The 72,089-nt window shown below is 40.5% G+C and overlaps 1 non-coding gene and 1 pseudogene across 1 annotated transcript; both read right to left on the minus strand.

Moving 5' to 3' along the window:
• Window positions 1-9,515: 9,515 nt before the first annotated feature.
• Window positions 9,516-54,671, minus strand: LOC120270329 (annotated as a pseudogene).
• LOC120271312 lies at window positions 35,397-35,503 on the minus strand. Its single transcript, XR_005539928.1, has one exon. It is a non-coding gene; the product is annotated as a small nucleolar RNA R71 (small nucleolar RNA).
• Window positions 54,672-72,089: the final 17,418 nt, after the last annotated feature.

Raw genomic sequence — 72,089 nt, forward strand, 5'->3', positions numbered from 1 at the left:
CCCTTAGAGTGACACTAGGGTTGAGAGCCTACATTGGTAATCTTTGTGAGTGAGTGACACACCATGAGGGTTAGACAAACCAATATTAGAGAGGGACGAGAGGGTGAGTTGAGAGGTTGCGGAACATCCTCTTTCTACTTTGGTGTGATTTATCCTACCTCCGTGTTCAAAGAGTTCTTTGCGGTCACAATGGAGTGAAGTGCTAAGAGAGGAACTCTACTGGGGCTCAGTTGCGCAAGCAATAAAGTGAAGCATTGAAGTAATCTTTAGTGTTGGGGCTTAATAGTGACTAGGAGTCTTTTACCAGGACAAAAGGATTAGATCTATATTAGGGAATAGAGTTTATCACTTGGAACTTCTAGAAATTTAAGCGACTTTGCACAGTGTGAGGTATTGAGACTAAGAGATTTCTCCGCAAGGGCATAGTGTATGGTTAGTCACGGTTGACCTTAGGTTTAGAACCGTGTATTTTAGGATTTCCATGACTCATTAAGCATCAGTTAGGAGACATAATAGTCAGTCTTGCTCTTAAAGCAGTAGTCTTAGGGTGAGCAATATACCGGTGACCAACTTTCTGTAGATTGCCTTTCGTATCATTTACTTGCGTTTCCTTTTTATTTACTTCCTTGTATTTGTATTGATTTTGTTCACACCACTATTGACTCATCTTCACTTTAGTTAGATAGCAATCTTTGTGTTTCTAATAACTATTCTATATGGACTACCCACTCACCAGGGTATTATTACATAGACAAACCTGTGCACTTGCGGCACAACACGCAAAGGGTGTTGTTAAGTTTTTGGCACCATTGCCTGGGAATAGGTGTTTTAGAAACAATTTGCACTTTGCTATTTTAGCTATTCATCACTTTGTCTATTTCATATTTTCTTAATCTTGCATCATTTTTATTTGTTTTTCTTTCTTTGGTTGCAGCTCTAGGTTATGACCCGAAGGAACCCGTCGACGCTAGTTGAAGGTAATCCTGAACTTGAATGAACACTTCATAGAAGCACAAATAACATGTGCAAGAATAGTCAAATCAAGTTGTGATAGAAGGTGAAACATCAAAAAATATGGCAGAACAGAATAAGCAGCAAAGGACACTCTCAGATTATGCTAGACCCCCAGTTTTGGCCACATAGTCTGGTATTGTTTGACCACTAATTACGGCTCAGAATTTTGAGCTAAAGCTAGCATTCATCTAAATGATACAACAACCGACACAGTTTAATTGTTTGGCTGATGAGGATCCAAATAACCACATTGAGAACTTCTTGGAAGTGTGCGACATGCTTAAGATTAATGGTGTTATAGATGACGTTATCAGATTGAGGGTTTTCCCATTTTCCTTGAAGGGGAGAGCAAAACAGTGGCTACATTCATTACCTAGAGCATCGATCACTACTTGGAAGGAGATGGTAGACGCTTTTCTTGCCCGATATTTCCTCTTAGAAAATCTGTAATGCTCAAGAATGAAATATCCTCATTGTAGAAACAGAATTAGAGTCTCTATTTGAGACATAGGATACGTTCAAGGAGCTCCTACGGAAATGTCCTCAACATTGGTTCCTCGAGTGGATGATCATTTAGACTTTTTACAGTGTTTTGAACCCAAGCATAAGGCAGTTACTTGATGTAGCAGCAGGAGGTACCTTAGGAAGCAAGACCCTAGAGGAAGCCCGACATCTCATTGAAGAAATAGCGATTAACAGTTATCAGTGAAACACAAGAGACAGAAAGAAGGTAGCTGAACTTCATGAGATGAATGCAGTTACATCATTGGTGGCCTAAGTTGAGGACTTGAGCAAGAAGTAAGATACTCTAACTTCTCTTAGAGTGGCGGTTTTGTCTAGTTGCACTGGGTGTTTGGGAGGACATGCTTCATTCGAATGCCCGATTTCTATTGGTGGTGCATCCTCGTTAGAACAAGTGGATTTTGTGGGTAATGTAATGAGAAGCCAAGGCAATCCATATAGCAACACCTATAATCCGGGTTGGAGGAGCCACCAGAATCTTTCATGGAGTAATCAAGGGTAATAAAATGCCATGGCACCGCCGGGTTTCCAACAACAACAACAAGCCCCGAACATGGAAAAATCGAGTTTCGTGCTTGGAGACCGGGATGATCGATCCGGAGAAAGCTTTGACCAAGTTCATCCAATCATCGGATACAAGGTTTTAGCTCGTCAAAGCTACACTTCACAACCACATAGCATCATTGGACAATTTAAAGAATAAAGTGGGCAAATTGCGAAGTCATTATCCGAGAGACCTCAAGGAAGCTTGCCTAGTAACACCGAGACTAATCCAAGAGAACATGTGAAGGAAATCGCTTTGAGTAGTGGTCATGAGGTTGAGGGTAGGCTTCCGAGTGAGAAGACAAATGTTGAAGTACCCGAGGTCGTGGAGGTTGACGAGAGAACCAAAGAGAAGGAGGTGGCATCCCCACCTTACAAACCAAGAATTCCTTATCCGTCAAGATTGAAGAATGACCAAAATGATCAGCAATATAAGAAATTCCTGGGTCTATACAAGAAGTTGCACATTAACATTGCATTTGTGGAAGCGTTATCTCAAATGTCTTGGTATGCAAAGTTTCTCAAGGACCTCTTGACCAATAAGAGGAAGTTGGAGGAGAGTGCATCTATGATCTTAGATGCTTCATGTTCGGTGGTGTTTGATAAGTGCTTGAGTAGACATATTTTTATATATGTTTTACATGCATTGAGCATCATTTTTACCATGGTTTATGTCTCATATTGTGTATTTGGTGTTCTTTTATGCATATAGGTTGTGAATGCCTTGAAGAGTAAAAAAAGGAAGCAAAGATGGGCTATAAAGACATAATGTTGGGAGTTCTTGTTCAATTCAAGGACCAAGACACGAGAGGAGTTCATAAACATGGAGATGTGTCCCAACTTCCAAGAAGATTCAAGTCAATTCACTAATTGGAAGGGCACAAAAGGCGGGGAACATCTTCATGTTCCTTCTCTTTGTGAAGATTACAAGACCTCTCAAAGATACGTCGATGAAGAATTATAGCCTACCACATGGGACGTGTGCCCGGACATGTGGCCTCAAGAGAAGAGTGTTTGGACCGCTGTGAAAAATACTGTAGCCATTTTACTGTATCAACTTCACTATATCAGTATTGTCGCTAATTACTGTTCACATGCCCGTGTGGAAATTCCGCGCGCCCGCATGGAAATTCCTGCAGCCCACGCGAGCGCGTGGAATATTTACACGGGCGCATGAGGGCATGTGACTGACACGATCTAAGGCCTATAAATAGCTATTTTGCCCTATTCTTTCTCATCTTTTGTACGTCTCTTGAGGGGTGAGACGGCTAGGGTTTGGAGAGGAGGTCTTTGCGGCTTTGGAGGTGCTTCGTTACCAACTTTGATCGATTCCGCCTCCGTCATAGCATCAACGAAGCCACAGGTGAACCTAGCTTCGGAGTGGGTCCTTCAAGACATCGAAACTCTCCATAAAGGCCATCAGTTCATATATAAGGGATTTATTTCTATGGTTTTAATGTACTTTCATTCATTGATGGTGTGTTTTGTATGTTGCTCCATGGAAGAGCTAAAACCCTTGAGGGTATTTGAGCATGTGAACCTTAGGATTCTCATCCTTTGTGGATTTGCGTAGTGTTTCTGTTTAATCCAAGTTTGATTAAGTTTTAATCTTGATTGTGTAATGCTTGCTTGCCTTATTGATCGTTTGGTTATTTGGTTTACATGATTTGTTACCTTGGTGAGAGAGAGGTCCCCATTAGGGCTAGAATATCAAGATTGAAGAGGATTGAGAGGGCAAGTCATGAGATAGTGAGCATTCCCTTTCCCCTCTGATTGGTGTATTCTATCTCCGTTCCCAAAGCTCTATGCAACCATATTTGCTGTGAGGCGTGAGATTGAGAGATTTCTCTGCCGGGACCTTGTAGGGGGTTAGGATCCTTTGCCAGGAATTAGGGTTGGATCAATCTTTAGGAATCGGATACACCTCTTGGAATCCCTAGAGTGCTTTGTGGTCATATCTGGTGTGAGGTGTTGAGATTGAGCGATTTCTCCACCGGGACCTCGTAGGGGACTAGTATCGGTGATCGGCAGGCCGGATCCAATTATCTTTGGATTTCCATGACTTAACTTACTCTTCATAGAAACACTTTGCTTATTCGGTACCTAATACTTGAATCCTAGGGGGAGCATTGCCCGAATACCTCACTTTTACTGATTGAGATCTCCCTCCATTTCACCCTTGCATATTCGTCTCCGGTATTCATTTCTTCGCACATTAGATCACCACAACTTTCTATTTATCATTAGGCTAGAAAGCAGAGAAGAAGTTAGTACTAGTAGCCCTGTTCCCTGTGGATTCGACTACCCACTCACCGGGGTAATTATTACTTCGATACCCGTGCACTTGCAGTTTACACGCATATTTGGACATGTCAGTGTTGCAAAAGAATATGCCAAACAAGAAGGAGGACTCTAGAAGCTTTATCATTTCATGCAACATTGTTAATTTGGGTAAAGAAAAGGCATTGGCGCATTTTGGGGCTAACATCAATGTCATGCCTTATACATTCTTTCAAAAGCTAGGCTTGGGAGAGCCTAGGCCCGTTCGGATGACACTTTAATTAGCGGACTAAACGGTTATACATCAGAGGGGCATCATCAAAGATGTACTTGTGAAAGTTAACAAGTACATATTTCCTGTGGACTTTGTAGTGTTGGATGTCGATGAGGATGTTGATGTTCCTTTAATACCTGGGAGGCCATTCTTGTGCACTTCCAAGGCTATCATTAACATGGACGGTGGGGAATTTACTTTATCAGTTGGTAATAACAAGCTTACATACCGCCTTGCCAAAGCCATGAGACATTCTTTCAACTTTGATGATACTCTTTACTTTCTTGACACTACCGATGAACCAATAGATGAATATGTGAAGAAAATGATATATCCGGACCCGTACGAGGGGTTGCTAGAGCAAGAAGTGGTGAATGAAGTAGTTTTGATGCTTCATATAGAGGACAAGATGCAACCTACCCTAGGGATCATATAGAAGATGATCCAAAAGATGATGCGAGTAAGGAGACACCAGAAGAAGATATGCAAGAATGGAGTAAGGGTGACGAACCCTTATGCGGTAACACACTCGATAACTCCCCCTCTACCTTCAAAAGATTATGTTCATCATGCTTTCAGGTTATGGGTAAGAGGAAAACCTTCATCTATGAGCCCCGTGATATAAGGTCAGGGTACATCAAGCTTTAGTGACATTAAAAAGGCGCTTCTTGGGAGTTAACCCAAGTCTTTACTGTTTTTCTAGGTTTTAGTTTAGTACTTACATGAATAACTACTTGAATGTTGTTGTCTTGATTTTTTTACATACTTTTGCTGTGTTTTTTTCTTGTGAATTATTGGTGTTTTTCATGTGCTTAATTGTGATTGGTGAAGTTTCTTGGTCGTTTGAGCGTGTTTTTTTCATGATTCTCTAGTTAATGCTCCATAGTGTAGGCAGTCTCTAAGTATGTATAAATGTGCACAGATTTTCTACAGAGCCTGCAATTTTTTCCAAGTCATCCAGAGAAGATACACTGACGTGTGGAAATTCCACACGGGCGTGTGTCTTTGTTCAGAGCTCATCCCGAGAGAACACGTGGGCGCAAGTCTACCTTGTGAACGACCTTGAGCGGTCACATGCCCATGGGTAATTTCCACATGGGCGTGTGTTTCTTTGCAGAGCCTTAGAGCTCCATCCTGAGAAGACACAGGGGCGTGTGTCTGCCCTTGTGGATGACCCTATATCTTACACACGGGCGTGGGTAATTTCCACACACCAGTATGAAACTCTGTAGAGAAGTTCTCCTACATCCCGAGAAGACACATGGGAGTGTGAGTGTCCCTGTGAGTAGCCTTGTGAAGATCCACGGTCGTCTAGAATTTCCACACGGGCGTGTGAAACACATAGAGAAATTTCTCGGATGGATAGAGAAGCCGCAGGGGCGTGTAGGTGCCCCTGTGGGTCGAGCACAAGGGTGTGGGAAATTTCCACACCCCCATGTGAATGCATTCAGAGGCAAGATATGCTACCTTGAGAGTACAGAGGGGTGTGTGTTTATCCCTGTGAAGCTCCCCTGTGGAGTCACACGGGCGTGGGTAATTTCCACATGCCTGTGTGTATGTACAAAACTCAAAAGGCAGCAATTTCCTTTATAAATCTATTAAGCCATTTTCATTTTCACACTCCTAATCACTCAAAAAATACATCCTCGCACTCTCCCAACTTCTTACGGTCGATTTACTGGGGTTTTTATTCAAGTATACCAACCGCTTTTCAAGTTTTTTTCATTTTCATCTCGCTCGGTAAACCCTTATTCCTTTTTTCTTCGCCAATCTTGATTTTTTTCGATTAAACTGGTGAACGTTCACCATTTTTATGTTTAAATGGTTGGTGTATGCTTAGAATGATTTCAGAAACAAATTTGTTATGTTTTTCGTGGATTTTTGCATAATGACCATGCGGTTTTCACGGCCCATGAATCAATACGGGCGTGTGGAATTTCCATAAGGTCGTGTGGATTTCTGCAGTATTTCTTTTGAGTTTAGTTGATCAATTTTCTTTTCAATATTTGTAGGTATGGCTCCCAGAACAAAGAAAGCGCCTTGCAAGCACCCCATAGAGCATTCTCCTGAGCCAGAACACATAGAGTTTGCTATTCCCGAGCATCAAGCTCGATTTGAGCGTTTGTTCAAATTGAAGTTTGGATAATCTCGTTTTCCAGATTTGAGCATGCTGAGAGAGGTTTAGCAAGGTGACGAGACTGCCGATGAGATTGAGGAGCTACTTGTAGTGGGTACTGTAGGAGACTATTATCCATTCACGGGCCGGCAATTCGTATGCTCACATTGGAGGTCCTTGCGTCATTTGGACAGCACTTCCTCATGAGCATCTCCCAGTTTTCTGTCTGACTTGGACTGTCTAATGAGGCATTCACGGACACTGATTAGTACGCTTAGTTACTGACCGACTATCCTGGTAGTTTTACCCCTCAGAGAGCATACAAGACTTTATATGGTCGTGGTCAATATGAGCCAGGAGTGTCAAAGGCTACATGCGTTTCCCCACCGAGCTACAGATATATCCAAGCATTCCTGAGCAGGTCAGTGAGCGGCAGCTGTGATAGTACCAGAGTTTTCAGCAGACATGAGCTACTTTACTTACACTCCATGGTACCGAGCGAGCCGCTACATCTGGGGCACATTATGGTAGAGGATCTGAGACACCAGAACCAGTATGCCATGGTCATAATCATCTTTTTAGACCCTTATACTATGAGATTCATCATGGGTATGGGGCTAATGGACGCGATTCGCGGGGCCGAGAAGACGATTGTACCCTCTCCCCTTGGCATAGAGACTATGAGACTGATGGCCATGGTTCGGAGATACAGATTGGGTGTCATTGTGATGATCATACCTGAACCAGAGATAACTTACACGACTGAATATGCGTGTAAGCCACAAGTGTACAGGTGTCGAAGTAATAATACCCGGGTGAGAGGGTAGTCGAATCCACAAGGAATAGTGATTAGAAGCACCAAGATTGCTATTTAACTAGAATCAAAATTTGTTGAAAGTGATATGGAAACAAACTCAATGCAAATGAAAATAAGAAAAGATAAAGGAGGCGCATGTAAAGATAGGGGAGGCAATCGACGATAAATGGGATACCCGGATATTATTCCACCTAGGACAATCATTTCAAGTGCAAAACCCCCTATTATGCTTTCTAACTAATGCATTAATGAGTCATGGAGATACTTTAATACATGGTCCCAAATCTAAGGTCAACCATGCCTAACTCTATACATGTCCCGGAGGAGAAATTGAATAACCTCTTAACCTCGCCCTCGTATAGAATTGCAATGAGTTCTAGGGATTCCAAGTGATAAACCCTATTCCTATGTATAGAGCTAACCCTTTGGTCCAGGTGGAAGGTCCTTAACGACAATTAAGCCCTAGGTGCTAAAATCACTTCAATGCTTCACTCCGTTTTACTCGCAACTAAGCCCCAGCGGAAGGTCATCCCTTAGCCCATTCACTCTTGGAACGTGGAGGTAGGATAGATTACACAGGAGGAGAAAGGGGACGCTCTGCTACCTCTTGACTTACCCTCTCAACCATCTCCAATCTAGCTTTGTCTAACTCTTGTGGTGTGTCACTCACTCATAAGAGTTACCAACAAGAACTCTCAACCCTAGTGTCACTCTAGGGGAGTATTCAAACAATCAAGCATACAAGATTGGAACTCACAATAAACATCAATTAATTGAAAGCATAATAAAGAGATTCAATGAAACAAATACATCGTAGGGTTAACAAATACCCAAGTATCCACTAGGGGTTTAGCTCTCCATAGAGCAAAATACAATAGATCATGAAATCAAAAGTAAAGAGATGCAATCCACGAATGAAAAACCCCCTTGTGTTCATGTCGAAGGTCTTGTGGATAAGCCACGTCTTCTTCAAAGGTCCCCTCGTCAAACCTAGGGTACACCTCGCCGGATTGGTGGTGGCGAAAGCTCCCCTAATAGCTCTCTTTCGAAGGAAACGCGGTGTCGAAGGAAACGCGGTGTGAAAAGATTGAGAAATCGGGGCTGAATCGCGACTTTTAAAGGACTGGAATCGGGCATCCACACCACAGTGTGGATGTTCCACATGCCCATATGGAATTTCTAATTTTCTGAATTTCTGAATTTCCACATGCCAAAAACACTCCCGAATCCACATTCATAGAGGAAACATAAATGGGCACATGTTTATATCATAGATCATGTCGCTTCTTCAATAAACGGGTTCATTGGTGAGGATCTTGCTAACAATGCACAAGTCAGGATACACAAATGTGACTGCCCTTGTACCCCTCCAAATCATTATAATTGCTTCAATACATGGAGGGTGGCACACATTCACGTATCTTTTTGCCCAACTTGTGTCTTCGCGTTTGTTACTTCCATGATTTCATCAAATAGTGCATTCGCGATCTAGTTTTGGCTTCTTTTCTTGAAACATATCTTGACAACCCTACCTGTGTAAAAGAACACAAATACACATGTATTAGCACTTAAACCTGATAAAAGTAATGCTCATTGTCAGGAAAGAACACTTCACATTCTTAACACACAAGCACTTATCAATAGCCGTGGGAGAGAAAGAGATAGTAGAGGGGTCACTGAGCTAGTATTTGAGCCACGGATAGAGCAAATACGAGTGAAGCATCTCCCACAACACAGCAGCCACTGCCCGTGTATATATTCTCTCCCACTTGAGCCCATGATCGATTTGAGAGGCTCGAGAGTGCTGTGGGGCTATTACAGGTAGATTTCATAGAGGTTCATGCCATATAGGTCGCAAACAACACTAAGTTGATGGGGCATCTCGACATATTACAATAGTTACTCGAGCGAGACGTGACCTCACCATTTTTGATGAGACCCGGTACTCCTCAGGCACCACCGTCACTAGCACCATCATCACCGGTTCCAAGAAGCGCCAATTGATCTACCTGCCACTTCACCAGCAATAACAGCAATAGAGCAGACAGCAGATGACACTAACGCTTAATGCGTCTTTATTTTAGTTTCTTTATGTTTTCATATTTTCTTTCTGCATTTATGTTGGACTTGTATTACTCAGAAAGGATCTTCCTTCTGAGTTTATCTTTTATTTTTTGTTGTTAGGAGTTGTATTTCTTTGCTTTATCTATATATATTGTTGAGCTTTACTAAATCCCCTTATGTATACATGCAGATGGTCTTGTGAATATGGAAATTGAGGAATAGTCATAGACACAGTCAATGGGTTTTTCACATAGGCGTCTGTGCTCCAAAACCCATTGGAACTTAACTATCAAGGAATATAGCTCCATTAAATGCACAATTAGGAGTTCAGGAGAGTATTGTTTCAATTGCCCACTTCCACATATATTTTTGATTGCAATACTTTTTATTGTGCTTGCGTGCATACATTGAGGGCAATGTACATCTTAAATGTGGGGGAAGTTCACATTACACATGTTCTTTACATAAGTTTTGGATGAAAATGCTCACGTAGCCAATGGCGGTTCACCTTAGTTGCAATAGTTATATTCTTAAGTTTAGGAGAATTTTTAACATTGCTTGTTCTCATGCTCTAGTTTTTACTTGAATTATTAGGAATTTTTGCCCGATTGACACTTGTTGCACTACTCGCTCATTAAACCCTTTTGGAAACTCAAGTTCGATGTTTAAGGGACTAGTTTAGTTGTTTATTGTTTTAATTTCTTGAAAAAAAAATTATTGACAAGGTCCCCTTGCGTATATCCCGCAAGTGCATGTGTTTGTCGAAGTAATAATCCCGGATGAGCGGGTATCGTATTCTCGCCGAATTGGTGTCGTTGAAAGCTTCCCCAATAACTATATTCCGAAGGAACACGGTTTCGAAAGCCATCGAACCACTCGAAAAGCTAACCAAAGCCTCTCGAAACCCTAGCCACGAGCTCTTCCAAAGTTAGTAAAAAAGATGACAAAAGATGGGAAAAATATCCCCAAAATGGGCTGAAATCACGCCTTAAATAGGGTTGGAATCGGGCAAACACACTTGCATTTGAAATATCCATACGGCCGTATGAATTTGCAGGAACTGATTTTCTATGGCCCATGAACAGTGATTGCTACAGCACTTTCTACAGTAACCGTCAACACTACTCTGCCAAAATAGTCCCGAATCCACACTTTTTATCGAGGCCACATGAATGGGCACACATTCATGTGGTAGATTGCGTTGCTTCTTTAATAAAAGATCACATTGATGAAGATCTGCTAGCATTGTACAAGTTGGAATACTCTAATGTGACTGCCTTTGTGCCTCTCCAAACCATGTAATTGCTTGAGCATGTGGAGGTTGGCATACATTCATGTATCTTTGAGCACAACTTGTATCTTCATATTTGTTTACTCCAAGATTTCATCAACAAAGTGCCTTTATGATCTACTTTGGCTTCTTTCTTCTGTACTTCTCTCCACAACCCTACATGCACAAAAGAACACAAATACACATGTATAAATGACAAAATCTGAGAAAAGTAATGCTCATTGTAAGAAAAGAATACTTCGTATTACTAATACACAAGTACTTATCATTGTACTAGGTTACGTGACTATCGTCCTTGTACTAGACACACCTAGCTTGGAAATGATCCATATACAAATACGTTGTGACCATCGGGTATTTTGTGGCCCTTCAACATTAGGGTTGGACCTAGTTTGTGTTTCAGCCCTAATTAGAAAATTCCGTGCTTGTATTGCAATTATTGGATGATTCGGAAGAAATTTTGAATTAATAGTCATACCAGATTAGTGGTCAATTGTTGTAACCAGAGGGTTGACCTATCTTAGAAATCTCTAGGTCCAAACCACCAATTTCATGTTAGTTCCAGCTTCCTTCTCACTTTAGTAGCCCTATTGGGATCTACATCTGTGACCGTCTTCATCACTTGATTTTTTCCTCTACTTTACCTTGACTATAAACTCTCATCTTAGAATTTTTTCTATTTCTTTGTAGTTGACAACGCCCCTTGCGTGTGACCCGCAAGTGCACGGGTTTGTCGAGTAATAAATTCCCAAGTGAGTGGGGTATCGTACCTACAGGGAGTAGGGAATAAAAATACTTAAAATGCTACTTAACCAAGTGAAGATGAACAATGATTGTGTTTATAAGGTGTAATGTAAATAAGAATAAAAGAAAAAAGAAAGAGAAGCATAAGTAAGTGAGAGATAAGCCAATCGATAGAACTGGGGTACTCGGATGTTGTTCTTCCTAAGATAATCATTTCAAGTGCATAACCAACTATTATGCTTCCTAACTAATGCATTAATGAGTCGTGGAGATCCTACAATACACGGTCCCGAATCTACGGTCGACCATGACTAACTCTACACTATTCCCCGGTGGAGAAATTGAACAATCTCAATACCTCACACTGTATAGAGTTGCATGGAGTTCTATGGATTCCAAGTGATAAACCCTATTCCTATGTGTAGACCTAACCCTTTGGTCCAGGTGGAAGGCCCCTAGTCACAATTAAGCCCGAGATACTAGAGTTCACTTCAATGCTTCACTCTCTCGCTCGCGCAATTAAGCCCCAACGGAGTTCATCCTCTAGCATTTCACTCTATTGTGACCACAATGAACTCGAGGAAATGGAGGTAGGATAAATCACACCGGAGAGGAAAGGGGACGCTCCGCTGCCTCTCGACTCACCTTCTCGGTCCTCTCCAATCTAGCTTTGTCTAACTCTTGTGGTGTGTCACTCACTCACAAGGGTTACCAATGTGAACTCTCAACCCTAGTGTCACTCTAGGGGAGTATTCAATCAATCAAACATTCAAGATTGGAACTCAATTAAAACATCAATTAAGGAAAGCATAATAAAAGTCTTAATAAAACAAATACATCCTAGGGTTCACAAATCAAAGTACCCACTAGGGGGTTTAGCTCTCGATGGAGTAAGATACAATCAATCGTAAAATCGATAGTGAAAACAAGTAGTCCATAGGAAAACCCCCTCGGTAGTCATGTTGATGGTCTTGTAGAGTAGTCTCCTCTCCTCCAAGGTCCCCTTGTCCGGCCTAGGGCATACCTCACCAGATCGATGTCGACGAAAGCTCCACGAAAAACCTTCTTCCAAGTGGAGCGATGTGTCCAAGACGTAGAACCACTCCAAAAGCCTTGCCAATATCTCTTTAAACCCTAGCCGCCAGCCTCTCAAAAGTTGGAGAAGAGATGGAAAGAAAGATGCTGAAATCGGGGTGAATCGCGGTTTTAAAAGGCCTGGAATCGGGTATCCACACGGGCCTGTGGATGTTCAACACGGCCTTGTGGAATTTTCAAACTTCCGTGTGGATTCCCTGGAAATCACATTTTCAGCCGGCTGTAAACAGTACCTACTATAGTAACTTGATACATTGTTTTGCTATAATACCCGGCAGAAACACTCCCGAATCCATGTTTTTCATCAAGGTAACATAAAAGGGCACACGTTTATGCCATAGATCGAATCGCTTCTTCAATAAATGGCCTCATTGGTGAAGATCTTGCTATTAATGCACAAATCGGGATACTTGAATGTGACTGCCTCTATGTCCCTCTAAATCATTGTACTAGCTTGAATACATGGAGGTTAACACACATTCTCGTATCTTGAGCCCAAATTATGTCTTCGCGTTTGTTCCTTCCCAAAATTTCATCAAATAGTGCATTTACGATCTACATTGGCTTCTTTCTTCAACATTCGGCTTCACAACCCTACATGCATAAAAGTAACACAAATGTACAAGTATTAGCACTAAAACCTGATAAAAGTAATTCTCATCAGAAGGAAAGAATACTTCGCATTCTTAACACATAAGCACTTATCAGTAGTTCCGAATACTTCACTCAAATCTACAGGCTAGATGATATGTACTTTGGTAGACATATTTCTCTATATGTTTTACATGCTTTGAGCATCATTTTTACCATAGTTTATGTCTCATATAGTGTATTTGGTGTTCTTTTGTGCAATTAGGTTATGAATGCCTTATAGGAAGAAAAAGAAGCAAAAATAGGTTATAAAGACACATTTTGGGAGTTTTTATGCAACCTAAGATCAAGACACAAGAAAACCTCATGTACATGGAAGTGTGTGCCAACTTCCAAGAGAATTCAAGCCAATTTATGAGTTGGAAGGGCATAAAAGCAACCACACACCTATGTCCCTATTTGTGTGAAGAATGTAAGAGCTTCCAAATGATGATTCGACGATGAAAAGTCTTATAACCTACCATGTGGATGTGTGGCCAACCATGTGGCCTGAAGAGAAGAGTATGCTAGCCTCATTTATAAAGAGTACTATAACAAAACATTATAGCATTTTACTATAGCAGTACCGTATCAAAAATACTATTCACATGACCGTAAGTACACATGACGATGAAAATTCCATTCGGTTGAGTGGGAATTTCTGCAGCTCAAGCAGGTGAGTAAAATCTCACATGATCATTGACACACCCTTTGCGTGTGTACCGCAAGTGCACGGGCTTATCGAAGTAATAATACCCGGGTGAGTTGGTAGTTGTATCGACAAGGAATAGTGAGCAGAAACACAAAGATTTCTATTTAACTAAAATAAAGATGAATCGATAGTGGTGTGAACAAAATCAATGCAAATAGGAACAAGTAAAGAAAAAGGAAATGCAAGTAAATGATACGAGAGGCAATCGATAGAAAGCGGGGCACCCGGACATTGCTCACTCTAGGACTATTGCTTCAAGTGCAACACCGACCATTATGTCTCTCAACTGTTGCTTACTGAGTCATGTAAATCCTAAAACACATGGTCCTAACTATAAGGTCAACAGTGAGTAATCCTACTGACAAGGTCCCCTTGCGTATATCCCGCAAGTGCACGGGTTTGTAGAAGTAATAATCCCGGGTGAGCGGGGTCGAATCCATAGAGAGTAGGGAGTAAAGACACTTAATTTGATTTTAAGCTATGTGGAGTATCAACAATGATAAGTGTGATAATGATTCAATTCTCAACAATTAAAAGCAACAAGTAAGAGAGCAAAAGTAAGGAGGAGGCAAGGTAATCGATAAAGATGGGGTACTCGGATGATGCTTCACCTAGGATAATCGCTTCAAGTGCAAGAACTCTCTATTATGCTTCCTAATCAATGCAATGGTGAGTCATGGAAATCCTTACATACATAGTCCCAAATCTAAGGTCAACTATGCCTAACTCTATTTATGTCCCGGTGGAGAGATTAAATAACCTCTCAACATCGCACTCGAATAAAGTTGAAATGAGCTCTAGGGATTCCAAGTGATAAATCACTTCCAATTTAAAGACCTAACCCTTTGGTCTAGGAGGAAGGTCCCTAGCCACAATTAAGCCGTAGATACTAAGATCCCCTCAACGCTTCACTCCATTGCACGCGCAACTAGGTCCCAGCGGAGGTTCATCCCTTAGACCATTCACTCTATTATAGCCGCAAAGAACTCAAGGAACGGAGGTAGAATCTATCACGTCGGAGTGGAAAGGTGACGCCTACTGCACTCTCGACTCACCCTCTCAACCCTCTCTAACCTAGCTTTTGTCTAACGCTCGTGGTGTGTCACTCACTCACAAGGTTACCAACAAGAACTCTCAACCCTAGTGTCACTCTAGGGGAAATGTTCATACAATCAAGCATTCAAGGTTGAAACTCACAATAAACATCAATTTATTGAAAGCATAATAAAGAAGTTCAAAGAAACGAATACATCCTAGGGTTTACAATCACCCAAGTACCCACTAGGGGTTTAGCTCTCCATGTAGCTAAGTACAATCAAAGAAATTGAATGTAAAAACAATGAATCCATAAAGAAACCCCCTCGATGATCGTGTTGATGGTCTTGCGGAGAGTCCTCTACTCGTCGTCCAAGGATTCCCTCGTCCGGTATATGATACGCCTCGACGGAAGCTCCCCTACCAACCTTCTTCCTCAGGAATGACTATGTCGGAGCCATAGAACCTCTCCAAAACCTTGGCCAATACCCCTCAAACCCCAGCGGAAGCCCTCTCTCAAGTTGGGGAAAAGATGGAGAAAAGAATACCAAAATCGGGGCTGATTCGGCTTTAAATAGGGCTGGAATCGGGCGACTACATGGCCGTGGATGATTCACGCGCCCGTGGGGAATTTCCACACGCCCGTGTGGATTCTCTGAAACTGTCATTTACGGCCAGCTGTGAACAGTAACTGCTACAATGTTTGCTACATTACTATGCCAAAAATACTCCCGAATCCACTTTTCATCGAGGTAACGTAAATGGGCACACGTTTATGCCGTGGATCGCTTTGCTTCTTAAATGACGGATAAGTTGATGGAGATCTTGTTCTATGTGCATAAGTCAGAATGCTTGAGTGTGACTGCCCTTGTGCCCCTCCAAATGGTTGTGCAAACTCAAATACGGGGAGGTTGGCACACACTCTAGCATCTCGGACCCGACTTATATCATCGCGTTTGAACCTTAGCAAGATTTCCTCCAAAATCGGTGCATTGTGATCCACATTGGCTTCTTTCCTTCATAATTGGTTTAACAACCCTACCTGCATAAAAGTAACATAAAAACACACATATTAATGTAAAAACCCGAGAAAAGTAATGCTCAACATAAGGAAAGAATGCTTCACATTCATATCACACAAGCACTTATCAAACTCCCCCACACTTAAGCTTTTGCTTGTCCTCAAGCAAAAATTAAACATTCTGTGCATCAATGAAGAAAATATTGAAAGTGCTTGGCCTTAGGTTCACCAAAGTATACAAAGAGAGCATTCTACAAGTAATTGAAATTTCAACATTAAAAACAAAAAATCAAAGCTCTAGCTTAAAAATTGAATAAAAAAGGACAACAAACCTGAAATCGTGTACGTGTGTGAACTCACTCAAAACAACCCAAGGTACAAGGGACTTATTTATCTACAAAAGTGACAACAATTTTAAAGATGGTAGTAGCTTCACACATCCTCTAAGGTAGCCCTTTCCAAAGCGGACGCTATGGTGGCTTTCACACTTTCGAGGTGGTAGCTCTTTCTACTGGAGTGGTAGCTTTCACTCATCCTATGAGATAGCTCTTTCTCTCATTAGGGCATAGCTAGTATCCGACTTATGAGAGTAGCTTCATACTTCGTAGGTGGTAGCTCTTTCCACCCAATAAGCACAATAAAACTATTTTGTTTCTTTTTCTTTGCATTTTCCATATTTTTTTTTCAGAATTTGCACAAGAAACAACTATAACTAGTCCCTTTAACATCAAACTTGAGTTTCCAATAGAGTTTAAAGAGTGAGTAGTGTAACAAGTATAAATCGGATAAAATTCCTAGAAATTCAAGCAAGAACTAGAGCATGAAAACATTCAATGTTAGAAATTCTCCTAAACTCAAGAATACAATGCTTGCAACTAAGGTGAACCGCCATTGGCTATGTGAGCATATAACAATCAAGGACAATAGAAAAGATGTGTGCACTATGAAACTCCCCCCCACACTTAAGTTGTACATTGTCCCCAATGTACACATGCAAGCTCACTCAAAATATACATCCTTCAAAAGCAAATGTGGGAGAAGCAATCAAAACAATACTCCCCTGACTCCTAGTGTTGCGTTTGATGAAGCTAATTCCATGGGAGTAGTGTTCCGACGGGTTGTGAAGCTCACACGGGCAAGTGCCGAAGCACCTTGGTCGTGCCAATGACAAAGTCTCAATTCCCAAGAAGACAAGACCATCTGCACGCATACATGAGGGGGGTCAGTGAAGCTTAATAAAATAAAAACAACTCGAGTATATAAAAGATAGAGCAATGAATACAACTCAAGACCACAAAATGAAAATAAACTCAGAAGGAAAATCCTTTCGAGTATACCAATCCAAAAATGCGGAAAAATAAAATGCGAAAAAAATAAGAACAAAAAAAGGTAAAAGACGCCTCAAGTGTCGAGTGTCAATAGCTAGTACATCTGTTTCCATTGCTTTGGGTGAAGATGACGTTGGTGCTCGGAAAAATAAATGAAGATTGGCAAAAGAAAAAGAGAAAAGAGAAGCTTACCGACAAAATGAGAATGAAAGACTAGAAAACAGCCGGAAAACTCAATTAACAACCCTCTAAAACAACGGTGAGAGTCCAGGAGAGAGCAAGGATGTGTTCTCAAAACGTATGAGGGTGAAAAGATGAACAAACCCGAAAAGATTTTAAAGAAAGCCTGCGGTTCTTGCATATCTGTAAATCCACACGGGCGTGTGGGAATTACCCACGCATGTGTGCCCGACCCACAGGGGCAGACGCACACCCCTGTGGACTCTCCATGCAACCGAGAAAATTCTCTAAGACACACGCCCGTGAAAAAATTCCATACGGTCGTGGATATTCACAAGCCCAACTCACAGGGGCAAACGCACGCCCCTGTGTCTTCTCGGGATGGAGAGATCCTCTGCAGAGATTCGCACGGGCGTGCAAAAAAATTACCCACGCCCTGTGTGTGGTTCACAGGTTGCCCTACGAGGGCGAGTCCACGCCCTGTGTGCTCTCGGGTTAAACCGCCCAACTCGCGAGAATTCACACGCCTGCGTGGAAATTACCCACGTGCGGTGAGGTCACATGGTCGCTCATCTGGGGTAGCCCTGCGCCCTGTGCCTTCTCTCGATGAGCTCGCGATGTAAATCCAGCGCGTGCGGAAATTCCACACGCCTGCGTGTTTTCTCCGGATGCCTTTAGAAAAATTCTGCGAGCTCGCAGAAAATTTTTTAACATGTTTACACACTCAGAGCCTGCCCTAATATGTATGTTTTTACCAGTGAAAAACATGAGAAATAGCTCAAATGACCAAAACTTCACCAAAACACATGAAAGCACAAGATAAAACCAACGGTCGACAATGATTGCTTCCCCGAAAGTGTACGGGATCGCCAATTTATACCTCGCGTGAAGACGCGAGGATCGTATTCCACGGGGCTAAGGATCTCCTATTACTCCTTCTCGAGCTATTATCTAGCCTAAGATCTCAAATGATGGATTTTTACTCTACTAAATGTAGTTAAAGCTAAAACAAGATTATGACCAAATTAGAGAGAACAAGCAATAAGCAAGCAAGAAAATCAATGAGATGCAAAGGCCTATGGATGAGGATCCCCTTGAGGGGTTATCATGCAACATGGATGATGATCTAAAGATGTAAGGGTAAAATGGACCATGAGATTCCAAGATTAGAACAACCCCAATTTCTCGGCGATTGAACCCTAATCCCATACAAACATAGATAGGAATTTCTCCCAAATCTATATCCCTACGATTGCATTAAGTACGAGGAAATCTCACTTAGGAGTAAACCTACTCTTCTTCGGAGTAAACCTACATGGAGGGCTACCAAACACCCAATTTCTCGGCGTGATGATACAAGTATCCCCTTGTAATCCATTCATGATCTAATACATGCGAGCAAGTCACATCTACATGCATCACTCATAAAAGAGCTACGGATTTCTCCTTAGTGTAGCACTTAGCATGAAAACAATGGATTAGATCTCAAAATTACCCAAGCATAGAATTAACAAGTTATCATCCAACATACATGATAAAACCCCCCAAGGTTCACCAACACCCGGTGGCCTTGGGGGTCTAGTGTGTCATCATCCCACAATAAGCAATACAACCAAGAAAAACATGAAACAAAAGCATACATGACACTCCCTTGATGAAATGGTGAAGGAGGAGGTGAAGAATGTGCCGAATGATGCTTTCCCCGCCAAAGGAGTGCCAAATGACGCTTCCTCTAGCCGTGGATCTCCTTCCTTCAAATCGTGGTAGATCTCCCCTTGAATGATGTTGCCTTCTTGCCTTGAGAATCTTGGACCTTGGGCTTGGATGATCTTCTAGCTTCCTTGCCCTACTTCTCCTCCCCAAGGTCGCCCAAAAACTCCCAAGTAATCTCCCCAAAGTCGGCCAAGAAAAAGTCCAGCCAAAAGTTCTCTTTTCTGCCCTAAAAGTTGTTATTTATACCCCCCGAAGCATACAGGTCGTATGGGGGTCGTATAGCACACAAAAACCCTAGATTCGCGATCCATACGGGGTGCATACAGCACCCATCCTGGGTAGTATGGAAATCTGGGTAGATACTCCAAATCAATCTGCTGCTACAGTGCATATGGCCCCATACTGGGTAGTATTGGGGTAGTATGAAATTCCTGTTTTCTTCTCTTTTTGCCCAAATGATATCTTCTTGTTCTCCATGGCTTCCTTATGCCCTACAAAACAAATAGTAGACGATTAAGCATAAAATGGGCATCAAACCTCACAAAATACATGCAAAGTGAATACGATATATACATAAAAACATCTACATTTAGACACTTATCACACAAGAAAAGCATAGCAATGGCATATAAGAATTAAAACACCAACACTCAAGCTCTTATTCATGCAAACACTAAACTAAAAACTAGGAAAACAGTAATTGCTTTGGTTGCCTCCCAAAAAGCGCTTGTTTTACGTCACTTAGCTTGACGTACCTCTTCCTTACCTTATGGGGGCTTGAAAAGAGTGTGTTCCTCCCTACTAGATATTGCATAGCTACTTCCTTTAAACCAAAAATCTACTTACCGCGGTGGAATATTTGTTGGAGAGTCCAACCATCTTACCTTTGGCCTCCATGGAAACAATTTGGGTTGGGAATTGTCCAAGCTTAGCATAGGTGGGTCATTGGATGGCTTCAATCTCCTACCCACGTCTTCTTCCAAACCCAAAATCTCTTTCTTGCAATTTATGAGTTGATTAATCCAAAAGAGAGATGCTTGCTCCATTACCTTAGGATTTGTGTCTTCTTCCATTTCAACTTGAAAGTAATATGTCTTCACCAACTCTCCTTGCACCATTTCTTGCTCACAAACATACTGTCCACTCAAACAATTATCACATTGAATGAACGGTTCTTCTTGTATCCTCTCAATCTCGATAACATCATACTCGTTCCGCCCCACTTCTTCATTGTGATTCACTACCACATCTTCTCTATAAGTAACTTGACTTGCTTGCTCAAATACTTGTTGTTCCCTGGAGAGTGTGTCAAGTATCCCTCCTAGTTGATGCTCAAGGTTTTTATAGGAGGCTTCATGACATCTTCGTGTGGTCTCCATATTTTGGATGCAGACATCGGATGCTTCAATAAAGTTAGCTAATACTCTTTGTAACTGAAATGCATCCTCACCGAGTATCTCACCCGTTTGACATTCCTCTTGAGGTGCCTCCCAATGTTTTTCACCATTATCCCATAATACGTTTGGGTAGCCCACTTCAATTGGATGATATGCGTTGTAACATGGAATGTTTTGTTGTCGTGAAGTAACAATTCCATCAACTTTTTTACTAAGAGCTTTGACCTGCAAATATAGAGCAATGACTGGGTCAATCATCATTTAAAATCCTTGCTAGAAAAAGTAAGACATGATAAAAAAAAAACAAATGAGAATGATGGAAGAATAAGAAAGTGTGAAATATATATATATATATATATATATATATATAGAACAAATCAGAATGGTGATAGAGAAGAGATGTGAAATAGAATGAAAGGTAAATAGCTAAGAAAACAAAGTGCAAAGTATCTCTAAACACCTACTCCCCGGCAACGGCGCCAAAAACTTGACAAGGTCCCCATGCATATATCCCGCAAGTGCACGGGTTTGTCGAAGTAATAATCCCGGATGAGCGGGGTCGAATCCACAGGGAGTAGGGAGTAAAGACACTTAATTTGATTCTTAGCTATGTGGAGTATCAACAATGATAAGTGTGATAATGATTCAATTCTCAACAATTAAAAGCAACAAGTAATAGAGCAAAAGTAAGGAGGAGGCAAGGCAATCGATAAAGATGGGGTACTCGGATGATGCTTCACCTAGCATAATCGCTTCAAGTGCAAGAACTCTCTATTATGCTTCCTAATCAATGCAATGGTGAGTCATGGAAATCCTTACATACATACTCCCAAATCTAAGGTCAACTATGCCTAACTCTATTCATGTCCCGGAGGAGAGATTAAATAATCTCTCAACCTCGCACTCGAATAAAGTTGAAATGAGCTCTAGGGATTCCAAGTGATAAATCACTTCCTATTTATAGACCTAACCTTTTGGTCCAGGCGGAAGGTCCCTAGCCACAATTAAGCCCTAGATACTAAGATCCCCTCAACGCTTCACTCCATTGCACGCGCAACTAGGCCCCAGTGGAGGTTCATTCCTTAGACCATTCACTCTATTTCAGCCGCAAAGAACTCAAGGAACGGAGGTAGAATCTATCATGTCTGAGGGGAAAGGGGACGCTCCTGTACCTCTCGACTCACCCTCTCAACCCTCTCCAACCTAGCTTTTGTCTAACGCCGTGGTGTGTCACTCACTCACAAGGTTACCAACAAGAACTCTCAACCCTAGTGTCACTCTAGGGGAAATGTTCATAGAATCAAGCATTCAAGGTTGGAACTCACAATAAACATCAATTTATTGAAAGCATAATAAAGAAGTTCAAAGAAACGAATACATCCTAGGGTTCACAATCACCCAAGTACCCACTAGGGGTTTAGCTCTCCATTGAGCTAAGTACAATCAAAGAAATTGAATGTAAAAATAATGAATCCATAAAGAAACCCCCTCGATGATCGTGTCGATGGTCTTGTGGAGAGTCCTCTACTCGTCATCCAAGGATTCCGTCGTCCGGTATAGGATACGCCTCGACAGAAGCTCCCCTACCAACCTTCTTCCTCAGGAATGACGATGTCGGAGCCGTAGAACCTCTCCAAAACCTTCGCCAATAACCCTCAAAACCCTAGCCGAAGCCCTCTCTCAATTTGGGTAAAAGATGGAGAAAAGAATACCAAAATCAGGGGTGATTCGGCTTTAAATAGGGCTGGAATCGGGCGACTTCACGGGCGTGGATGATTCACGTGCCCGTGGGGAATTTCCACACGGGCGTGGGTAATTTCCACACGTCCGTGTGCTACAGTACTATGCTAAAAATACTCCCGAATCCACTTTTCATCGAGATAACGTAAACGTCACACGTTTATGCCGTGGATCGCTTTGCTTCGTAAATGACGGATAAGTTGATGGAGATCTTGTTCTATGTGCATAAGTCGGAATGCTTGAGTGTGACTGCCCTTGTGCCCCTCCAAATGGTTGTGCAAACTTAAATACGAGGAGGTTGGCACACACTCTAGTATCTCGCACCCGACTTATATCTTCGCGTTTGAACCTTAGCAAGATTTCCTCCAAAATCGGTGCATTGTGATCCACATTGGCTTCTTTCCTTCATAATTGGTTTCACAACCCTACCTGCATAGAAGTAATATAAAAACACACATATTAATTTAAAAACCCAAGAAAAGTAATGCTCAACATAAGGAAAGAATGCTTCACATTCATATCACACAAGCACTTATCACCTACACTATACCCTGGCGGAAAAATCACTCAGTCTCAACACCTCACACTGCGCAAAGTCGCTTAAAGCTCTAAGGATTCCTAGTGATAAATCCTATTCCCTAATATAGATCTAAACCTTTGGTCTAGGAAAAAGACCCCTAGTTACTATTAAGCTCTAGGACTAAGGATTATTTCAATGCTTCACTCTGTTGCTTGTGCAACTAAGCCCCAGCGGAGTTCCCCACTTAGCATTTCACTCCATTGTGACCGCAAAGAACTCTTCAAACATAGAGGTAGGATAAATCACAGCGAAGGGGAAAGGGGACGTTCCGCTACCTCTCGACTCACCCTCTTGACCCTCTCCAATCTTGCTTTGTCTAACCCTCATGGTGTGTCACTCACTCACAAAGATTACCAATGTAGGCTCTCAACCCTAGTGTCACTCTAAGGGAAAACCCATTCTACAAGCATTCAAATTGGAACTCAATTATAGACATCAATTAAAGAAACATAATAGAAAGGTCAAAGAAACAATATCATCCTAGGGTTTACAAGTCCAAGTACCTACTAGGGGTTTAGCTCTCCATGGAGAAATATACAATCAATAATGAAATTGAAAGTAAAAACATGTAATCCATACGTAAAATCCCCATGGTATTCGTGTCGATGGACATGTCCAAAGGTTCCCTCGTCAAGCCTAGGTCACACATCACCGAATTGATGCCGATGAAAGCTCCCCCAATAACTATCTTCCGAAGGAACGCATTGTTGAAGGCCGTAGAACTACTCCAAAACCCTTGCAAAAGCCTCTCCAAACCCTAGCTGTGAGCGCCTCCAAAGATGAGAAAAGATGGGCCAAAGGCTGGAAAGAAGATCTCTCAAAACGGCTAAAATCATGACTTAAATAGGGCTGGAATCGGGCATCCACAGGGGCGTGTGTAATTCCCACACGCCCGTGTGAATCTAAAGTAATTGATTTTCTGCGGCCTATGAACATTGACTGCTACAGTCACTTTGCTACAATGATTTTCTATAGTAACATATTATAGTACTCCGCCAAAATACTCCCGAATCCACACTTTTCATCGAGGCCACATAAATGGGCACACATCCATGCGATAGATCGCGTTGCTTCTTTAATTAAAATTACATTTGATGAAGATCTTGCTAGCTTTGCACAGGTTAGAACACATGAGTGTGACTGCCTTTGTAACCCTCCAATTTGCATGTTCACTTGAGCACAGCAGATGTTGGCACACACTCATGTGTTTTTGAAAACAACTTGTGTCTCCACGTTTGTTCACTCCAAGATTTGATCAACAAAGTGCATTCATGATCTACTTTCGTTTCTTTCTTCTATAATTTTCTCCATAACTCTACATGCGCAAAAGAACACAAATACACATGTGTAAGCGATAAAATCTGAGAAAAGTAATGCTCATTATAAGAAAATAATACTTTGTATTATTAATACACAAGCACTTATTAAACTCCCCCCACACTTAAGCTTTTGCTTGTCCTCAAGCGAAAATAAAACATTGAAGTATAGATGAAGGAAATATTGGCAGTACTTGGCCTTAGGTTCACCAAAAGCATGAGATGGAAGCATTTTACAAGGAAAATTTTAACACCGAATAAGAAAAATCATTGCTCTAGATAAAATAAACTCGAATAAAAAAGGAGAACAAATCCGATATCGTGTAAGTGTGTGCAAACTCACTCAAGTCAACCTACCGTATACTCCTTAAAGCTCTAAGTTAGAGCGACTTATTTATGTACAAAAAGAAAGGAAAAAGATAGTAGTATCTTCACACATCCTCTAAGGTAGCCCTTTCCAAAGCAGGCGCTGAGATGGCTTTCACACTTTCGAGGTGATCCTTCTTTCTACCGGGCTAGTAGGTTTCACTCATCCCATTAGATAGCTCTTTATCTCATTACACTACTAGAAAATATACCTATAGGGGCGGATAAATCCGCCGCTATAGGTCCCAAATCCACTGCTACACCCATAGCGGCTGATATTAAACTTGACATTAAATCCTCCGTCGTAATAGCGGCTGCGACAGAAGTGTACAGCGGATTTTAGAGTTGCTATATATTCTTTTAGCGACGGGAAAAAAATCCGCCACTATATGATTTTTGATGCATACAACGGCGGATTTTTCCGCAGCTATAGGTCCCCAACTCCATATATTCATATATTCATTTTTATATTTTTCATGTGCTACTCCATATATTCATATTTATATTCTTCTCACAACTTAAAATACAATGTTAATTAAAAATGAACATCCACAATTGTAATATTAATACATGCAAAAATGTTTTGCATTCATTATATTACAAACTCAAGAATGTCATGTAGTTGTGGTCCTCAACCAACAATACAAGTGGTTGTGATCTCTTACAAAAAGAAATAGAAGAATGGCATGTGAATTACAAAATTGGTTTGAATGAAATTAGACCAACTGCAATCAATGCACGTAAGAAAAAATGAGTTAACAATATCTTACGGAAAGACCTATAACAATAGATGATCAAAATATAATCATAATTCATGATTGCTCACTCCTCTCCACTATCCGAATGCACTTCTCATCAATAACAAATTGAGAACTTGATTTTATCTACAAAATTAACTAACCGATAAGTGTCCAACTAAACTTAAGGAATGAAGAAAAAACTTTGCCAACCCAGTCTAACCTTGTTCATTAGAATTTCCCGAAGCTGAGCCTTGTCTCCCGTTACACTCGAGTCCTGAAGTTCCTTGATCACAAGCTTTTGTAGCTTTTTTATTTTCATAGCAATATCTGGATTCTGCATAAGAAAACACTAGCCTTTTTTAATAGAAACCATCACATAATAATTATAATAATATGCAAAATAAGTTGCAGAAAATGACAAGTCCTAGTAACAATGCAGTTATTCCAAATGACATAGAATGAGCAATAGGATCAGATTCATATTGCTTTTATTTGTGAACTATAGATATTTAAGAAAAGAAACTTGCTTGCACAAATTAATGATTTCGAAGGTTGAAAGTCGAGTCAGTTTAGAAGTTCCATTAGTAGTTTTAATACACTGTAGAATATATTAATGAAGATTCTTCTGCTTTACTTACTTGTCCTCATTGCACATCTCCACGTTTTAAACAATGCAAAAGAAGGCCTACATTGTCACCAGCCTACATGAACCAAGACAACAACACTTAAATGATGTTTTTAAAAGGTTAGTTTTAAACTGGTATATAAAACGCATAAAAATCTAATAAGCACTTGCATATGATGTCTTCAAAGAGGCATCGCTCTGTTGATCATTATAAAGATGATCTGTAGCACTGCCCACAAGGAGAGCTTGAAAGAGGACTTAGATTTTACAATGGTGCAACAACCATTATGTGCCAAGATAAAAGAGGTATAGAAACAGACCATTTAGTGGATACAGGTAGTTACTGGATAAAGAATAAATACAAAGAAAATCATGTAATTAGCATGTCTGACACAATTGTTTATCCAAACACAGTGATGATCCTGCAGGCACCAAAAATGACAAGTCCTAGTAACAATGCAGTTATTCCAAATGACATAGAATGAGCAATAGGATCAGATTCATATTGCTTTTATTTGCGAACTATAGATATTTAAGAAAAGAAACTTGCTTGCACAAATTAATGATTCCAGAGGTTGAAAGTCGAGTCACTTTAGAAGTTCAATTAGTAGTTTTAATACATTGTAGAATATATTAATGAAGATTCTTCTACTTTACTTACTTGTCCTCATTGCACATCTCCACATTTTAAACAAAGCAAAAGAAGGCCTACATTGTTACCAACCTACATGAACCAAGACATCAGAAATTAAATGATATTTTGATATCTAAACAGAATTAGGTACACGTGCCAGACTAAAAGGATGGCTAATGCCATAGTGACGGGAAATAGCAAAACTTCAGAAATGATCTATCAGGTTAATTAATATGTCAACTGATAATAAATGCTTTTAAAAGGTTAGTTTTAAACTGGTATATAAAACGCATAAAAAGCTAAGAAGCACTTGCATATGATGTCTTCAAAGAGGCATCGCTCTATTGATCCTTATAAAGAAGATCTGTAGCACTGCCCACAAGGAGAGCTTGAAAGAGGACTTAGATTTTAGAATGGTGCAACAACCATTACGTGCAAAGATAAAAGAGGTATAGAAACAGACCATTGAGTGGATACAGGTAGTTACTGCTTAAAGAACAAATACAAAGAAAATCTTGTAATTAGCATGTCCGACACAATTGTTTATCCAAACACAGTGATGATCTTGCAGGCACCAAAAAGCTCAAGTGAACTACTGGAATAAAAAAATTCATACAGAGACAACAGAGGATAGTCCATACCATTATGTGCTCTCAAGTAAGAGAACTACTAGAGTATCCAAATTCACACAGAAGCAACAGAAGAATAGAAGCAACAGAAGAACAATACGTACCACTATGAGAACTGACAAGGTCCCCTTGCGTATATCCCGCAAGTGCACAGGTTTGTCGAAGTAATAATCTCGGGTGAGCGGGTTTCGAATCCACAGGGAGTAGGGAATCATAATACTTAATTCGATTCTTAGCTATGTAAAAGATCAAGGATAATGAGTGTGACAATGATTCAATTCTCAACAGTAAAAGCAACAAGTAAGAGAGCAAAAGTAAAGAAGGGGGTAAGGCAATCGATAAAGATGGGGTACCCGGATAATGCTCCGCCAAGGATAATTATTTCAAGTGCAAGAACCCTCTATTATGCTTCCTAATAAATGCAATGGTGAGTCGTGGAAATCCTTAATTACATAGTCCCAAATTTAAGGTCAACTATGCCTAACTCTATACATGTCCCGGAGGAGAAATCGAACAATCTCAACACCTCGCACTCGCATGATAAAGTTGCAATAAGCTCTAGGGATTCCAAGTGATAAATCTCTTCCTTATTATAGACCCAACCCTTGGTCCAGTGGAAGGTCCCCTAACCACAATCGAGCCCTAGATACTAAGATCACCGAACGCTTCACCGCTGCACGCCGCAACTAAGCCCCGAGTGGATGTTCATCCGTTAGACCATTCACCTATTATGACCGCAAAGAACTCGAGGAACGGAGGTAGAATCTATCACGCCGAGGGAAAAGGGACGCTCTGCACCTCTCGACTCACCCCTCTACCCTCTCCAACCTAGCTTTTGTCTAACGCCGTGGTGTGTCACTCACTCACAAGGTTACCAACAAGAACTCTCAACCCTAGTGTCACTCTAGGGAAATGTTCATACAATCAAGCATTCATGGTTGAACTCACACAAACATCAATTTATTGAAAGCATAATAAAGAGGTTCAAAGAATCAAATACATCCTAGGGTTCACAATACCCGAGTACCCACTAGGGGTTTAGCTCTCCATGGAGCTAAGTACAATCAAAGAAATAGAATGTAAATGCAATGAATCCATAAAGAAACCCCTCGATAGTCATGTCGATGGCCTTGTGAAAAGTCCTCTACTCGTCATCCAAGGATTCCCTCGTCCGGTATAGGATACGCCGATGGAAGCTCCCTCACCAATCTTCTTCCTAAGGAATGACAATGTCGAGCCGTAGAACCTCTCCAAAAACCATGGCCAATACCCCTCGAAAGCTCAGCCGAAGCCCTCTCCAAGTTGGGCAAAAAGATGGAGAAAAAAATACTATAATCGGGACCGATTCGCTTTTAAATAGGGTCGGAATCGGGCGACTACACGAGCGTGGATGCGTACGCTACTGGGGGGAATTTCCACACGGGCGTGGATAATTTCCACACGCCCGTGTGGATCCTCTCAACTCCTCGCTTTTCTCGGCCAGTAATAAAGGTTACTATAGTACTTTCACCGTATCACATACGTTGCTCGGGCTACGTGATCCGGCCCCGAATAGCTTCGCGAATCCATACTTTCATTGGACTAATGCAAATGGGCACACGTTCACGTCGTGGATCACTTACATCTTCAATGATAGGCATGTTGGTGAAGCTCTTGTTCTATGTGCATAAGTCAGAATGCTCGAGTGTGACCGGCTTTGTGCCCTCCAAAATGGATGTGCCAACTCGAATACGAGGAGGTTGGCACACACTTTAGCATCTCACATTGACCTATGTCTTCAGCTTGAACCTTAGCAAGATTTCCTCCAAAAATCGGGTGCATTGTAATCCACATTGGCTTCTTTCCTTCATACTTGGCCTCACGACTTTCTCACGCACGTAGTAACATAAAAACACAAATATTAGTGTAAAAACCTAAGAAAAGTAATGCTCAACATAAGGAATGAACGCTTCGCATTCATATCGCACAAGCACTTATCAAGAACACACCTTTTGTAGACATGACAATGATGGGCACTGGGAGGTTTATAGGTGGAACACTTTTGGCAGTATATCAAATCTCCACCATGAATGAGCACTATTACATAAGAAAGGGAAATACAAAAGCTGAAATCCTGTAACTATGTAACCTTTCCAGTGCATGCTTGATAAGTGCTGGTGTGATAAGAATGTGAAGTGTTTTTTCCTTATGATAAGCATTACTTTTATCAGGTTTTAGCACTAATATGTGTGTATTTATGTTACTTTCATGCATATAGTTTTGTGAAGACGAATGTTAGAGAAAGAAGGCAATGTAGATCGTGAATGCACCATTTGGAGAAAATCTTGAGAAGGATCAAACACAAAGACATAAGGCGGGTTCAAGATGTGTGGATTCCCTATTCCAGCCGTATTTAAAGCCGATTTCAGCCGTGATTTCAGAATTCGTTTCTCCACCCTTTCCCAAACATGAGATAGGGCTGCATCTACAGTATTGAGAGGTATTTGCTAGGGATTTAGAGATGTTCTATGGCTTGGACATCACGCTCCTTTGGAAGAAGGTTAGTGAGAGAGCTTTCATTGGCACCGATCCGGCGAGGTGTATCCTAGGCCGGACAAAGGGACCATTGGAAGAGTTAAGGCTTCTCCTCAAGACCATCGTCATGACTATTGAGGGGGTTTTCTATGGTTTACTTGTTTTAACATTCGATTTCATTGTTGATTGTAACTAGATTCATGAAGAGCAAACCCCCTAGTTGGTATTTGGATTTGTGAACACTAGGATTTATTCGTTTCATTAAACCTTTTTATTGTGCTTTCATTAATTGATGTTTTAATTGAGTTCCAATCTTGAATGCTTAATTGTATGAATGCTCGCTTAGAGTGACACTAGGGTTGAAAGTTCTTGTTGGTAACCCTTGTGAGTGAGTGACACACCGCAAGAGTTAGACAAAGCTAGATTGGAGAAGGTTGAGAGGGTGACTCGAGAGGTAGTGAAGTGCCCCTTTTCTTCTCTGGTGTGATTTATCCTACCTCCATTTCCTCGAGTTCTTTGTTGTCATAGTAGAGTGAATTGGCTAAGGGATGACCTTCCGCTGGGGCTTAGTTGCAGTGGTAATGGAGTGAAGCGTTGAAGTGATTTTAGCACCTAGGGCTTAATTATGGCTAGGGACCTTCCACCTGGACCAAATGGTTAGGTATACATCTAGGAAGAGGATTTATCACTTGGAATCCCTAGAACTCATTGCGATTCTATACGAGTGCGAGGTTGAGAGATTGTTCAATTTCTCCTCCGGGACATGTATATACTAAGGCATGGCTGACCTTAGATTTAGGACCATGTATTAAAGGATCTCCATGACTCATTAATGCATTAGTTAGAAAGCATAATAGACGGTTTTGCACTTGAAATGATTGTCCTAGGCGTAACAATATTCGGGTAGCCCATTTATATCTATTGTCTTACCTCCGCTTTACTTGTGCTCTCTTTCTTGTCACTTTTACTTTTGTTACATCACATCTTGTCACACAAATCATTATTCATCTTCCCTTAGTTAAAAAACAATTTAAGTATTTTTACTTGATACTCCCTGTGGATACGATACCCACTCATCTTGGATTTTATTACTCGATAAACCCATGCACTTGCGGGACATATGCAAGGGGCGTTGTCAATGCTTACAAGATTCAAACAACAATTATGTAGCCTAATCAGGTCAACAACGCTTAGTTGATACTAAATTCTTTCTTCCAATAGTGGTTTATGTGACCAACATTCCCTGGAAGTGGGACGCATTCCTTATGATGCCAGATTGAATAAAAGATAACATGCACCTCTATATCTCAAAAAAAAAAATGCTTTAGAGAGAAAAGCTTGAAAGGAAATACAATATACACATAAATAAAGCAGTAGATTGGCAGAAAAAGCTACTGCTAATGCCTGTTACAAGCCATAAAAACCTGGCTATGCTAAACTTGACTATTCAAATGTGCTTGAAGGCGCTTTAAAATGCAGTCATGAAATTTCGGAATCACTATCAAGGGTTTCATAAGAAAGTTAACATTTTATTTATTAGTTCTTTGAAAACAGTGGGTGAAAACTAAAGGTAAATAAATATCAGACCGAAGAACTTACCTGATAAGCGCCAATAACCAACAAAGATAGATAGTTGGGGTGGAAAACGCATTAGTGGAACTTGTTCCCATAACAGCTCAACTCATGCACACAGTCACCTTCGCTACCTGATCCAACCGACCAAACCATAACCGAGTCCTCACTAACAGATGCTTCATACTCGCTAGATGGATCCCAACACACAGAATCAACATTTTTTTGCATGTCCCTACGAATGAGAAATGATTGGAAAAAGTTAACTTAGTAACTCAAAAAAAGAGTGAAAGCGGGCACAAAGCAATTCATGACCATACAGTTGGAGAATCCAGTAAAATATCTATCAAAAGTGGGTGAAAAGGGGTATCCATCATTTGCATTATAATGTCAATAATTCCAAAAGCATGTCATACCATGGTGTAACTTTTGTAACTTTGGCTTCCATTGGTTTATTATTCCAAGAAGGTTAGACTAAAGCAGATCATACTGGAAATTTATGAGAGGTTCATAAGGACCACAAGATCAGTTACCTTTAAAGACTAACAAAAATAGCCAGAGACTCCATGTCTAGGATTGATACTGTGTTCTCAAAAGCAGCTGCAAGATATGTACCCATATGAGGTTGAAATCTCATTTGGGTTGTACCACCTTCCACAGCCTACGGAGATATTAAAAAAAGGTAGAAGATAAGTAAGAAACAACATAACGAAAAGATATGAGCCACAAAGAGTTCATCTCAGCAATCAGTGAGAGATCCTTTTAAAATCAGAACAATATCAGGGCTCAAGTATCAAGAAAATCCTGCCAGAATGAAACACATAAATGATTTAAAAAAGGAGAAAATGCATATACCTTAAAGACTTCTGCACAACTGCCATTATTTATGCTCCAATAGCGTATTTCACCATCCTTATCACAAGAGCAAATAAAATCTTTCGTGATTGGGTAAAAATCTAGAGACATCACAGCTGGAGGGTGCCCCTTAAAAGTGCGAAGAAAATAGCCTGGCTTTAGATAGAATAATCAAATCATATTCATTCAAAGTGTCAAACTTAAAAGACAGATGATAATAGAAGGCAAATCATAAGTCACCACAAAAATGAAAACAAACTAGTGCAATATTGAAAAGCCACAGAACCATAAAGATTTGACTTTTATTTACATCTAATAACATAAAAGTTGGGCTTTGTAGTTTTGATAATACTTTCAAAGGTTCAAACTTTCATGTACTTCAAATCCTTCCAAAACATATTATTTATTATAAATATAGTCAACAAGCACATAGTGTAGAAGCCTTATGACTGGGATAAAATAAATAAAACAACTAGAAGTATTAGCAAAAATATTGGTGAATGAGTGGTGACTTACATTTTCAGCATCCCAAACTCTAACAGTTTTATCAAATGAAGATGTAGCCAACCGTGGCATGCTTGGGCTAAACCGCACATCAGTAATAAAAAAAGAATGTTCCTCTAATGTCAATTTCAACTTTAAAGTATCAGTGTACCACAAGCATTCTTGCAAGATAGATCAACTGGCAAATGGTGTAAAATTCACTCCAGCTCTGATAGATGAGTACTATCACACAGAAATATAAAAAATCAATTATAAGATGTGTTTTGTCGATTTGGTTTTAACCATTTTATCATGCCCCTATAGCTAATAGCTTTCCATCTGATAAAAAGTGGCAACAGATAACTTTATTTGTACTGGCCCGTGCAGAAGCAATCTCAGCAAATGTAAATCCTGCCAAAGCAAATTAAGAAATATCAAATAAAAAGTAACCGCTCTAAAATAGAAAGCAAAACAAAGATTATATATTGTTATTCCCGATCACAAGTAGATGTTGAAAAATCCTTAAAATAAAATTAGATGACAAAGCAAGCAAACCTTCGGTGACATCCATACTTCGCCCTATTACATCCCTTAGATCTGAGTCATCTTAGGATAAAAATGATTCCACGTTATGATCCAAGGCACCATAGTCCACAAACCGATCTATGTCAACCTGTAAGATATGTCTATTATCACCATGCTGCCAAAATGTAGTGACAATGAGAATTCATACAATCGGTAGTCAGGCGCCAACTTTAAGGTTATATTGCTACCCTTTGCTGAAGAAACAGACAACTATAGAACATCTTCTTGCATACTCACCAACTGGTTTGTGCCATCAGACGGAAACGCAAGTAAAGGCTTAGAAATACTATTATTATGTTTCAATGAAGGCATATCTCCAGGTGTGTGGGTAGAGGGGATTAAGGGCGCTGAATTTGGTGAGGGTCCAGTAGTATGTGCAGTACCTGAACTATTGGCCTGGCCTAAGGATGAAACAGGCTGCTTCTGCTTGCGTCCACTTTGATTTTTGAAAGCCTGGAAACACATAATGCGTGGTGAAACTTAAGAAAGATAATCATAACATCACTAAGGAAAAAACTAGGATTACCTAACTGATACTTAAAAGTATATTTCCAATCCAATTAGGGATCAATAGTTTCGTCAAATGAATGTTGACAAAAGAAATTTTAGCTGTGAGTGATGCGAAGATGATAAATGCTTGTGTGATAAGAATGAGAAGTGTTCTTTCTTTTATGATGAGCATTACTTTTATCAGATTTTAGCACTAATACGTGTGCATTAGTGTACTTTTAGGCATATAGGGTTGTGAAGCTGAAGGTTGAAGAAAGAAGCCAATGTAAATCGTGAACGCACTATTTTGAGAAAATCTTGAGAAGGAACAAACGAGAAGACATAAGTCGGGCTCAAAATACGAGAATGTGTGCCAACCTCCACACTTTCAAGCTATTACGATGATTTGGAGGTGTTGAGATTGTTCGATTTCTGCACAGGGACATCTTATAGAGTTAGTCACTGTTGACCTTAGATTTGGGACCGTGTATTGAACGATCTTCACGACTCATTAATGCATTAGTTAGGAAGCATAATAGGTTGTTTTGCACTTGAAATGATTGTCATAAGCGGAATAATATTCGAGTACCCCATTTATATCGATTGCCTTATCTCTCACTTACTTGTGCTTCTCTTTCTTGTCTCTTTTATTCTTGTTTACATTATATCTTGTCAACACAATCATTATTCATCTTCACTTAGTTAAGAAGCAATTTAAGTATTTTTATTCCCTACTCCATGTGGATACGATACCCACTCACCTGGGATTTTATTACTCGACAAACCCGTGTATTTGCGAGTCACACGCAAGGAGCGTTGTCAAGTTTTTGGCGCCGTTGCCGGGGAGTAGGCGTTAAGAGATACTTTGCACTTTGCTATCTTAGCTATTCATTCATTTACTCTATTTTCCATCTTCTTTTTTCTATCATCATTATGATTTGTTTTCTTTCTTTTAGTGCAGCTCCAGATTATGACCTAAGGGAATCCTTCAGTACTAGTTAAAGGTGATCCTGAACTTACACGTACACTCAAAAGAAGGGTGAAAGAACCTGTTCAAGAACCTTTCAATCAAGCTGGAATAGAAGTTGAAGGGTCAGATAATATGGTAGAATAAAATGAGCAACAGATAACACTTTCTGATTATGATAGACCCTCAGTTTTAGGCACACAATCAAGTATTGTGCGATCCCTGATTACAGCTCTGAACTTTGAGCTAAAGCCGGCATTCATCCAAATGATTCAGCAGTTAGCGCAGTTCAATGGTTTGGCCGATGAGGATCCAAACAACCACATAGGGAACTTCTTGGAAGTTTGTGATATCCTGAAGATCAACGGTGTATCAAATGATGCTATTAGATTGAGGGCTTTCCCATTCTCTCTCAAGGGAAGAGCTAAGCAGTTGCTTCATTCATTGCCAAAAGCATCCATCACGACTTGGAATAAGATGGTTGAAGCTTTCCTTGCTAGATACTTTCCTCCGGGGAAGTCGGCTAAGCTTCACAATGAGATATCATCATTTGTACAGATGGAATTGGATTTATTGTTTGAGACATGGGAGTGCTTCAAGGATCTTTTGTGGAGGTGCCCACACCACAGATTTCCCGAATGGATGATTATTCAGACTTTCTATAATGGGCTAAATCCGAGCACAAGGCAATTGCTAGATGCTGCTGCAAGAGGTACAATGGGGATTAAAATCCCGGAAGAAGTCTGATAGTTAGTAGATGACATGGCCATGAACAGGTATCAGTGGAATGGGTGGGAAAGGAAAAAGTGACCAGGCTCCATGAAATTGATGCAGTCACTTCTTTAGCGGCCCAAGTGGAATTATTGAGTAAGAAGTTAGACCTTCTAACTTCTAATAGAGTTATGGACGTGACTACTTGCACCGGGTATGGCGAAGGACATGCTCCCTACGATTGCCGATCTCTATTGGTGATGCATGTTTAGTGGAGAAAGTCTACTTTGTGGGTAATGCAATGAGGAACCAAGGGAATCCATATAGCAACACCTACAATACGGGTTGGAAAACTCATCCCAACTTTTTATGGAGCAACCAAGGGCAACAAAAAACCATGGCACCACCGGGATTCCAACAACAACAAGCCCCAAACATGTAGAATAGGGTTTCGGGCATGGAGACCCAGATGACCAATTTATAAAAGGCCTTGACTAGATGTGTGCAATCATCAGATACACGGTTTCAATTGGTCGAGTCTACACTTCACAACCACACCACTTCATTGCATAATCTAGAGAATCAAGTGGGGCAAATAACAAAGTCTCTATCGGAGAGATCACAAGGAAGCTTGCCAAGTAACACCGAGACCAATCCGAGAGAACATGTGAAGGGGATCACTTTGAGAAGTGGTCATGAGATTGAGGGTAGGATTCCAAGTGAGAAGACCAACGTAGAAGCAGCAAAGGTTATAGAGGTTGAGGGGGGAGTAAGCAAAGAGAAGGAGGTGTGACATGACCGAATATATGTGTAAACCGCACGTGCATGGGTGTCGAAGTAATAATCCCATATGAGTGGGTATCGTATCCACAGAGAGGTCGGAATAAAGACACTTAAGTTGTTTCTTAACTAATGTGAAAGATGAATAGTGATATGTGTGACAAAATATGAAATAACTAAAGTAAAAGTTACAAGATAGAGAACACAAGTAAAGGAGAAGGTAAGACAATCGATAGATATAAGGTACCTGATAAGTGCTTGTGCGATATGAATGCAAAGTGTTCATTCCTTATGTTGAGCATTACTTTTCTCAGGTTTTTACACTAATATGTGTGTTTTTATGTTACTTTCGTGCAGGTAGGGTTGTGAAGCCAAGTTTGAAGAAAAGAAGGCAATGTGGATTACAATGCACCAGTTTTGGAGGAAATCTTGCTAAGGTTCAAACGCGAAGACATAGGTCGATGTGAAATGCTAGAGTGTGTGCCAACCTCCTCGTATTCGAGTTTGGCACATCCATTTGGAGGGGCACAAAGGCAGTCACACTCGAGCATTCCGACTTATGCACATAGAACAAGAGCTCCACCAACGTGCCTATCATTGAAGAAGCAAGTGATCCACGATGTGAACGTGTGCCCGTTTGCGTTACTCCGATGAAAGTATGGATTCGGGAAGCTATTCAGGCAGGATACTGTAGAAGAGCACTACAGCAACACGGTAGCAAGTATTGTAGTAATACTGTTCACAGCCGGCCGAGAAAACAGAAGTTTAGAGAATCCACACGGGCGTGTGGAAATTATCCACGTCCGTGTGGAAATTCCGCACGGGCGTGTGAAGCATCCACGCCCTTGTAGTCGCCCGATTCCAGCCCTATTTAAAGCTGAATCAGCCCCGATTTTAGTATTCTTTTCTCCATCTTTTCCCCAACTTAAGAGTGGGCTTCGGCTATGGTTTTGAGGGGTATTGGATAGGTTTTGGAGAGGTTCTACGGCTCTGACATCGCACATCATTTGGAAGAAGGTTATTGGGAGAGCTTTCGTCGGCACCGACCCGGCGAGGTGTATCCTAGGCCGGACAAAGGATCCTTTGCGACGAGTAGAGGACTCTGCACAAGACCATCGACATGACCATCGAGGGGGTTTCTTTATGGATTCATTGCTTTTACATTCTATTTCTTTGATTGTACTTAGCTCCATGGAGAGCTAAACCCCTAGTGGGTACTTGGGTATTTGTGAACCATAGGATGTATTCGTTTCTTTGAATCTCTTTATTATGCTTTAAATAAATTGATATTTATTGTGAGTTCCAACCTTGAATGCTTGATTGTATGAACATTTCCCGTAGAGTGACACTAGGGTTGAGAGTTCTTGTTGGTGACCTTGTGAGTGAGTGACACACCACGAGCGTTAGACAAAGCTAGGTTGGAGAGGATTGAGATGGTGAGTCGAGAGGTACAGGAGCGTCCCCTTTCCCCTTCGACGTGATAAATTCTACCTCCGTTCCACGAGTTCTTTGCGGTCATAATAGAGTGAATGGTCTAAGGGATGAACTTCCGCTGGGGCTTAGTTGCGCGTGCAACGGAGTGAAGCGATGAGGTGATCTTAGTATCTAGGGCTCAATTGTGGTTAGGGACCTTCCACCTGGACCAAAGGGTTAGGTCTATAATTAGGAAGAGATTTATCACTTGGAATCCCTAGAGCTCATTGCAACTCTATGCGAGTGCGAGGTGTTGAGATTGTTCGATTTCTCCTCCGGGACATGTATAGAGTTAGGCATAGTTGACCTTAGATTTGGGACTATGTAATTAAGGATTTCCATGACTCACCATTTTATTGATTAGGAAGCATAATAGAGGGTTCTTGCACTTGAAACAATTATCCTAGGCGAAGCATTATCCGGGTACCCCATCTTTATCGATTGCCTTATCCCCTTCTTTACTTTTGCTCTCTTACTTGTTGCTTTTATTGTTGAGAATGGAATCATTGTCACACTCATCATCATTGATCTTTCACATAGCTAAGAATCGAATTAAGTAATTTTATTCCCTACTCCCTGTGGATTCGATACCCGCTCACCCGGGATTATTGCTTCGATAAACCCGTGCACTTGCGGGATATACACAAGGGGACCTTGTCAGTACCCGGATATTGTTCCGCCTAGGACAATCGTTTCAAGTGCAAGAACCCTCTATTATACTTTCTAATTGATGCAATAATGAGTCGTGGAAATCGTTAATTACATGGTCCTAAATCTAAGGTCAACCATGCCTAACTCTATACATGTCCCAGAGGAGAGATTGAATAACCTCTCAACCTCACACTCGTATAGAATTGCAATGAGTTCTAGTGATTCCAAGTAATAAACTCTATTCCTATGTATAGACCTAACCCTTTGGTACAGGTGAAAGGTCCCTAGCCATAATTAAGCCCTAGGTGCTAAAATCACTTCAACGCTTAACTCCATTGCACTCACAACTAAGCCCTAGCGGAAGGTCCTCCCTTAGCCCTTTCACTCTACTATGGCCGCAAAGAACTCTTGAAACATGGAGATAAGATAGATCACATTGGAAGGGAAAGGGGATGCTCCACTACCTCTCGGCTCACCCTCTCAACCCTCTCCAATCTAGCTTTGTCTAACTCTCGTGGTGTGTCACTCACTCGCAAGAACTCTTAACCCTAGTGTGACTCTAGGGGAGTATTCAAACAATCAAGCTTACAATATTGGAACTCACAATAACCATCAACTAATTGAAAGCATAATAAAGAGATTCAATGAAACGAACACATAATAGGGTTCACAAATACCCAAGTTCCCACTAAGGGGTTTAGCCCTCCATGGAGCTAGATACAATCAATGAAATCGAATGTAAAACCAAAGCATCCATAGAAAACCCCCTCGATAGTCATGGCGATGGTCTTGTGGAGAGTCCTCTACTCGTCGTAAGGGTCTCTTTGTCCGGCCTAGGATACACCTCACTGGATCGGTGCTGACGAAAGCTCTCCCACTAACCTTCTTCTAAACAACAAACGATGTTGGAGATGTAGAATCTCTCCAAAGCCCTAGGAAATGTCTCTCAATACCCTAGCCTCAGCCCCCTCTCAAGTTGGGGAAAAGATGGAGAAAAGAATGCTGAAATCAGCTTTTAAAGGGCTGGATTCAGGAATCCACACGCCCATGTAGGCGCCCTGTGGATTTTTCACACGGGAGTGTGGAATTTCCATACGCCCGTGTGGATTCTCTGTTTTCCTATTTTCTCGGCCGCCTGTACCTAGTACTGCTATAGTATTTTTACTACAGTGTTTTCTATAGTACCTGCTACAGTACCCCTGAAATACTCCTGAATCCATACTTTCATCGAGGTAACGCAAACGGGCACATGTTTACATCGTGGATCACCTTGCTTCTTCAATAACGGACATGTTGGTGGATATCTTGTTCTATATACACAAGTCGGAATGCTTGAATGTCACTGCCCTTGTACCCCTCCAAATAGTTGTGCTAACTCGGATACGAGGAGGTTGGCACATATTTCCACATCTCAAACCCGACCTATGTCTTTGCATTTGAACCTTAGCAAGATTTCCTCCAAATTAATGTATTACGACCCACATTGGCTTCTTTCTCTCATAATCGGCCTCACAACCCTACCTGCATGAAAATAACATAAATACACACATATTTGCTTTAAAACCCAAGAAAAGTAATGCTCAACACAAGGAAAGAACACTTTGTATTCTTATCGCACAAGCACTTATCAAACTCCCCCACACTTAAGCTTTTGCTTGTCCTCTAGCAAAAATTAAAACATTATGTGCATAGATGAAAGAAATATTGGAAATGCTTGGCCTTAGGTTCACCAAAGCATACAAAGAGAGCATTCTACAAGTAAGGAAAATTTCAACACTAAATACGAAAAAAAATCAATGCTCTAGCTAAAAACTTGAATAAAAAAGGACAACAAACCCGAAATCATGTAAGTGTGTGAGCTCACTCAAAACAACCCAAAGTATACTCCTCAAAGTTCTAAGCACAAGGGAAATATTTATCTACACAAAGTAATAAAAACATTGCAAAGATAGTAGTAGCTTCACACATCCTAGGTAGCCCTTTCCAAAGCGGCCGCCAAGGTGGCTTTCACACTTTCGAGGTGGTAGCTCTGTCTACCGGAGTTACAGCTTTCACTCATCCTATGAGATAGCTCTTTCTCTCATTAGGGCATAACTAGTATCCGACTTATGACAGTAGCTTCATACTTCATAGGTGGTAGCTCTTTCCACCCAATAAGCACAAATAAGCAATAAAACTATTTTGTTCCTTCTTTTCCTTTTTCCATTTTTTTTCAGAATTAACAAAAGAAACAACTATACTTAGTTCATTTAACTTCAAACTTTAGTTTCCAAAAGGGTTTAAAGATTGAGACGTGTAACAAGTGTCAATCGGGCAAAACTTCGTAAAAAGTCAAGCAAAAACTAGAGCATGAGAACATTCAATGTCAAAAATCTCCTAAACTCACGAATACAATCATTGCAACTAAGAAAAAATTCGAGGTGGTAGCTCTTTCTATCGGAGTGGTAGCTTTCACTCATCCTATGAGATAGCTCTTTCTCTCATTAGGGCATAACTAGTATCCGACTTATGAGAGTAGCTTCACACTTCATAGGTGGTAGCTCTTTCCACCCAATAAGCACAAGTAAGCAATAAAACTATTTTGTTCCTTCTTTTCCTTTTTCCATTATTTTTTCAGAATTAATGAAAGAAACAATTATACTTAGTTCCTTTAACATCAAACTTGAGTTTCCAAAAGGGTTTAAAGATTGAGACGTGTAACAAGTGTCAATCGGGCACAAATAATGTATATCAATTAAATTCAAATGTGGGAGAAGCAATCAAAACAATACTCCCCTAACTCCTAGTGTTGCATTTGATGGAGCTAAGTCCTTGGGAGTGTTGTTCCAATGGGTTGTGAAGCATACACGGCCAAGTGCCGAAGTACCTTGGCCATGCCCATGACAAAGTCTCAATTCCCATAATGACAAGTCCATCTGCACACATACGTGAGGGGGTTCAGAGAAGCTCAATAAAAACAAAACAACTCGAGTATATAAAAGATGAAGCAATGAATACAACTCAAGGCAACAAAACGAAAATAAACTTAGAGGAGAGTCCTTTCTAAGAATACAAGTCCAAAATAAAATGCGGAAGTAAAAGAAATGAAAACTAAAATAAAATATAAAGTCAAGTGTCGATGTCGTGCTCTGGCTCTGCTGATGATGCTGGATAATCAAAAGGTGATGGCGGGGGTGGTGATGGTGATGGTTGTGCCGGAGAGGCCAGTGGTCTGCCAATCAATAGCTGGCATAATGCATTGAAACGGGCCACCATATCGGTATACTGTACTGCCTGTATAGCCCAGAGCTCAGCAATCTCTGTCCGAAGCATCCCCACAGCACTCTCGAGCCTCTCAAAGCGATCATGGGCTCTAGATGGTGAAAACATGTTTACTGGGGTGGATCCTCTACCACTGGAGGTACTACCTCTGTCTGATCTTCCTCCAGCTTTTACTCTAAAGCTGGCTAGGGCCCCTCTGCTATGGCTTCCCTGGAGACAAGTGGCTTTGGTGGTGCCATATTCAGCACATAAACACCACATGGATGTTTCCTGATCATACCCATGAGTCTCATTATTTCTAGCACGAGGGGTGCTGGTACTATCGTTTTCTCGGCCACTTTGATCGTGTCTCGTAGACCCATCCCCAAGATGAGTCTAGTAATGTATGGGCCTGAGAAAATGACACCAAGCCTAGGATACTGTCCTTGATGCTTCAGATACTCTGCTAAGATGTGTCCCAAATGAATCAGCTTGTTCTGTGCCATAGAGTATATATATAGAAGTTCATGTTTGCTTAGGACTCCTGTGCTGTCGCTGTGACCATTCACTAACCTACTCAAGATGGCGTGAAGATATCTGTAACTAGGTTGATAAAGGCATGAAGCCTTAGGCACTCCTGGTTCATATTGTCCTTTACCATATAGTATTTTATACGCTTTCTGGGGGTTAAGCCTCCTGAGATGTCAATTGGTAGATCCTCATACTCCTCCTTCTCAGTGAACTGCTCATCATATAAACCTAGCCTAATGGAGAACTGCATAATGCTCATACGATGATGCTGCCCAAAAGTTGAGAACTAAATGACGCCGACCGATGCTATCAAAATGAGCATAAGAGCGGTTAAACTCAAATAAAGCGAGCACCTCTAATGTGAGTAGGCGGATAGCAGGGTCACGAATAATCAATAGCTTGCGCCAACTACCCACCGATAGTGACTCCTCGACCTCATCAGCCATGTCATGTGCTAACTGCACTTTCCTAAGGGTGCTCGCATCTGGGATTCAAGTCTAATCGAACTTAAGCTTCGCTAGTCGCTCAAATCGAGCTTGATGTTCGGGAAGTGTAAATTCCATGCTTTCTGATTCAGGAGTAGGCTCTCTAGGACGCTTACCAGTTGCCTTCTTCGATCTGGGAGCCATACCTGCATTTATTAGAAAAGAAAGTGATCAGATTCATTCATAACTTAATAATGCAGGAATCCACACGGTCGTGTGGAAATTCCACAAGCCCGTGTGGATTCAGGGGGCGTGAAAACCGCACGACCCTTTGTGGCAAAATCCACGAATACACCACTCCCTCCATTCTAGAGCTCATTAAAAACATATCACGATAATTTTAGCATGAAAATAAAGTGCATTCGCTAGTTTAATCGAAGAAAATCGAATAGAATTGACTTAGGGTAGCGACAAGATAAAACAAGGGTTTACCGATGAGATGAAGCTAAGACCCCTAAAATCGGTGAACACCTCAAACAATAGACTCAAAATAGATAGTAGGAGGTCGTGAGAGGGTTTAAGAGTGTTTCCTGAATGTCCTGAGGTGTGTTAATGAGTAAAGCTCGAACAGTTTATAAAGAGGAAACACAACTCTCTGATTCCTTCAAATCCACACGAGTATGTGAAATTACACACGCCCGTGTGCCTTCACCTGAGAGACTCACAGGGGCAGATGCACGGCCCTATGCGCTCTCCGGAAAACACTCAACCTCCCTGAACGCAGTCGCACGGGCGTGTGGAAAATACCCACGCCCATGTGCCCGACCCACAGGGTGGTCGTACACCCCTGTGTCTTCTCTGGATGGAGAGGCTCTCCTACAGAGATCTGCATAGGCATGCGGAAAATACCCATGTCCGTGCGTTTGTCACAAGTTCGCACACAAGGGCGAGTCCACGCCCTTGTGTGCTCTCGGTATAATTTGTCAAGTCTCTACAGGAAATCGCACGCCCATGTGGACATTACCCACGGGCGTGTGAAAATCACAAGGTCATTCACAGGGGTGAGTCCACGCCCCTGTGCCTTATCTGGATGAGCTTGAATTACAAATCCACTGTGTGCGGAAATTCCACATGGCCGTGTGTTTTCTCTGGATGCCTTAGAAAACTCTGCAGGCTTTGCAGAAAATTTCTGAACATGTTTACACACTCAGAGCCTGCCCTATTATGCAATTCATACCAATAAAAAACATGAAAAATAGCTCAAATGACCAAATCTTCGCCAAAATCACATGAAAACACACGATGACATTCAAAACCGACAATCAGAACACAGCAAAAGCATGTAAAAGTTGAGACACCAACACGCAACAATTTATTCATGCAAGCAACCAAACTAAAAACTAAGAAATCAATAAACACTTGGGTTGCCTCCCAAGAAGCGCTTGTTTAACGTCACTAAGCTTGACGTACCTTGTCTTACCTCACGAGGGTTTATGAAGGAAAAATACTTCCTTGTCGTCATTACCAACCTCTCCTCCGTAATATGGTTTCAGTCTGTGTCCATTCACCTTAAGTGTACTCCTCTCCAGATGGGTTATCTCAACAGCTCCATGAGATGAAACTTCGGTTCCCGTATAAGGGCCAAACCATATAGACTTCAGCTTCCCCGGAAATAACTGTAATCGAGAATTGAATAGTAACACCTGATCGCTCACATTGAACTCTTTCAGATTCTTGATATGTGATAAGTGTCTAAATGTATGTATTTTAGTATATGTATTTGTTATGTATAACATGTATTTGTATAAGAATTGATGCCCGCTTTATGCTTGATTGTGTGTTATTTGTTTTGTAGGGCACGGAAACGCCATGGAGGACACGAAGATATGATTTGGGTGAAAAAGAGAAGAAAACCAGGTCATGACTGTAGCGCATTCAATGTAGCAAAGTATTGTAGCAGTGGCACTTTAGTACCGACACTCTAGCAAGATCACTGTAGCACCTGGTGGGTTTTCGATTCAGGAATCTAATCATGGCATACGGCCTCAATGCTGCCATGTATAGAGCCCGGGATGATTACTTTAGCCAATGAAGAGAACCAGTTTTGCTTGAAGGCATACTGGCTTAATGGGGTGCTCATTGAGCTAGTATAGATACTATTCCGACTGCATTTGTAGAGTTTGCCTACCCCAAACATTGTCAATGAGGAGCTCTATAAGGACCTCATGGAGCCAGTATACCACCCGGGATTGAACTCATAGAGAGTGGTATAACACTCGGGATGAAGGCCATTTTGGGGTGTATATGAGGGACTTTTGGGGAACTTTTGGGGGAGACTTCTTCTTGGCCTCTTGGGCCGCCGCCACCAAACATCCTTGAGGCCTTCCGGCCATCTTCCGGCGACGATCCTTGTAGGAAAGGAGCACACATCATCACCAAGAGGGAGGGGAGCATAGGAGAAGGAGTTGGAGTGAAGTTTTAAGCCACCATTGCATCACCATTCATGGCTTCATTGATCCAAGGAGATCAAGACCGTAGAGGGAGTTTTCTTGCTTCTTTATTGTCTTTCTTTTCCTTGTATGTTGTATAAGTATCCCTTGTCATGAGGGATTAACTTATTTTGGTGTTTGGATTTGGATGAACCCTAGGGTTAATCAAGTGTATGAACTTGGAATATTGTTCTTCATTGAATTTGATGGTTGTTTGAGATTCAATCTTTCATGCTTTCATGCCTAGAATTACCTATTTGGAGAGATCCATAATTCTACTATGAGTTGTATACGTAGATGTGACCTACTCACATGTACTAGATCTAGGAGAGATTGAAAGGGGATACTTGTGCCTACACACCGAGAGATTGGGTGTTGGTAGCCTTCCATTGCTAGGTTTAAGCCGAAGGATAGTAGGTTTACTCCTATTAGAGAACTCCAAGAACTTAATGCGATCATAGGTGTGTTACTCCAGAAGAGATTCTGATTGACATTCGTATGGGATCAGGGGCTAGACACCGAGAGATTGAGGCTAATCTACTCACGAGGTCTCTAGGTCTCAATTATCATCAATGCATCTTTAACTCATCCTAATTCGGGACTTAATGACAACCCTAGGTGGATTCATTGTCCAAATACTCCTTTCTCATTCTTGATACTCCTTTGTTTGTTTACATCCCTATGCTAGTTACTCGGCCATAGATTAGTTAGTTTATTTTATTTTAGTTCATTTGTTCTTCATACTAAGAATTGTAGGCTAGATAATAGATGAAGAGTGAGTAATAATACTTCCTTGGCCCTATGGAATACTACGATCCCTGTGTCACTCACGGGGTATTACTTGGTGATCACGTACACTTGCGGGCAATCAATCAAGTTTTTGGCACCGTTGCCGGAGACATTCAAGGAATATTTGGAAAGCTTCTAATCTATTGCTCTAGCCATTTTTATTTTATTTGTACATATTAATCTTTGTACATATTTTTTTTTCTTATTTTATTTAACTTTGTTCTTTATATCTTCTTTTGTGCAAGGTACAATTTTCTTAGTAAATGCAAGGGGCTTGCAATTTGAATGATTCTAACACAGTTTCGACCACTAAAGTTGATGCCCATGTTGATTATATTGAAAACCAAAGACCACAAGGAAACCCTTACAACTCAACTTACAATGCGGGGTGGAAATACCACCCAAATGTTTCATTGAATCAAGGGAAAAATCAAGAGGTTGCACCTCCTCAAGGTTCAAAAATGCAACAATCACCACTAGTAAAGAGATTTACTACAGAGGACGTGTTGGCAAAATTCATGATAAATATTGAACAAAGATTTTGAGACGTCAACACCAAATTTGATGCCCTCACCACCGAACTTCATGCCCTTGACGCCAAATGTAATGCCCGATTTGAGGCCATTGATGCCACACTTTTGTTGGTGCAAGCTTCTCTTCACAAATTAGAGAATCGGGTTGAACAATTATTTCAGGAGCGAGCAATTGAACTTCCAACTGCAAGCAACAATGAAATTGAAGAGAAAATGATGAAAGTGAGGTGGATGAGAACTTTGGTGTATTGGAGGTGAAAAAGGTAGAAGAAGTGGTACAAATATCACTTGAGCTAGCCCTTAGCAAGGAAGTGACCCAAATCACCAAGCACAAAAGAGAATTATTCGGGACAATTGAAGATATGGGTAGGAGGTTGAAGCAATCCAATGACCCACCGATGCTAATGTTCGATACATCCCAACCAAAACTATTTCCTTGGAGGCCCAAACAATTTTTGTGGGTAATTAATGGAAGAATGACTTTGGTTGAAGAAGGAGATGTGGGTAGGAGGTTTCTACCGTCCAAGGACCCACCAATGCCGAGTTTGAAATATTTTCAACCATACATATTCCCTTGGAGGCCGAAATGATTTTTGAGGAAGCTCCAAGGAAATTCAGCCGGGACCAAAGTAGAAGCGGGGAGGAGGTTCAAACCATCTAAGGATCCGCCCAAGTTTAAATTGCACAACTCTCGGCCTAAATTTTCCCATGGAGGCCTAAAGGTACCATGTTCTTGGTCTCCACAAGCTCATCATCCCTGAAGGTAATTCTTTTCTTTCATGGAAGTAGCTATGCTACATGTTGTCGGGATGAACATACCCTCTTCAAGCCCCCATGAGGTAAGTAAAAAGGTACGTCAAGCTCGTGACGTTAAACAAGCGCTTCTTGTGAGGTAACGCAAATATTTGGTGGTTTATTTTCATGCTTGTATATTCTTTGTGTTCATGTTATTGTTATTTCTCATATTTTCTTAGAGTTGTTAATTCGAATAAGTCCATGCTCTCATTATTTTATTTATCATGATCATTGCCCATGTGGTTGTTTACTTGATTTTATTGTGAAATTGTACTTGTGTGAGCTATAATTTTATCTGTTAGATTGAAACTTTGAACAATTATTTCATGTTGGAGATGATTTTAGATCATTTTGTAACCATGGCCATGTGTTTGGAGAAGCAACCAAGACTTTAAACCAAGTTTTTAGAGCCTCACGGACTCTATGAGGAGCTCATAGAGACCATCAAGAAAAATCAGAAAGTTTACACTAGCTCATATGGCCTCAATGAGCTGCTCATTGAGCCCGTATGGAGCTATCTTTTTCATGATAATGTTGCCATCTTGTCTCTCTCTTCATTCTCCTTCTTCTCCAACCGAACCCTAGCTTCCATGATCCATCTATCCATGGCCGGATCTCACCAAGAAATGTTCTAAATCAACTCCACATCTCCTTGGGAAGTTGATCTAGTGTTTGTCTTCAAGCTCCACTCAAGTGTTTTCAAATTTTGTTGGTATGAAACTTGCTATAAATGAAATTTTTTCTTTTCTTTTCTTCATGCTTTCTTGAGTTTTTGTGTGGATTATTTCAAGCTTTTTGCTTGTATCTTGTGGTGTGATCATCATGTTTTTGAAATATCCCGAATTTATGTAAAAGTTTCTTCGAATTCATGATGTGGGGGAACTCTTTCAAAATGAATAGTATCCATACAGGCTCCATATGCCCGTATGGATCCTATTCACTCCTTTTTCTTCATGTTTTAGCCATTTTCATGCCACATTATGCATTCTCTTAGATTCCTTTCATTCTTATTTGAATTTTTATTGATGTAGGAATGCCACAAGTCAAGAAATTTGCCTCCAAACGTCCAAGAAACACAATGGCAACCCCGAAGAACCACACTTTAAGTATCTTATCATAAGGAGAAGTGTGAAGTTTCAAAGACCAAACCATGTGGCACACATCATCACATAGAATGGGGTATTTTGGTAATATTTTGGATGCATGAACAATTCAAGGAATTACTTTCACATGGTTTTTGGTGAATCTATTCTCAATTGATGATCCTACCTTTCACCAACTTACTTTGGAAGTTTTGAGCAATTTCGAAGCACACCATGACAACCACATCTTCAACATCTTGTGATGACTAGTTGGACATTTGAGCATGGACATTTGCTTTACTTCTTTAATTTATTTCTTTCTTTAATTTTTATGCAAGTGTGTTTGTTTGGTTGTAATAAGTTGGGGAGGGGATGCCCTACCAACCTTGTGTAGAACTTTGATACTCTTTATCTAGTATTTTTGTGTTTTGACTACTCCCTATTATTTATTTTGGCAATCTTACTTTTTGTTTGGAATGATGATGCCCCTTTATGCCATGCAGGGCATTAAGGGAGCTTGGTGAGCCTCTCCACATTCCATGGAAGCCGGACCGACATGAAAAGCCTGCAACACATTTTGTTCGGGTCACCTCTCGCCGTGTGCACAAGATTTAACCGGGGAAGTTCGTTCCACCCTCCTCCATTATTTTGATTGCACATATTATTATGTTTTTCATGATTAGTGTACATTGGGGACAATGTACAACACTAGGTGGGGGATGGGTATATTGTATGTATTAGGGTCATTATTTACATGCTAGTGTACCCATGATCGCTTATTCATTCTTGTAAGACTCTTCTAGCATGGTTTAATGAATGATGTGAGTTACATGCTTTGCATGCTTTATTGAATCTTGTTTCACCTCTAGTATTGTCTTGTGCACTGAATCTTGTGTTGATGCCCTGGGAATAGCCAACATGACTACTTTATCTCTCTTGATTGCTTAACACACAACCTTGAGTACTTGGCCTTAGAATTCTAAGTTCTTTCTTTCAGTGAACTTTTAAGAACTTCTAAGTCTTATTAAGCTAGCCCTAGTTTTGTGGCATGTAGAGTAGTCTGAAGACATGATCTAGGATGAATGTGAAAAAGAAAATGATAAGATAGAATGAATGAAAACAAAAAAAAATGAGTCTATGTCAGTATTCCTCTGCTAATGAAGCATGAATGCGTCTATGTAGACTGTAATCGAGTAGTTGGGTGGCTCTTGTGCCTAACCAGCATGTGCACCCTCCAGAAAGATTTTTTTGTGCAGTCTATGTTAGTCGGTAGGATCTTTTTGGCTACCTAGTGATCTTTTTGGCTACCTACTAGAGGCTTTGAAAAAAAAAGGGAGTTAGTTCGAGTGCAAGACTTAGAAGGATCTTTCTTGTTCATTGGAGTAGCACTTATTATTTTAAGACTGAGTACTCTTGTATGTGGAGTGATTAACATCTAGAGCTGTACTTATTGAAGTCAGTAGGCTAGACCAAGTCAGGGCAGATGAAATACAAGGTTCACTCACATGGCACAACATATAGGAGGTGAGACAAAATCTTTTTGTTGTACTTAATGTTTGCAACTTATTATCTTTTTATCATTTTCAAAAGCTTGTACAGTCTTGTATTTATTTGAGCCGGAGGTAATACATTTAGCATCTTATCATTATCTTTGTTTTTCATGATGTGTTTGCTTGGGGGCAAGCAAATGCTTAGGTGTGGGGATATTTGATAAGTGTCTAAATGCACGTATTTTAGTATATGTATTTGTTGCGTATAACATGTATTTGTATAAGAATTGATGCATGTTTTATGCTTAATCGTGTGTTATTTGTTTTGTAGGGAACGGAAACGCCACGGAGGACACGAAGATATGATTTGGGCGAAAAAGAGAAGAAAACCAGGCCATGAATTGTAGTGTATTCACTGTAGTAAAGTACTGTAGCTGGAGTACTGTAGCAGTGGCACTATAGTATCGACACTCTAGCAAGATCACTATAGGACCTGGTGGGTTTTCGAGTCAGGAATCTAATCACGGCATACGGCCTCAATGCTGCCCTGTATAGAGCCCGGGATGATTACTTTAGCCAATGAAGAGAACCAGTTTTGCTTGAAGGCATACTGGCTTAATGGGGTGCTCATTGAGCTAGTATAGATACTATTCCGACTGCATTTGTAGAGTTTGCCTACCCCAAACAGTGTCAATGAAGAGCTCTATGAGGACCTCATGGAGCCAGTATACCACCCGGGATTGAACTCATAGAGAGTGGTATAACACTCGGGATGGAGGCCATTTTGGGGGGTATATGAGGGACTTTTGGGGAACTTTTGGGGGAGACTTCTTCTTGGCCTCTTGGGCCTCCACCACCACACATCCTTGAGGCCTTCCAGCCATCTTCCGGCAATGATCCTTGTGGGAAAGGAGCACACATCATCAACAAGAGGGAGGAGAGCATAGGAGAAGGAGTTGGAGTGAAGTTTTAAGCCACCATTGCATCACCATTCAAGGCTTCATTGATCCAAGGAGATCAAGATTGTAGAGGGAGTTTTCTTGCTTCTTTATTGTCTCTCTTTTCCTTGTATGTTGTATAAGTATCCCTTGTCATGAGGGATTAACTTATTTTGGTGTTTGGATTTGGATGAACCCTAGGGTTTATTGTCTCTCTTTTCCTTGTATGTTGTTCTTCATTGAATTTGATGGTTGTTTGAGATTGAATCTTTCCTGCTTTCATGCCTAGAATTACATATATGGAGAGATCCATAATTCTACTATGAGTTGTATGCGTAGATGTAACCTACTCACGTGTACTAGATCTAGGAGAGATTGAAAGGGGATACTTGTGCCTACACGCCTAGAGATCGGGTGTTGGTAGCCCTCCATTGCTAGGTTTAAGCCGAAGGATAGTAGGTAGGTTTACTCCTATTAGAGAACTCCAAGAACTTAATGCGATCATAGATGTGTTAATCTAGAAGAGATTCCGATTGACATTCGTATGTGATCAAGGGTTAGACACCGAGAGATTGGGTCTAATCTACTCACGAGGTCTCTAGGTCTCAATTATCATCAATGCATCTTTAACTCATCCTAGTTCGGGACATAATGACAACCCTAGGTGGATTCTTTGTCCAAATACTCCTTTCTCATGCTTGATACTCCCTTGATTTTTTACATCCGTGTGCTAGTTACCCAGCCATAGATTAGTTAGTTTATTTTATTTTATTTCATTTGTTCTTCATACTAAGAATTGTAGTCTAGATAATAGATGAAGAGTGAGTAATAATACTTCCTTGGCCCCGTGGAATACTACGACCCCTGTGTCACTCACGGGGTATTACTTGGTGATCCCGTACACTTGCGGGCAATCAATCAATATGCTTGTCATGCCATTTCCAAATTCTTTCCTTATAAATACTAGCATTCTCATATGCTTTCATTCGCCATTCATCTAGCTCATTGAGATGTAGCATTCTTTGTTCCCCTGACTTGCTCAAATTAAAATTCATAGCTTTAATTGCCCAATATGCTTTATGCTCTAACTCCACAGGCAAATGACATGATTTTCCATAAACCAAATTACAGGGAGTAGTCCCATTTGGGGTTTTGTACGCTATTCTATGAGGACAAAGTATGTCATCTAACCATTCTAACGAAGTTTGTAACTTCTACTTGTCCACTCGTTTGCGGGTGGTAGGGGGTAGCAAGACGATGATGTACTCCATAGCGCCTCAACACTTTTGCAAGCTATGAGTTACAAAAATGGGTTCCTCAACTGCTAATGATGATTCATGGAGTCCCAAATCGAGTGAAAAGCCTTTTTAGAAATTTCACCATAGTTCTTGCATCATTAGTTGGAAGAGCTTGAGCTTCCACCCACTTAGAAACATAGTCAACTGCCACAAGAATATATTGGTTACCATTAGACTTCAGGAATGGTCACATGAAGTCCATTACCCAAACATCAAACACCTCGTAGAATTGCATCGGATTCTGAGGCATCTCATCCCTTCCCGATAGGTTTCCAGCCTTCTTACAACTATCACAATGAAGAACAAACTAATGGACATCCTGGAATAGAGTTGGCCAATAGAAACTAGCGGCCAAAACTCTCTCAGCAGTTCTACTCGAAGCATAATGCCCTCCAACAGGGCCCGAATGACAGTGCACAATAATGCTCCAACCTTCCTCCCTAGGCACACATCTTCGAACCACATCGTTTGCACAAATATGGAATAGGTAGGGATCATCCCAAAAATAGTTCTTCAAATCACTGAAAAACTTTTTATTCTGTTGAAAACTGAGGCCTTGCTTCAGTACCTTTCCTGATAAATAATTTTTAAAATCTGTGAACCATGGAGTATCCTCTGACTCTGATTCCTGTACTACATACAAATGTTCCTCAGGGAAGAAATCATTGATTTAATTGCTTGCCAGTTCTTACCCCTCACAACCTTCTAATCTTCAAAGAGGATCTGCAACCACATTTTTGGTTCCCCTCTTATCCTTTATTTCCATATCAAATTCTTGTAACTGTAAGATACAACGAATCAATCATGGCTTTGCATCGGCCTTGTTCATGAGATAACGGAGTGCCGAGTGATCTGTAAATACTATGACACTAGATAAAATGAGGTATGGCCTGAACTTGTCAAAAGCAAACACCACTGCTAACAACTCCTTTTTGGTGGTTGCATAATTCTCTTGAGCACTTGTGAGAGTCTTGCTAGCATAATAAATCAGTCGAAACTGCTTGTCTTTCCTTTGTCCCAAAACTGCTCCCATAGTGTAATCACTTGCGTCACACATGAGCTCAAAGGGTTCATTCCAATCTGATATTATCAAAATTGGTGCTTGCACTAATCTCTCCTTCAACAAATTGAATGCACTCAGACAGTTATCCCCAGATTCAAAACGAGCACCTTTTTCTAGGAGTTTGTTCAAAGGTTGCATGATCTTCAAAAAGTCTTTGATAAACCTTCTGTAGAAAGATGCATGCCCTATGAAACTACGAATCCCTTTTACATTTGTAGGTGGAGGAAGCTTTTCGATGACCTCAATCTTTGCTTTATCCACCTCCATACCTACTTGGGAAATCTTATGTCCAAGGACAATGCCTTCTTGGACCACAAAATGACACTTTTCCCAATTTAGGATGAGGTTCGTTTCTTCACATCTCACTAGCATTCTGTCGAAATTCTTTAAGTATATGTCGAAAGAGTCTCCAAATACCAAAAAATCATCCATGAACACCTCCATAATGTCTTCCAAAAGATCATCAAAAATGGTCGTCATGCAGCGCTGGAATGTTGCTGGTGCATTACATAACCCAAAAGGCATTCTTCTTTAAGCAAAAGTACCATAAGGGCAAGTAAATGTAGTCTTCTGCTGATCTTCTGGAGCTATGGGGATTTGAAATTATCCTGACATGCCATCAATGAAGCAATAAAATTGATGCCCTGCCAATAGTTCCACATCAGATCGTTAAATGGTAGTGGAAAATGATCTTTTCAAGTGGCGTCATTTAATCTTTTATCATCAATGCAAACTCGCCATCCTGCAACTGTCCTGGTTGGAATCAATTCATTCTTTTCATTTCTCACAACTGTCATTCTCCCTTTTTTCAAAACCACTTGAGTTGGGCTCACCATGCACTAGGAGCTTCACCACCTCCGCCTTGATGACTTCTTTCATGTTCGGATTTAATCTCCGCTGAGGTTGGATCACAGATTTGTAATCATCTTCTATTAAGATTTTATGATTACAGAATGATGGGTTTATCCCTTTAATGTCAGAGATCTTCCACGCAATAGCCTACGTATTCCTCTTCAACATGCTAACAAACCTTCCCTTTTGATCCACTGACAAGTTCAAGGCTGCAATCACTGAGAGTTTAGATTCTTCCATCAAGAAGGCATACTCTAAATGTGCTGATAAGATTTTAAGCTCAAGTTCTGATGGTTCATCAATCTAAGGGCGCAACCTGCTCTCCTTCAATTTGTCAATCTCCTTAAAATCATTCGTCTCATGTTCACAATCATTCTTCCCTTCTTCCACTTGTAAATGTGTTTTTGTGTGGTCTTCTACGGCAAACAATGCTTCCATTCCACAAATCTCTACTCCTGACATCGAGACACCCACAGAGAAAAGTTCCAGCTTTTGTTCATGATAAGATGAATAAAATTGAGCCAGGACCCTCTCCAGACTTTCCTCTAAGTGATCACTCATTGATACCAATGTAGATCTCTCAAACTGATCCAACACATTATCTAATTCGCAACTCCGTTCTTGAATTTTGGCAATGTAATCTTCAACTGATTCTTCCATGGGCTGTTGAATATTATATGACTCTTGTAAGAAACGACACGGTGTCTCCTGTACTACAAACAATTAAACCTTTTGTTTCACATTTTCAACCATCCACGTGATAATGTTGAATAACTCGGGTATTTCAATCATTTATGTGATTAAAGAAAAAGAATAAATTATAACGATGATAGAAAAGAAGATGTGAAATAGAATGAATGAATAGCTAAGAAAACAAAGTGCAAAGTACCTCTATACGCCTACTCCCCGGCAATGGCGCCAAAAACTTGATACGACCGAATATCCGTGTAAATCGCAAGTGCACGGGTGTCGAAGTAATAATCCCAGATGAGTGGGTATCGTATCCACAGAGAGTAGGGAATAAAGACACTTAAGTTGTTTCTTAACTAATGTGAAAGATGAATAGTGATATGTGTGACAAAATATGAAATAACAAAAGTAAAAGTAAAAAGATAGAGAACACAAGTAAAGGAGAAGGTAAGGCAATCGATAGATATGGGGTACCCGGATATTGTTCTGCCTAGGACAATCATTTCAAGTGCAAGAACCCTTTATTATACTTTCTAATTGATGCAATAATGAGTCATGGACATCCTTAATTACATGGTCCCAAATCTAAGGTCAACCATGCCTAACTCTATACATGTCCCGGAGGAGAGATTGAATAACCTCTCAACCTCGCACTCGTATAGATTTACAATGAGTTCTAGGGATTCCAAGTGATAAACCCTATTCCTATGTATAGACCTAACCCTTTGGTCCAGGTGGATGGTCCCTAACCATAATTAAGCCCTAGCTGCTAAAATCACTTCAACGCTTCACTCCATTGCACTCACAACTAAGTCCCAACGGAAGGTCCTCCCTTAGCCCATTCACTCTACTATGGCCGCAATGAACTCTTGGAACGTGGAGATAGGATAGATCACACCGGAGGGGAAAGGGGACGCTCTGCTACCTCTCGGCTCACCCTCTTAACCCTCTCCAATCTAGCTTTGTCTAACTCTCGTGGTGTGTCACACACTCACAAGAGATACCAACGAGGACTCTTAACCCTAGTGTCACTCTAGGGGAGTATTCAAATAATCAAGCTTACAAGATTGGAACTCACAATAAACATAAATTAATTGAAAGCATAATAAAGAGATTCAATGAAACGAATACATCTTAGGGTTCACAAATACCCAAGTGCCCACTAGGGGGTTTAGCTCTCCATGGAGCTAGATACAATCAATGAAATCGAATGTAAAAATAGAGCATCCATAGAAAACCCCCTTGATAGTCATGGCAATGGTCTTGTGGAGAGTCCTCTACTCGTCACAAGGGTCCCTTTGTCTGGGCTAGGATACACCTCGCCGGATCGGTGCCGACGAAAGCTCTCCCACTAACCTTCTTCCAAATAGCGTGCGATATTGGAGACGTAGAACCTTTCCAAAGCCATAGCAAATATCTCTCAAAACCCTAGCCGCAGCCCACTCTCAAGTTCGGAAAAAGATGGAGAAAAAAATGCTGAAATCGGGGCTGAAATCGGCTTTTAAAAGGCTGGAATCGGGAATCCACAGGCCCATGTGGATTTTTCACAAGCCCGTGTGGATTCTCTGTTTTCTTGTTTTCTTAGCCGGCTGTACCCAGTGCTGCTACAATATTTTTACTACATTGTTTTGTACCGTACCCTGCTATAGTACCAGCTTGAACTACTCTTGAAATCCATACTTTCATCGAGGTAACACAAACAGCCACACGTTTACATCGTGGATCGCCTTGCTTCTTTAATAACGGACATGTTGGTAGAGATCTTATTCTATATGCACAATTCGGAATGCTTGAATGTGACTGCCCTTGTGCCCCTCCAAATAGTTGTGCTAACTCAGATACGAGGAGGTTGGCGCACATTTTCGCATCTCGAACCTGACCTATGTCTTCGCGTTTGAACCTTACCAAGATTTCCTCCAAATTAGTGCATTATGACCCACATTGGCCTTTTCTTCTCATAATCGGCTTCACAACCCTACTTGCATGAAAGTAATATAAATACACACATATTAGGATTAAAACCCGAGAAAAGTAATGCTAAACCCAAGGAAAGAACACTTCGTATTCTTATCGCACAAGCACTTATGAAGGTGGCACCCCCACCTTACAAGCCAAGAAGCCCTTATCCCTCTAGATTGAAGAATGACCAAGCGGATGGACAGTACAAGAAATTTCTAGGTTTGTTCAAGAAACTACACATAAATATTCTCTCTGTTGAAGCATTGTCCCAAATGCTTAGGTATGCGAAGTTCTTGAAAGACTTGTTGACCAACAAAAGGAAGTTGGGGGAGAGTGCCTCCATGATTTTAGATGCCTCTTGCTCGGCAGTCTTGCAAAAGAATATGCTGAACAAGAAGAAAGACCTAGGAAGCTTCATCATTTAGTGCAACATTGGCAATTTGGGTGAAGAGATGGCATTGGCGGACTCAGGGGCCAGTATCAACGTCATGCCATATTCTTTCTTTCAGAAGCTAGGCTTGGGAGAGCCTAGGCCCACTCGAATAACATTGCAATTAGCGGACCGAACAGTGAGACATCTAAGCGGCATCATTGAAGACGTGCTTGTCAAGGTTGACAAGTACATATTTCCAGTAGACTTTGTAGTGTTGGATGTCTATGAGGATGCGGATATTCCTTTGATACTTGGGAGGCCATTCTTACGCACTTCTAAGGTATTGATCGACATGAACAGCGGGGAGTTGACGCTGAGGGTTGGAGATGATAAGCTCATATACCGCTTCGCCGAAGCCATGCGATATTCTCTTGACTTTGATGATACTCTTTACTTTCTCGACACTACTGATGAGATAATTGATGAATATATGAAGGAAATGTTCAATCCGGACCCGTACTAGGGTTTGCTAGACCAGGAGGTGGATAATGAAGAAGTAATGATGCTTGTTCTAACGGAAGAAGTACCATCTAACCCGAGGATCCTGAAGAAGGTGCTCCGGAAGATGAAGAGGGCGAGGAGATGCCACAAAATATGACCCAAGGCTATTGGGGATGCGCAAGAATTGAACAAGATGGATGAACCCTTGTTAAGTGGTACCAAGCCCAATAACTTCCCCTCTACCTTCAACAGACTTTGCTCATCATGCTTTCAAATTATGGGTAAGAGGGTAACCTTCATCTATGAGCCCCCGTGAGGTAAGACAAGGTACGTTAAGCTTAGTGACGTTAAACAAGCGCTTCTTCGGTGGCAACCCTAGTGTTCACTATTTTCTTAGTTGCTAGTTTAGTGTTTGCATGAATAAGGCATTGAGTGCTAGTGTCTACATGTTTTGATGCATTGCTTTGAGTTTTCTTGTGGATTTTTGGTGTCATCATGCCGTTTAATATGTTATGGCAAAATTTTGGTCGTGCGAGCTAGTTTCCCATATTTTCGCTAGTGTATTTTACATGGTAGGGCAGGCTCTGAGTGTGTATACATATTTAGGAATTTTCTGTAGAGCCTGTAGAGTTTTCTAAGGCATCGAGAGAAAACACACGGGCGTGTGCAATTTCCACACGCCCATGGATCTCAACTGTGAGCTCGTCCAGAGAAGGCACAGGGGCATGGACGCGCCCCTGTGAGTGACTCAGTGCCATCCGCACGCCCATGGGTAATTTCTGCACGGGCGTGTGTCTTCCTGCAAAGACTTAGAAATTTTTTCTGAGAGCGCACAGGGGCGTGGACTTGCCCCTGTGGGTGATCCTGTGATAAACGCACGGGCGTGAGGTTTTTCCACAAGCCCGTGCGGATCTCTGTAGCAGAGCACTCCTCTATCCAGAGAAAACCCAGGAGTGTGTGTTTGCCCCTGTGAGCTGGGCCTGTGAAGGTCCACGCCCGTGGGTAATTTCCGCACCGGCGTGGATCACACTTAGAGAATTTTCTCGGATGGATAGAGAAGCCACAGGGGCGTGCATCTGCACCTATGGGTCGGGCGCACGAGCGTTGGTAATTTCCGCACGCCCTGTGGATGTGCAGAATTCCAAGAGACGCGATTTTCCTTTAAAATCTCATTGAGTTTTCATCCATTATCCTTTCAAACACTAGAAAAACCACAATTAATCAATTACCCGACCTCTCACAGCTATTTTAGGGAGATTTCCATTCAATTTGCAAGCCGATTTTGATGTTTTCATACTCACTTCATCGGTAAACCCTTAATCCCTATTGTTTTTGTCATTTCGTGTTTTTAGTGGATTGAAATTGATGAATGTGCTTCGTTCTTTCCTAGAGAGATGTATTACATGTTGAGAAGTAATTTAGGAATGGTTTGAAGCTTTGCATTTAAAATTTTGGTATGTGGCCGTGCAGTTTTCATACCCCGCAGATCCACACGGACGTGCGAAATTTCCACACTATCCTGTGGAATTCTGTAGTACTGTTTCTAGAGCTTCGTTGATTATTTTCTTGTCAACTCTTGTAGATATGGTGCCTCATTCAAAGAAGCAAGAAGTTAAGCATCCCAGAGAGACCCCACTTGAGCCAGTACACATGGAATTCTCGAATTCTGAGCATCAGGCTCGATTTGAGAGATTATCGGCACTAAGTTTTGGTCAGTCTCGCTTTGTGGATTTGAGTGTGCTGAGAGAGATTTGGCGGGGTGATGAGCTAGCTAATGAGATTGATGAGATGTTAGCAGTGGGAAGCTGGAGAAGATTATTGACGATCCGAGAGCCAGCTTTCTGCGCATTGACGCTAGAGGTGTTGGCTTCTTTCGAGTTTGATCAGCCGCATGGGATATTCGACACTGTGGATGCTATATAGTTCCAAGCATTAGGACATTCATTTTGCATAAGTGTCACTGAGTTCTCGGTTCGTATGGGCTTGTATGACGAGACTTACATAGGTAAGAGGAGTGTGGACGCTTGCCGACAGATTTCCCGGGTACATTGACTCCACAGCAAGCATACTGAGTTTTGTGTGGACAGGGGCAGTATGAATCAGGAGTGTCCAAGACCTCAGGGTTGTCCCGGCTAAGCTACAGATACTTACACTCAGTCCTCAGCAAGTCTGTGACTGGTCGAGGTGACAACACAGCTGTTTTGAGCCAGCAGGACTTACTCTATTTATACTCCATGGTCCGCAATGTGCCGATTCACCTGGGTCACATAGTGGTAGACGTCTTGAGGCACCAGGGCTAGTTTGCGAGAGTGGGAGTATTATTCGTTGGTCCCTTCATCACTAGACTCATCTTGGGGATGGGTTTTCTAGTAGCTATTCGAGGTGCCAAGAGGACAGCCGTGCCTTCCCGTCTTGGATTTGATATGATTAGGATGATGGGGTTGATGCATAGACGTGGGCCTAGAGTATACATTCTAGCTACGGCTACCCCAGAGATCGCTGAGGGTGGAAGGGATGTAACGGTGGGTTTAGGACAGGTTCCCAAGCCTCAGTTTGCTCCGATGGGGTCTGGAGCACCCCTTGTAGTACAGAAGACACTCTAGGGCTCGGTACCCATTTTTACTCCTTCTCGAGCTCATGATCATTTTGAGAGGTTTGAGAGTGCTGTGGGTGAGCTTCGGACTAAGATCGTAGAGGTCTAGGCTTTCCAGGTTGCGCAGTATACGGGGATGATAGCGCATCTTAACATCGTGCTGCAACTATTAGAGCAAGATGCGTCCTCGCCTTTCATCAGGAGACCGAGGACCCCTCCTGCATCATTACCACTATTTCCACCGGCGCCATTTGATTTATTACCCGCAGCACCGGCAGAGCTAATAGCGGAAGACACCGACACTCGACTTTATTTTTTATCGTCTTTATTACCTTTGCATTTCATTTTGGACTTGTTTACTCAGAAAGGACTTTCCTTCTAAGTTTATCTTCTTTATTTTGTCTCGAGTTATATTCATTGCTCTATCTTTTATATACTCGAGTTGTTTTTGTTTTATTGAGCTTCACTGAACCCCTCATGTATGCGTGCAGATGGTCTTGTCAGTATGGAAATTGAGAACTAGTCATGGACACGGCCAAGGTGTTTTGGCACTTGCCCGTGTGTGCTTCACAACTCGTTGGAACATCACTCCCAAGGATTTAGCTCCATCAAATGTAATACTAAGAATCAAGGGAGTATAGTTTTGATTGCTTCTCCCACATTTATTCTCGAGTGTTTTACATTATTAGTGAGCTTGAATTTGTACATTGGGGACAATGTACAACTTAAGTGTGGTGGGTGGGTGGGGGGAGTTTCATAGTGCACATGTCCTTTATATTAGTTTTGATTGACATATATGCTCATATAGCCAATGGTGGTTCACCTTAGTTGTAATGATTAAATTCTTGAGTTTAGGAGAATTTTTAACATTGAATGTTCTCATGCTCTAGTTCTTGCTTGAAATTTTAGGAATTTTTGCCCGATTGACACTTGTTACACTAGTCGCTCATTAAACTCTTTTGGAAACTCAATTTTGATGTTAAAGGGACTAGTTATAGTTGTTTCTTTTGTTAATTGTGAAAAAAATGAGAAAAATGAGAAGAAACAACAAAATAGTTTTATTGTTTAATTGTGCTTGTTGGGTGGAAAGAGCTACCACCTATGAAGTATGAAGCTACTCTCACAAGTCGAATACTAGTTATGCTCCAATGAGAGAAAGAGCTATCTCATGGGATGAGTGAAAGCTACCACCTTAAAAGTGTGAAAGCCACCTTAGCGGCCGCTTTGGAAACGGCTGCCTTAGAGGATGTGTGAAGCTACTACCATCTTCTTAATTTTCGTTACTTTGTCTAGATAAATAAGTCCCTTATACTTAGAACTTTGAGGAGTATACTTTGGGTTGACTTTAATGAGTTTACACACACTTACATGATTTCGGGTTTGTTGTCCTTTTTTATTCAAGTTTTTAGCTAGAGCATTGATTTTTCATATTTAATGTTGAAGTTTCCCTTACTTGTAGAATGCTCTCTTTGCATGCTTTGGTGAACCTAAGGCCAAGCACCTTCAATATTTCCTTCGTCTATGCTTCAATGTTTTATTTTTGCTTAAGGACAAGCAAAAGCTTAAGTGTGGTGGAGTTTGATAAGTGCTTGTGTGATAAGAATGCGAAGTGTTCTTTCCTTATGATGATCATTACTTTTATCAGATTTTAGCGCTAATATATGTGCATTTAAGTACTTTTATGCATATAGGGTTGTGAAGCCGAAGGTTTAAGAAAGAAGCCAATGTAGATCATAAATGCACTATTTTGAGAAAATCTTGAGAAGGATCAAACGCGAAGACATAAGTCAGGCTAAAAATATGAGAATGTGTGCCAACCTCCACACTTTCAAGCCATTACGATGATTTGGAGGGGCACAGAGGTAGTCACATTCGAGTATCCCGAGTTGTGGATTGAGAGCAAGAGTTTCAACAACGAGACTGAATATTGAAGAAGCGAAGGATCTACGATGTAAACGTGTGCCCGTTGATGTTACCTCGGTGAAAACATGGATTCGGGAGTGTTTTAGGCTGGTACTATAGTAGGTTACTGTAGGGAAACAATGTAGAAATTTACTGTAGCAGGTAATGTTCACAACTAGCTGAAAAAAGAGAATTCCAGAGAATCCACATGGGCGTGTGGAAATTCCACAGGGCCGCCCACAGGGGCATGTGGATGACCGATTCTAGCACTTTAAAAGCCGATTTCAGCATTCTTTTCTCCATTCTTTCCCCATCTTTTGAGAGGGCTGTGGTTAGGGTTTGAGAGGTATTTTCAAGGGTTTTGGAGATGTTCTATGGCTTCAACATCACCCTCCACTTGGAAGAAGGTTATTGGGGGAGCTTTTGTCGGCACCGATCCTGCGAGATGTGCCCTAGGCCGGGCAAGGGGAAATTTAGAGGAGACGAGGCTGCTCCACAACACCATCGCCACGACTATCGAGGTTACTTATTTTTACATTCAATTTTGTTGTTGATTGTAACTAACTCCATGGAGAGCTAAACCCCCTAGTGGGTACTTGGATTTGTGAACCCTAGGATGTATTTGTTTCATTAAACCTTTTATTATGCTTTTCATTAATTGATGTTTTAATTGAGTTCCAATCTTGAATTATTGATTGAATGAATAATCCCTTAGAGTGACACTAGGGTTGAGAGTTCATTTTGGTAACCCTTGTGAGTGAGTGACACACCATGAGAGTTAGACAAAGCCAGATTGGAGAAGGTGGAGTGGATGAGTCGAGAGGTAGCGGCACGTCCCCTTTCCCCTCTGGTGTGATTTATCCTACCTCTATTTCCTTGAGTTCTTTGCGGTCATAGTAGAGTGACTGGGCTAAGGGATGACCTTCCGTTGGGGCTTAGTTACAGAGGCAACGGAGTGAAGCGTTGAAGTGATTTTAGCACCTAGGGCTTAATTGTGATTAGGGACCTCTCACTTGGACCAAAGGTTAGGTCTAAATCTAGGAAGAGGGTTTGTCACTTGGAATACCTAGAACTCAATGTAATTCTATACAATTGAGAGGTGTTGAGATTGTTCGATTTCTCCACCGGGACATCGTATAGAATTAGTCATGATTGACCTTAGATTTGGGACCGTGTATTGAAGGATCTCCATGACTCATTAATGCATTAGTTAGGAAGCATAATAGTTGGTTTTTCACATCAAAAGAATTGTCCTAGGCAGAACAATATCCGAGTACCCCATTTATATCGATTGCCTTATTTCTCACTTACTTGTGCTTCTCTTTCTTGTATCTTTTATTCTTGTTTACATTACATCTTGTCAACATAATTATTATCCATCTTCACTTGGTTAAGAAAATATTTATGTATTTTTATTCCCTACTCCCTGTGGATAAGATACCCACTCATCTGGGATTTTATTATTCGATAAACCCATGCACTTGCAGGTCACACGCAAGGGCGTTGTCAGAAGATCAGGTGAAAATAGATAGAAGATCTGAATAGTGCCACATAAAATAATAAGAGAGCATACCTCAACTTAACCTTATTAACCAAAGCAATAAAAATATATAGCCCAGACAATGTCAAGCCAGAGATTTCCTTTGCACTTAGAGACTTACACTGTAAAATAAACAAATTTTCTCATAACATTGCAAAATAAAACTAATAAGTAATAAAATTTTAATTACCCAAGTATTTCCAAAAATGAATCGCACATGGGTCTGTGTGTTAGTGCTAGTATTTGTAGGCACACCCGCACGTAAATACAAAAGCTAATAGTTGAAGAAACAGTCAGGCATGTACATAAAAGATTGAGTAGAATTACAAGTTGCTCCAAATATTATTCATGTAAAGCTGCTGAGATCAAGAGCCGCGTCTCTAAAACAAAATTTTTACCTGAGTTATCACCACAGAAGACACAAATTCTCTTGGATTTGCTACAGATGATTGTCATTGTTGTCCAAAAAAATAGAATTATAACCCAAAGTCAAAAAGATGATGATAACATTGCTAAGAAACAAGTAGAAAAGCCGACTTAACATATCTTTAAAACATTCACTTAATGAAGGCTAGCTAAGAACCAAAACTTGAAATATTCATTTAATATAGAGTAGATTTAAAGAGATGCATCATGCAACATTAACGAAAACAACAAGGATTCAGAAACACAAATCTATTGAAATTTTTCATCAATGAAAACATCTCATTTTAAAGAAAAAAAGGCATGTCGAGCTTCATTGCAAACCTGAAAATTGAAAGAAAAAACAAATTAGCAAATTATAAATTTTGCTTTTATCAAAATAGGAAAATACTAATAGAAATCTCACCAACTAAATAGAAATACTAATTTTAGGAAGATGAAACCATGATCTTAATTTTTAGAAATTACATCTGCAAAATAAAAATGAATAAATTAGTTTATGTCTTATAGAATAAATAAAAACTCCTCCATATGAAATTAATTACCAGTAGAAACTATATGATCTTCATCTACATCTTCATTGGGATTAGAAGATCCGACGTTATTTTGTGAGTCAGATGTCCCAGGACCCTATAAGATAAAATTGTAGTTATCTAGACATGAAATATCCTCATATAATTTGGCATTTTATATTATAGCAGCAACACCACCTTCCACACCACTTTGGCGACCATCAGCTTGAATTAATATATCCACTTTGTTCTTCAAATCAGTAATATCATTTTCCATCATGCTATTTTGACTATCCAAGCATCTATTTTGACTTTCCAAGCGTCTATTTTGGCTTTCTAGGCATTCACACCTTTCCATTAATTCATGGCGAGTGGGATGAGATCAATGAAGGTCTTTAAGTGAAACTCCTCGAACATACATCCTGCAACACCCATGGTTATCTTCTCCCATGACCTGGGAGATTATTTTATCCCTTACTGTACTAGAACTTTGGGAATCCTTTGGTAGTTGGGATGACAAAGTTTTCATTTGGCCTGTAACAGAATAGTATACTCCATAAAATAGGCAGAACATAATAAATTTAATGGATATAATATACAAAATAAGAAAAAAATTCAAGTATGTACAACTCTTTCTTCTGCAACAACATCAACAAATGTCGCATCTCTTCTTTGATGTAACTTTTAAAACATGTCTAGTCGTGATGGTTCTACCCCATCATTATTGATAGTCTAGTACAACAAAAAGTTAATTTCATATTAATCCTAATATTTTCATTGGTTGTAAAATTAAAATTGCGTAAGCTTTTGTGATAAATTTTACCTCTTCATAAAATCTTCTTGCAAAACCTTTTGTGCTAGATGTGTGGGGCATGCTCTATTTCCCTTGATTTATTTTGCCTTTATTTTTGTGCATCTAAAGTAGAAAATAATTAATTATGAAATATATAGATAAAATTTCTTGACTAAGAATTTAATTAAATATGTTAGGAAAATACCTTTCCAATATCACTTTCCAAAAAATCAACCAACCAATTCCATTCTACTTGTTCTAGCTCCAAAGGATGATTTCTTTTTTCACCCACTTTGTTGCCCTTGAAAGGATTATAATTGGATTTTTTAAGTTGACATTTAAAATCCTTCTATTATTTATTAAATGACTGAAGCACCCATTCTTTGAGATTGATGTCAATATCAAAAACATCCTACAACATAATTAAATTTAAAATATCATCAATTTGATTTGGTTCACACAAAATTTTATAGAACTATAAGATTATAAACAATACCTGCACTCTTTGCCAAACTTTCTCCTTATCTTCTTGTGGCACATGCCTACAATTTGCGTATTGGAAAGAAAAAAATCTAGGTCTACGTACCATAGTACGTAGAAATTGGCCCAACTCCCGAGTACCATTACCAACTGATTGTCCTCTACTATTAGCAAGGACCACTTTTTTTGTTGACTTACCATCACTGTTCCATAATCCCTTAAGCCTAGTACAACCTCTAACATTCTTTTAAGTTCCTAAAAATTGTTAAAAAGATATCTCAAATACTAAATTTATGAGTGAACAATATAAATTTACAAAATATTCTAACCAGAATCAGAAGTAGACCTATCATGTACACGATCTGAAGTAGGTCCAGTTTTTATAGAGTGGCTTGAGCTTGGATTAGATAGAGTTGAACCTTCTACTCTACCATGAGGCCTACCACATCATACAAAAGTTATTGTGTTATTCAAAACTTAATTAAAATTAAAATTGACAAATAAAATATTTTTTAATTTGGTTTCAACACATGCATAAATACAAATTGTGAAATAGCAACAAACCTTTATAATTCAAATTTCTTAATCAATATCTTCATCATATTAATTAGTTGAATCCTTCATTAAGGTGTCAATGTCAACAGAGTTGATAGCTTCATTAACCATTACTCTCTCCATATCCGTCCGTTCCTAATTAATGTTATTATCTCCACTGAAAATATCATCCACTAAATTCAATTTTTTGCATGGTATGCTTCACAAATAGTCTTCATTTGAAGAATCATTTTGCATGTCATAGAAATCTCTAGGTTTTGTTTGAATAGCCACATGCCAATTTGGTTCTGAAGGATCTTCAACATAAAATGCTTGTATTGCTTGAGATGCCAAAATGAAAGGCTCGTCATATTCATTTGCTCCTGTATTAGATACCTGGTTTAAGTTCATAAGAGTAAACCCTAAATCATCCTTCTTTGTTCCTTTTGTAACATCAATCCACTCGCATTTGAACAAAACAATCTATTACCATCCATGATAGTTGAGTTCAATAATATTATTTAAGACTCCAAAATATGTTATCTCGCTCTCAATTGGGTTTTTGTCACTTGTACTTGCAAAACTCATAATCGAAGCAAAGACAACCACTCCACTATTCTATGTTTTCCTTTTGTGCTCCCGAGTATTAACATGTAACCTGAATCTATTGATAGTGAAAGCATTAACATGTAACCTTTAGCTAGATGTATAACTTCAACAGGTAAGGAATAATTTTACGCATTTTGAACTTTGTGGAATATCCACTCATCAAACTTCTGGTGATGCATCTTATCAAGCTCATAAGTGCTAATCTGTCGATTTTGTCTTTTCAGTTCTGCTTTATATTCACTAAGAAAATAAATGACGAACGCCCCTTACGTATGTCCCGCAAGTGCACAGGGTCGTCGAAGTAATAATCCCAGATGAGTGGGTATCGTATCCACCGAGAGTAGGGAATAAAGACAGTTAAATTGTTTCTTAACTAAGTGAAAGATGAATAGTGATATGTGTGACAAGATGTGAAATAACAAAAATAAAAGCAACAAGAAAGAGAGCACAAGTAAAGGAGAAGATAAGGCAATCGATAAAGATGGGGTAACCGGATATTGTTCCGCCTAGGACAATCGTTTTAAGTGCAAGAACCCTCTATTACACTTTCTAATTGATGCAATAATGAGTCGTGGAGATACTTAAATACATGGTCCCAAATCTAAGGTCAACCATGCCTAACTCTATACATGTCCTAGAGGAGAAATTGAATAACCTCTCAACCTCGCACTCGCATAGAATTGCAATGAGTTCTAGTGATTCCAGTGATAAATCCTCTTCCTATATGTAGACCTAACCCTTTGTTCTAGGTGGAAGGTCCCTAACCACAAGTAAGCCCTAGGTGCTAAAATCACTTCAACGCTTCACTCCATTGCACCAGCAACTAAGCCCCAGTGGAAAGTCATCCTTTAGCCCATTCACTCCACCATGACCGCTGATAAGGGCTTGTGTGATAAGAATGTGAAGCGTTCTTTCCTTATGTTGAGCATTACTTTTTTCACGTTTTAATGCTAATATGTGTGTATTTATGTTACTTTCATGTAGGTAGGGTTGTGAGACCGATTATGAGAAAAAGAACCCAATGTGGGTCGTAATGCGCCAATTTGGAGGAAATATTGCAAAGGTTTAAACGCGAAGACATAGGTGGGGTTTGAGATGTGGGAATGTGTGCCAACCTCCTCGTATTCGAGTTAGCACAACTATTTGGAGGGGCACAAGGGCAATCACATTCAAGCATTCTGACTTGTGTATATGGAAGAAGATCTCCACCAACATGTCCGTAATTGAAGAAGCAAAGTGATCCACGATATAAACATGTGCACGTTTGCGTTACCTCGATAAAAGCACAGATTCAGGAGTATTTCGGGACAGTACTGTAGTAGGGTACTGTAGCAAACAATGCAACGAAAATATTGTAGCAGCACTGTTTGTAGCTGGCCGAGAAAACAGGAAAATAGAGAATCCACATGGGCATGTGGTAATTCCACAAGCCCATGTGAAAAATTCACAGGGGCGTGTGGATTCTCGATTCTAGCCCTTTACAAGCCAATTTCAGCATTCTTTTCTCCATCTTTTCCCCAACTTGAGAGAGGGCTTCGGCTAGGGTTTTGAGGGGTATTGGCTAGGGATTTGGAGAGGTTCTATGGGTCTGACATCACACTCTATTTGGAATAAGGTTAGTGGGAGAGCTTTCATCGGCACTGATCCGGCGAGGTGTATCCTAGGCCGGACAAAGGGACCCTTGCTACGAGTAGAGGACTCTCCACAAGACCATCACCACGATTATCGAGAAGGTTTTCTATGGATTCATTGCTTTTACATTCAATTTCATTGATTGTACTTAGCTCCATGGAGAGCTAAACCCCTTAGTGGGTACTTTGGTATTTGTGAATCCTAGGATGTATTTGTTTTATTGAATCTCTTTATTATGCTTTCAATTAATTGATGTTTATTGTGAGTTCCAATCTTGAATGCTTGATTGTATGAATACTCCCCTAGAGTGACACTAGGGTTGAGAGTTCTTGTTGGTAACCCATGTGAGTGAGTGACACACCACTAGGGTTAGAAAAAGCTAGGTTGGAGAGGGTTGAGAGGGTGAGTTGAGAGGTAGTGGAGCATCCCCTTTCCCCTCCGGTGTGATTTATTATACCTCGGTTTCCTTGAGGCTACGGGATGACCTTACGGTGGGGCTTAGTTGCTGGTGCAATAGAGTGAAGCATAGAAGTGATCTTAGCATCTAGGACTTAATTGTGGCTAGGGACCTTCCACGTGGACCAAAGGGTTAGGTCTAAATCTAGGAAGAGGATTTATCACTTGGAATCCCTAGTGCTTATTACGATTCTATACGAGTGCGAGGTTAAGAGGTTATCCAATTTGCCCTCCGGGACATGTATAGAGTTAGGCATGGTTGACCTTAGATTTGGGACCATGCATTAAAGGATCTCCATGACTCACTATAGCATTATTTAGGAAGCATAATAGAGGGTTCTTACACTTGAAATGATTGTCCTAGTTGGAATTATATCCGAGTACCCCATCTTTATCGATTGCCTTACCTTCTCCTTTACTTGTTCTCTCTTTCTTGTTGTTTTTACTTTTATTATTTGATATCTTGTCACACATATCACTATTCACTTTTCACATAGTTGAGAAACAAATTAACTGTTTTTATTCCCTACTCCCTATAGATACGATACCCACTCATCTGGGATTATTACATCGATGACCCCGTGCACTTGCGGGATATAGGCAAAGGGCGTTCGTCAACCGCAAAGAACTCAAGGAAACTGAGGTAGAATAAATCACACCGGAGGGGAAAGAGGACACTCCGCTACCTCTCGACTCACCCTCTCAACCCTCTCCAACCTAGCTTTGTCTAACTCTCGTGGTGTGTCACTCACTCACAAGGGTTACCACCAAGAACTCTCAACCCAAGTGTCACTCTAAAGGAGCATTCATACAATCAAGCATTCAAAATTGGAACTCAAATAAACCATCAATTAATTGAAAGCATAATAAAGAGATTCAATGAAATGAATACATCCTAGTGTTCACAAATACCCAAGTACCAACAAGGGGGTTTAGCTCTCCCAGATTGGTGCCGACGAAAGCTCTCCCACTAACCTTCTTGCAAACGGAGAGCGATCTCAGAGATGTAGAACCTCCCTAAATCCCTAGCTAATACCTCTCAAAACCCTAGCCGCAACCCTCTTTCATGTTGGGGAAAAGATGGAGAAAAGAATGCAGAAATTGGGGCTGAAATCGGCTTTTAAAGGGCTGGAATCGGGAATCCACACGCCTATGTGGGCGCCCCTGTGGATTTTCTGCACGGGCGTGTGGAATTAACGCATGCCCGTGTGGATTCTTTGTTTTGCTGATTCTTCGGCCGGCTGTGAACAGTACCTGCTACAATATTTTGCTATAGTGCCTTGCTACAGTACCATCTTGAAACACTCCCGAATCCATGCTTTCATCGAGATAATGTAAAAGGGCACACGTTTACGTCATATATCGCTTTCCTTCTTCAATAACGGACATATTGGTGGAGATTTTGTTGTACATGCACAAGCCGGAATACTTGAATGTCACTGCCCTTGTGCCCCTCCAAATCGTTGTTCTGACTTAAATACGAGGAGGTTGGCACACATTCCCGCATCTTAAACCCGACTTTTGTCTTCATGTTTGAACCTTTGCAATATTTCCACCAAATTGGTGCATTTACGATCCACATTAGCTTCTTTCTCTAATATTAGGCCTCACAACCCCATCTGCATGAAAGTAACATAAATACACACATATTAGCGTTAAAACCCGATAAAAGTAATGCTCATCATAAGGAAAGAACACTTCACATTCTTATCGCACAACGACTTATCAATAATCAATTTGTTTGTTACATTTTTTTATTAAAAAACTTGGTACATGTATAAATTAATAAGAGAAATTCTAATTCTTACCTGATACAATAATCAAGGGATTCAGAATAAATAACATGTAATGATGTGCTTATTTCCACTCAATAGGACTAGGCATAAATGTTGTTGATTTTCCTATAGCATGATTATTAAATGGGTTCCCAAAATCATCATTGTGTGGTGGTTTATAAAATCTTGTATCAACTACTTCAAAATATCTTGAACAAAAGGTAATGCATTCCTCCACAATGTAGCCTTTAGCAATTGAACCTTCTGGGCTACTCAGATTGCAAACATATGATTTCAATGTAAGAAGATACCTAAAACAAATATCAATAGGATATAAACAAAAAAAACTAGCTAACAACACATAATATAACCACAAACTAACCATTCAATAAGATACATCTAATGGTACTGTACTAGTCCAGCAAGTTTTGCCTCAATAGCTAAGTGGACAACCAAGTGAATCATCACATCAGAGAATGGCAGTGGAAAAATCCTATCTAGATTGCAAAGAGTTGGTACAACTGATAACTGTAATCTATCAAGATCCCTCATATATACTTTCTTTAAACATAACTCTCTAAAGAATGAACATAATTCAACAAGAGTTGCTACAACTGGCTTCGATCATGTCCAATGTATTGCAATGGGTAGTAATTGATGTATCATCACATGACAATCATGACCTTTGAGGCCAATAACCTTGAGATCATTCAAATTTACACAACATGAAATATTTAAAGAATATCCATCCGGAACTTTCACATTTTTCAACAAAGTACAGAATTTCTCTTTCTCTTGTATATTCATTGTAAAGCATGCAAGACGGATATAAGTTTTATTTCCAACCCCAACTGGATGAAGCTTTGTTCTTATTTTCATTTCACACAAGTCTAAGCGAGCCTACAATGTATATTTACTTTTTCCAGCCATAACAAGTAATGTCCCGAGCAAACTGTCACATATGTTTTTCTCAATATGCATCACATCCAAATTATGTCATACTAAATTATGCTCCCAATAAGGTAGTTTAAAGAATATGCTTTTCTTCTTCCAATTGTAGTAATCTTTGGAATCTTTTAGTGCTAGCCTCCTCGGTTTTGATGCCAAATTAGAGTGCCCCTTCCCAAATTCATTTTGAAAACCCTCTAATTGCTGTAAAATTTGTGTAGTAGACGTCGGATTTGGCATAATCTTGAACTCCTTTGTTCCATCAAAAGACTTTTTGTCTACTATAAACTCATGAAAAGAATCAAGAAATTGACAATGCCCCATGTAACAAAATTTCCGACAAATTTTCAAATACCGT

Source organism: Dioscorea cayenensis, chromosome 10 (genome assembly GCF_009730915.1).
Source record: "Dioscorea cayenensis subsp. rotundata cultivar TDr96_F1 chromosome 10, TDr96_F1_v2_PseudoChromosome.rev07_lg8_w22 25.fasta, whole genome shotgun sequence".
NCBI classification, from domain to species: domain Eukaryota; kingdom Viridiplantae; phylum Streptophyta; class Magnoliopsida; order Dioscoreales; family Dioscoreaceae; genus Dioscorea; species Dioscorea cayenensis.